The 72,089-nt window shown below is 35.3% G+C and overlaps 1 protein-coding gene and 1 pseudogene across 1 annotated transcript; both read right to left on the reverse strand.

Moving 5' to 3' along the window:
- Nucleotides 1–39,558: 39,558 nt before the first annotated feature.
- Nucleotides 39,559–40,255, reverse strand: LOC149532738 (secreted RxLR effector protein 161 pseudogene; annotated as a pseudogene).
- Nucleotides 40,256–47,271: 7,016 nt separating this feature from the next.
- On the reverse strand, nucleotides 47,272–48,470 carry LOC149532739 (F-box/kelch-repeat protein SKIP30-like). The gene has a single exon (XM_089804369.1). The coding sequence runs from the start codon at nucleotides 48,444–48,446 to the stop codon at nucleotides 47,403–47,405; it is 1,044 nt and encodes a 347-aa protein (XP_089660495.1). The 5' UTR covers nucleotides 48,447–48,470; the 3' UTR covers nucleotides 47,272–47,402.
- Between the last annotated feature and the right edge of the window lie 23,619 nt (nucleotides 48,471–72,089).

Below are 72,089 nucleotides of genomic sequence, written 5' to 3' on the forward strand. Positions count from 1 at the left end.
CAAAGATCTTTGCAAACTAGTTCCAAAACTTCTTCATAATTGTAGGACTTACATTTGAAACTTATTTTACTCATTTTACCAATTTGATATTGTTTGCACATGCCCATCTCAAGTTTCTTTAGGTAAGGTATGCCTATTGCTCTTTTGTTCTTGCTTATGGTGATCAAGTTATCAAAGTTAACATGATAGAATCTTTTATGCCATAGCCAACTTTCCTTTAACTAAGCTAACAAACAAGAACTTTTAGTGAGAACTAGGTAAAAAAAAATTCCTTTTTTCTTTTTTCTTTTCTGATTGCTAGCTCCAACTAGTTTTCCTTTTCCATCCAATAGTTTAGCTTTTCCATTCATGAATTGAACTTTGTATCCTATATTTTTAAATTGTGCTAAATTGAGTAGATTATGTATTAATCCTTCAACCCAATATGCATTCTCACATTTGATTTCATTAGTTAATGCTATGATTTATTTTCCCTTTAAATAACATGGTTCATTTTTCCCAAATATAACACTTTCACCATCATAATGTTCCAAGTGTTCAAATTTTATTTTATCACGAATCATGTGATGAGAACAACCACTATCTATGATTCATGTACCATTTTTTCTAACATGAGAGATACGTGCCATCTTTTCATTTTCCTCATCATCAGATTCATCTTTAACAACAATATAAACTACTTCATCTTCGTCATTATCACTATCAAAATCTTTTACAATGTAACATGATTGCATACCTTTTCCTTTGTAGTCCTTGTAGCTTTTGAAGTCTTTCTTACCTTTGAACTTGTTGAAAATTTTCTCATCTTTGTCTTCCTTGTTTGGACACCTTGCACCAATGTGACCAATGTCTTCACATGAGAAACAAATCAATGAAATTTGACATTTGAGCTTTCCTTTTCCTTTTGTTTCTCTTTTTGCTAGAAGAGCTTTAATGACTTCAAGATCTTCATCTAATTGATCTTCTTCTTCACTGTCAACTTGTTTTCCTTCTGAGTTCCCTCCTTTTCTACCAAGGGTTAGTTTTTCTTTGAATGCAGATTCAAGATTATTTGAAGAAGGAGCATAATTATCAAAGTTATCCAACTTGGTGTTTTTTTTGGACTACTATGTTTCTCCAAACCCAATATTAGTATACAAAAGATGAAAACAAGCCTAAGGAATAGCTAGGTCCCATACTCAACAAGATTGATCTCAGATCTTAACCAACATCAACAGAGTACACTAGACTCTCTACAATTTAGGCTCTGGAGGGCCAAGGAGGGTGCACCTCAGGGATACAAATGTGATTGGTTACTTGGATTTTCTCTTCAAACACTTGCTCACTAATACTTCTTCTTTCAAAGCTATCCCCTATAGTAGATATTGATCATAATTTCTTTTAGATTGGCAACAAACTCTTTGATTACAATAGCAAGTTATAACCAGAAGGAAAGCTATCACAAATATTTGTTGACCAACAACTTTAGTTCTGTATTACATAAATGGAAAATTGATTTTGATTGATATATGTATTCTGCAACCATATCAACCATCAACTTGCAACTAAAATTAATTTATCGGTGTCTTATCCATTGTTATATAGAGTCAAAACTAGCAACTTTAGACCTATTTAATTGAGTTGCAATTAAATTTGTCAATAGTTAAATTTGAATTTCACTCTTATCATATCCCTCTCATATACCCTAAACCTTATCACTTACTAAAAGTGTTAACTTCTTTGAGTTAAAATCAATCAATAAGAGACATACAATTCATCCAAATTGCATTAAACTAAAAGAACTTTTCTCACTTCAATCCCAAGATCATAGATATATAAGAATGGAGACAAAACTCAGAGACACTGATATGCAAAATTTCCTTTGAAAATGAATACAATACTAATAGAGACTCAAAATATAACTTAGAACTCGACAACTTGATCATTCATATTCATTGTATCTTCAAGTTTACAAAACTAAATGCATTTATAAAATTAAATAAACTAGACGAACTATAAATGACATAAAAATTGAAATTTCTACAGACTTCTGACCTCTACTCCACATCTTGAAAATCCTTATAAAGGATTGCAACAAGCCTCATATGGGAGGAGGACACATGTCAAAAATCTAATGGAAGAAAATGTGGCAAGACATGTACAAAAAGTTACAATTAAGACATTCCTCTGCGCTTGAACCAAAAATAGGAAGTAGTTGTAAAGTCAACAGGTGACTATTTATTGCTAGAACTTTAACTTTAATCCCTTTGTCTTCTAATGTCTTTAACAAGTAAATCTTCAACTACCTCTCACTGGTAGAGCTTTAATCTCTCCCACCACTTCCCAAACACAGATCTCTCTTTTGGTGGACCACTCAGTTGATTTAACTTCTTCCAAGTCCTTTGTGGCTTTAATCCACCTAACATTTGTTACAGCTTTTGACTCCACTGAAAACTTATTTAAATTTATTTCAATTTTGAACAAGGAGTCAATCAAATTGTTGAATGGGACATCACTATTATCTTAAAAAATTGTTGTTGTGGTTTCCTGAGTTAATACTACATTGAAGGAATCAAACCACTTCTACCAATCTCTCAATTTGTTGTTTGCATCTAAAATGGATGGAATGTAGGGCTCAAATCCATGAGATAAAACTTTCATTTTTCGTTGTATTATTTGCATTTTTTCAATAAAGAACCTAGTTAATTCCTTTACCATCTCTAGGCCCTCCTTTACTGTAATATTCTTATCAAGCAAATCTGGCTTTTTAGCCATCAACATAATAAGCCTCTCTAAGAATTGAATGTATGGCCTCCAAAGATTGAATGTGGGTCACAGCCATGCAAGTGCTTCATTAAAAACCTTCTTAGCATCTTGTAAAGAAACATATAATTTATGGGTCTATTGAGATATATTCTTTAGATTTTCAACTCTGTGGCCTATCATACACCTACATAAAGTTGTCCTAACCTCATCGCCTTGTTGTGTTGGTGGAGCATCAATGCTCATTCTTCTAGGTTGTGTATCCTTTGCCTCTAATTCATCATCTTCTATGAATTTTTTGGCTTGGATGATCCAGTCATTCAACCTTGCTACTACTAGTTCCAAGTCAGTCAATGTGTTTTCTACTGCAGTGACTCCGTCTTGTATATAACTTTCTCTTAAGTCAAAAAAGTATTGACTCTTACTAGGCAAGATTTGCAGTCTCCTCTGCTTTAATTTCTTTGGAATGTACACTACCTTCTACTTTTTATTAACCTTGGTGACCTATGATGCCTCAACAGGCTCATTTGCTTCTATTTCTAAAGTCACGTCAGGCTAAGGGCTATCAGGGTTCACCCTCTCTTCCTCTCCAAGTGGTTGTGATGGCATCCATACCATAATTTCAGCATGGTTGACCACCATCTTCCTTATCCTCTATGGGTAAGGGAAATCCATGTAAAAAACTTGGAAGTTTGGATCTATTCTATTCAATTCCTTTCTACCCTCAACACATCATCAAATTTGAACAACTCATCAGCTACCTCCCCTCAACAATAGTGTTTGGAATGAGGTCTTCATGGGGCAATTATTTGGTACTTGGTAGTACATAGTTTCTTATTTCCTTGAGGGTGTTCCTCATCCAGTTATCAGGGTCATACATCCTATATGGGCTAGTTGATAGATTATAATGATGGAGGAAAGAATGAATTTGATCTAGGGATTCTTTTCCAATTGAAAAGTCCCCTACCCTAAAACACCTACACAAGAATGTTCCTCTATGCACCTTAGGTCCTAAGTACTCTTTGTTTACCATGAATAATTGCCACATGAATTCAATAATGGCCAGTCTAGGGGGAATGAATTTGGACAATATATGGGGTGGTTGTGGACAACCATAAACTCTCATAAGGGAAAAGGTAGGAAATAATAAAATGTCTCCCCAATTGTGATCTAACCTTTTATTCTTAGGGAATAGGGCTGGTCTCAAAAGACTCTTCAAAATCTCAAGTGCCCTGAAATAGCCTGGGTCTAACATTTTCATTATAACTATACTAAAATTATTGAAAAATGAAACAGAATCAGAGTAATGATAGGAACTATCCCATACCCATGTCCACAGTTGAACTGGCAGCTCTCCATTGGCATCAGATGTGTGATCAATGAAATCTGGGCTTCTATACCCCACATTCTTATGCAGGATTAGGTGCATCAACAATGACCAATGATGGAATTTGAAGTTTCCAATTTCTCCACTCTATGCTAGTCCAATATTCTCCTTCATCTTCTCTAGAATATACTCAACATAGTCATATTCTCCACCATGGTAGGAGTCTTGCACATTTGTGTCAATGATAAATTGGGCTCCATACACCGTGTTAGTTCCATCTATGCCAACTACCTTATGGACGCCATATACTTTTTTCACGAAATAATTCTTGAACTTGTCCAAAGGTATCTTATTGTCCACCTTTTTAGGGTAATCACCCACTTGTTTGAGGTCTATGGGGATATGTTGTAGCATAGACTTCCTTGTGTAGGATTTGGTGTTTGTTTCAAATTTCTCTTGCAGGTCAACTAGGTCTACTAGTTTTCTCATAGCACCATCCAATCCAAATGCTTCAATAAAAGAGGCACAATCTAGTGTGCATAGAATGATTCCATCCCTACTATGGAATGATTTAGTGGCCAGGTTGTATGATTTGATTAGGGTATTTACCAAAATCAACATCTACAAATACTTCTGGAAAGATAAGTTTCACCAAATTCTTCTTCCAAAGATTGCAAACAGGGATCTTGTCTGCTCGATTGCAATAGAAATACCTAAATAGTTCATAACTAGTTACTCCAAGGCATGTAGCATCTCTAAAAAATGTATAAGGGTCTCTTAAATCATGGTCATTTGCACCGATGACATTAGAGGATTCTGAGAACAACTTGATCCATTCTTCAACAAACCTATTAGGTTTCCTCTTTATGGTTTTCCCTCCCTTGGAAGTTTAAGTTACTAAAAATTCCATGTATGAAGCTTGTTTCTCTTCTACTTTATTGTCAGACATCTTGAGAGTAAACTAAAAAAATGAAAAACTTCTGCAACTAGCTCTAAAAACACTAATCTTCTCACATTGAAAATTGTGCAACTGCTCTGAAATCTCTTCTCTTTGCCAATGGTAATAGATTACTGGATTATGGAATGTTTTATGTTGTGCATACTTTCATCAACCTTCTCTATGCATTGATATTATGCATGCTCGAGCTTTAAATTTAGTGTTGTCTATCATCTCAGATGGAGTGTCCACATAATTATCCAGCTTAGAAACTTTTGTACTTTACTCAAATTTCATTGGTCATGGATGTTCTATGAAATTCCAACTCAAAAAAGTAAAGTTCACTTTTTCATGTCAAACTAGGGTTTAGGATCTTATAATACACTTTGTAAAAGAGGCTATTCATATCATCTTAAGTGGGAAACTTTGGCTTTACAATCTTACGATCCTTTAAAATCAAACCCTTTATCACATTATCGTAAGCCTTAAAAATGGCTTTCATGATCCTATGATATACCATTTATTGTGTCTTCATAACTTACCCTTAAATCTCTTACGATCTCATGAGAAACAGTGTATCTTAAGATCAGAACACCAAAAATAGTGAAAACCTTCAAGAGCCGCCAAGTTATGATGAGTAGTTAATAAATTCCTTTGTAGCATCTTATCTTTTTTTCCTTTTCTTCAAAATCTTACAACCACGGTCTACCAAACCAATTCGTAACTTTAGTAGTTACCTTTCAAACACTTACGATGTTACGAGCACAACTTTGGCATAACATTGTGTCTGCACTTTTAGTTCCTTACGACCTCAAGATCACAGTCACTAAACTGACTTTGTATTATTAGAGATTACCTTTAGCTGCTATCATTGACCTAAGACCACATGAAAATGGTTATCCTTTCTTTATCCTAGCCTTGGAAGCATCAATTTTCATCTTCACGATCTCATGACCTAACACTACTCCATAGCTTTGTAATGCTATTGAATTGCCCTTGAGATCTTACGATTGACTACCTCGCATAGCATGAGAAGCTATGAATTTCCACATCTCTCAAAACTTTATGTAAATGTGCCTATCCCCACCTTGCTTTATCTTTTTTATCTTACGATCTTACAATTGCTTCTCTATCATGCCATTAACCACCTCAATTTGCTTGCATGATCCTACGATCATGACCTTTTTGTATCTTTGGAGGTCATCTTGAAAACCTTTACGATGTCTCGATCTCCCCTTTATCGTAAGACTAAGACTCTCCATAGCCCTTTGCACTTTTATATCCTTGCAATCTTACGATCACCACCTTATCGCATGGTTGAGAGCCTCCATTTCTGCCTTTACAATCCTACGATCACCTATTTTTTGTAACATCATACACCATGATTTTAAAACCTTCCATCAAACACTTAAGATGACATGATACAAGGGGATTCGTAAGATTAGAGACTTCATTTTGAACACTTGTGATGCTACGACCATATAACACATCTTAAGATCAGGAGACTCAACACATTACCCCTACGGTCCTCTGCTAACCCTTAAATCATAACATCGAGAGAGGGAAATTTTAAGCTTATGACTAGATGACTAACCCTTGATTTTAAGACTATCATATGATTTAAATGACATAAAATCTCCTACTTGAAAGAAAACCTAGGGTAAGGATAAAAATGATTGTGGATTTTGATGAATTTTTTCATTACAAGGGTGAAGACACAACCTTAGGATATTGCATTTTCCCACAAGGGCAAGATTTTCACCATTGGGCTAGGGAAAAAATAACCAAGTTAGGGTTGTTTCTAGAAAATGATAACAAATAAAGCATAACCCTAACAATATAACACAGTTTAAAATATTTTTACAATGAAATTTCAAAATTTATCACAGTGAAAATAAGGGATATCACAACTCAAAAGTAGTCAATCTTCCCACAAGAGTATCTAGGGTTAAATCATGTGCTAGATTGTATCTCATCTCTTGAATAGTTGAAACTCTAATTGCATAAACAAGAAGAAGAGTTCTTAGTACCTTGTTGATTATTGTCTCATCATCAATTTTACCTCTTGTAGCTTTGATTGCACTTACACAATCTTTGACCCTTTCACTATATTGAGCGATGTTCTCACCTTCTTTCATTTTCAATCAATCAAACTTACCTCTTAAACTCTTTGCCTTGGCTCTCTCTACGTTTTTGTCACCTCTAAAGACTTTCTTTAGCTTTTCCCACATGCCAAATGCACTAGGACAATTATTGACTAAATCAAATTCAGAATAGTTCAAAGACGATACAATATCAATCATCATAGTATTATGATCCTTTACTTCTTTTATTTGCTCCATACTCATAGGCTTGGGTGGTGGCACATATTTGTTCTCCAGGTAGAACATACCAACATCACTAATTCTTGATATGTGTAGCTTCATCAACTTCTGTCATGCTGAATTTTTTTTTCTATTTAGCTTAAGGATTCCCCTTCTGTAAGACATCCTAAGCTTTAGCTTCCTACAAGCACCAACTACTTTGATAAAAATTGTTGGAAACATAAGAAAGTGACTGAGAGGGGAGGTGTGAATTAGTTACCAACAAAAAAAATCCATGTCCCTTAGATGTCAAAATAAACTTTCACTGTTCATGTAATACTGGATGGGTTGGTTAAAACTAAAATATTACTAATGCTCAGTTAATAAAGAAATCTTAAGATTATTAATCCAATTTAGTCTTTAGTAACTTAATTTTAGAAACATAAAGCATAAGCAAGTAATCATGAACACAAATGGCACCAGGATTCAACGTGGAAACCTAATTTGGGGAAAACCACCTTGCAAACTCTAGAATTCTAAAGTAACCCTTGTTAAGAGCCAACCCTGTTAAAGGTTACAAAACATATTGTTAAGTATGACCTTATTAGATGAGATAAGATAAGATAAGATAATTATATTAATGTCCAAAAAAAGACCACAATGTGGGTCTATGGGACTGGAAGCTTACACCAAGAAGAAAGTAAAGAAATGGAGCACCAAATAGTGTCCCAAAAAAAAAAAGAACAAGTATAACTAATGAAGAAGAATGCAAAAGACATCATGGAAAAGACTAAGTATCCTTCCTCATAGGGAAAAGTCCAACAAAGATAGATCAATATGGCTACCAGAGATCCTGTGATGAAGCTGAGTGCTATGAGAGGAGTGTCACTAGTGAAGAGATCCCCTGCGGGGTCTCATAGATCTAGAATGGCCCGTTTTAGGGAAACTATACAATCGCTTCACACCCTGAGCTGAAGATAAGGGTGAGAAGAAGGTTGTAATAAATTGTGCTTGGGTCTGACTCCTAGGAAATGATAGTTGTAAAGTATGGTCACGAAGCTATAAGGACTCACGAAGATAAAGCATGATGCAACATTGATCTAGGTACCTAAAAAAATCCGAGAAGAATCTACAATCTCTAAACAAATATTAAAATCTTGCTCTAATATTGTAGTATATGGGGTATTTAAAAAGGAAATGGATCTATAATTCTAACTTTGGTAAGGTGCAAAGTCTACACACCCAACTCTCTTTGGCAATATGGTGATGGACCTGGATCTGGAACCTGTGCAAGCCCACCCTGAAGGAGCCAATGGAGATACATAGGGCATGTGTCCAGTATCTATGTAAGTACTTAGGGCATACAATAAGCCCATCCTGAATATCTATAAAGTGCTCAGTGTAGAAAGCCATCCTTGGACATAGTCCCCCTAGAGGATCCACCCAGGTCCATATGATATACTGCCTATAAATGTCAAGTTTGACATGATCCTTCAACTCCTACCAAGAGGGGAGTAGATGAGAAGTAGCGTCCAATGAGAACTAGTAAGGAGTGAGGTGGTCAATGTTAATTCCAACTGAACTTAGTAGGATAGTAGCCTAAGCATACCAATAATGGGCTCTAGTGGCTAGATTACAGTTTGCAATAGAAACTAAGGAGTAGTAGACTAAGGGTATTTGTGTTGGCCTTTAGCCAAGTCTAGAAAGCCATGAAGGCGATGGAGAAACTAGATCATGTCAAAAATGGCTGCAAGCCCAAATGGATGAGCTCCAAACTCAGCCAAAATAATATTGTGGGGGTAGATCTATGACATTTGATAATCCAAGAGAGGATTAGAGTCTGGGTATGCTCGATCATGGCCCAATATGAGTCTAAAAGGGAAGGACCCCAAATCACCAAACCATAGAGCACTGTGGGTATTACTAAGGAATCCAAGAGGGATAGCTTAGATGATGTGTCCTGAAAGTGGTGTCTGAAGCACTATCTCTTGAGCATGGCTAGGGAACCCAACCCTTTAGTGATCTAAGGCTGAATAGTCAATCTCAAGTTGAAACAAGATCTAGAATACTTAACCCCAATGTATGTGTAAGATGATGTAATCTCAACTTCCTAACCTTGGAAGTGAAAATGAAGATGTGAGGTCTTCAAATGATTGAAGACCATAACACGAGTCTTCTCAGGGTTTACAACCAGTTGTCTCATGTCACAAAAAGATGCAAGTCTATCCAAAAGATTCTAAATATCCTTAGGAGAAGAGGCAAGAAGAACCACATCATTAGCAAAGAGAAGGATGGAGATCAATATCTGGTGTAGATGACAACCATCACCCAGAAGTGAGGAGTCACTAAGAAAAGCCACGAGCTCATCAATGTAGATCCCGAACAAGGTGGGTGAGAGGGCAACCTTGCTTCACCCAAATGGTGCTTTGGATAGGGTCAGAGAGGCCCACTATGGTCTTGAGACTACCAATCACTATCTCATATAACCTCATGATAGGCATTAGTAAGATCTCAAAAATATCAATATCTCTCAGTTTCTAAAAAAGGGCTTCTTTAGGGATGGAATCAAAAGCCTTACAAAAATCCACAAAATAGTAGTAGACTTTCTTCGAGTGTTGCCAAGCCTCCTCGATAATAGCTCATAGTGTAAAGATATGATCCACAGTCTGGTAATTAGCCCTAAATCCTACTCTACCCTTAACCTTTCAATTCCTTCTGTCAAGCTTACTAGATAAAATAGTATTCAATGTTGTAGGATAAAGTTTGGAAAATGTACGCTCAATCATGATGGTCTGATAGTTTTTGGGATCAGAGTCTAGCCTAGACTTATGGATCGGGTGAATGACATGTCTCGACCACGAGTCTGGAAAACAAAAGCAAACCACTCTATTAAAAAGTGTAGAGAGATAAGGGCCAAGATCATGGTACTGAGCTTGAAGAGCTTAGCTCGAAAACCCTCCTCATCAGCTGCCCTACTGCATCTCATAAGTATGATGGCCTCGTAAATGTTGGAGGTGGAGAATAAGTGACAATGGGGGAGTGGGCTGGGAAGTGGAGTGAGCTGACTTGGGATGTCATACAAAGTGGAGACATGGGAGGCAAGGAGGCAAAGGTTGGGTGGCAGGGGACTAAGGTTTGCTACACTGGGGGAACATGATGCACCAAAACAACTTGGGATAATTAATAAGCATGTCGCAGAGGGATCTACCCTATGAAACAATAATTAATCATTTCTTATGGCAAAGAAAACATTTGTAAGAGTCTCATAACTTGGTGAAAGTTGGGGAATGAGTATCAAAATCCAAGTGCAAAGAGCAGTGGAAAGTTTTATAAGAATCATCAAACCACTAGTTCATGGGACAAGTATTTCGTCGAATAGATCTAAGAGTGTTGGGAATGGAGTGGTGGGGGATAAAAAGGAGAGTCGACTCCCAAATCATGGTAGCTAGTGAGTGAAACATGGTGGACACCTGACTATGATATGTGAAGCTAGTGGGGCAGAGGAATCTTCTCAAATGAAAAATGAAGAGGTCTTGATCACTATCCTCAAAACATAAATAGGTATGGGGTAGATCTGGGCAGGGTGACTAGAAATGGGTGATAGAGGGTGGGAAGAAACATGAACTAAAAGGCTAAGGAGGGCATGATCAACCAAGGTAAGACAAGAGATAGTAAAGTTTTGGCTGGAGGGGAGGAAAGAATCAATAATGAGGATATAATCAACCATGCTTGCACCCCCACTCAGAACCCAAAAAGGAAGAGAGGCCATTCAGAATCATAAAGTTAGAGGACTCACAAAGATGGAGAAGGTGGTGACCATAGAAAGTTAGAGGTCCACTGTGATCCTCAAACAAACACTAAAGCCCCATACTAGTAGGATCCCTCTCAATAGTAAAAATCAAGTTGAACCCATGGTCATATTGGGAGGTCTGAAGATCTTTAGTCCATGCATTAAAATCTCCTAGGATAATAATGTCACCCATAGCCCCAAACTTGGAGATGCTCTCGAATAGGTCTATTTAAGGGTTCTCGTCCTCAATACTATGAATGGTGTAAGGTGAGGAAGTTGGCAAAAAGTAACATATGACAATGAAGATATCTCCTAACAGTGACTAGTGCCTCCAACCTAGATCCACATAAATTTGGCATGAGTGTCAGAAAGAACCAATGTGGTAGTACATAATAGATCATCTCTAATCAAACAAGAAACCCCACCAGAATCACACACACCACTTGAAGCACATACCTCCTCTCTACAAACTGAAAGCCACTGATACCCTATTAACCCAAAATGAGCCAAGAAAGACTCTCACAAGTCTCAATAACAACCAAAAAATCAACATAACCAACTACATCATAAAGTAAGCATGTTAGAGGATTTAGATCACTCTGTTAGGAGGATTTAGATCACTCTGTTAGGAGGATTTAGACCAACACTTCAATCATAAAATGTCAACTTGTTAGAGGATTTACAAATGACTGTTAAGTCAACTCTGTTAAAGATTTCTTTACTGTTACAATGATTGGAAAGCAACAATAGTTTGACCTGATCTATGAAGCAACTTCCTTTGCTGATTCAAATATCTTTTTTGGCTTGACCTATGGATCCTTGTTGATCAGATGTTTCTTTGTAGTTTATCTTCCACACTTTCCTTCTCTACCATTTTTGCCTTTGCTCACATATCCATTTTTAAAATATTCTTCTTGTTACACTTTATCCTTGCTTGGCCAAAGAAAATGATCAAAATACTACAACAATGGACTGCTTAATCTAGGATTGGACATCCCGAATGTTTCTAATCCAAAACATTTGGACTCATTTAATTTATCAACCAAGGATGTAAACTTGAAATGGTGTCTGCAAAGTATATGCTTCAAACTTCTCTCAACTTAAGAATTCTTCTATGAAAATTCAAATGATTATGCTACAGGAAATCTATGCTAAAGTTGAGAATAAAATATATTTTAACAACACATGACAATATAGCTGAGAATTACTTTAATTCCCTATGCTACAGGAATAGTCCACTAATTCTGCTATCAATGGTTGTAGGAACAATAGAGTCTATGCTAGTTCTATGAACTAAAGGTAATTCCTATGCTAATAAATTAGTTCACTTCCTGTGTGGGCCCCCATAGAGAAGTGAAGTAGAACTACTCAAAGATGGAACTCTGAAATGATCTTTTTATTCACAAAAATAGTAAACATACATACTAATAAACAACAAGATTACATTCAGTACTCAAAACTTAGAAAAATTATTCCTTCTACTAAAAACTACTAACTAAAATCCTACTTCTAGAGCATAGACTTCCAGTTATTTAAATACAAACTAGGAACATAATTCCTAGATTTTAGACTTCATCAACTACTGAAATAATGGATGACATTGAATATTACAAGAGATGTATTAACTTTGGTGCCAAATGAAACATGAATTTGGGAGCTCGTGACCCCTGGATTTCCCAATTTGACTCTCACTTTCCTAAAAATGGGCACTAGCTATTATGGATCAAACGATTGGTGATGTGGATGGTCATTAATGAAGTTCTGAAGATGTTTCCTGTGCATTCCCTTTCTTCTTCTTATAAACCCTAGGAACTGCAGGAGAGCTAGTATTTGGGGAAATTTTAACTTTCCTTTTACCCTTATCAGATTTTGGACCTGACCTGGAGGTAGAAGCTATGGGAGTGGAAATTGGGGTTCTCTATGACCTCCTGGGTCTAGACGAGGAAGAGCCTAGTACTGGGTTTACATGATTTTCCTAAGGTTCTCTTTCCTCTTCAACTTTCTCTACAGGTTTCCTAACATGATTTTGCACTTTGTTTTCAACAAAATCATCCCAAAATATTTGAAGTTGTTCCCTAAGGGCTTTTTCTATAATGAGCTTAATAAAATAGTGGTGTGAAACATCTTTTGGGGTTCCTTTTTGTACTGCTCTTTTTAACAAAATGTGATACATGAAATGAGGAACATTCAAAGGGTAGTCATCATGTCTTAGGCAGCTCACAAATTTGAAATGTGTGGCATGCAAATATGAATGTCTCCTCTCACAAGTAAAATATCTCACAATATAGAAAACACATTCGTTAAATGGTTCTGGTAAAGATGTGCAAATTGTACCTTGTTTCTGGTCTATCTAAAGTCATGGGTCTGTGTGCACTATAAATTGGGCACTGGCCAACACTGCATCCAATGCATTTGAAAACTCATCCCCTACTAAAGGAAATTCCATTATCTTAGCTACAATATCAGGTGAAAATGGAACCCTTATTCCTCTGATTGTGGCAAAACCATCCTTCAGCGTCTGCAAAAATTATAAGGTAAGCTCCTCATCCCATGCAAAAAGTTTGAACATGTAATTCATCCACCCCCTAGCTTGAAATATAGTTAGGAAAACTAGGTCTCCCAATAATGTTGTATGATCAGTAGGTTCTCTTCTTTTCAAACCACCCCCCATTGTTTCTCTAGAGTGATTACAAGAGTAATTTCAAAAATGGAAAAACTTGTAACAAGACGAGAAGACAAGTGATAGTACTTGTTTTGAGCAACTAACATTTTTATCATTTAAGATCACTTAAGTCTACATTAAGTACCTCAGCTAGAATTCGTATTTACCAATTTGCCAAAAATGTGTCACATAAAGGTAACAGTCACATCCCATCATTATTTTTATCGTGTGGTGGCATATAATGAATAACATGAACATTTAATGATCACAAAAAAAATGAATGAGATATAATACCTCTCCCCCTAACTAAATTAGGCAATAGTTCCTGCAATTGCTAGTGACAAAGGTAATTAAAAATAGAACGACACATTAAGAAAAAGTTTGAACTTGAGTATGTGTATGAGCCTTATAATTTGTGTTGTCAGACGATACCGTCATGCAAGTTGATGAAGGGTGAGGTGAGGTGGAAGATGAAAAAAAGTGGAGTGAGGTGGAATTATTATGGAAAAAATACTTTCACAAAGAAAGTAATTTATTATGATGAGGGAAATGCTTTTAGAGAAAGGACAAAAAATGAGCGGGAAACTCATTTGCACTTGCTGTAGGAATTGTAGGATCAATAGATGACTGGAATTGCTGCAGGAACTCTTCATGACTAAATGGCTTATGTTAGAGTTTCAAGAGGTGCCCATTAAATAGAAGTTTGAAACAAACAGGATCAATGGTAGAGAGCTGCACTGCACCATTCTCAAACATAGAAATGATTTCATATCGTCTAAGCCAACAGGTTTGGAATTTTCTTGGAGTTTGTTGATAATGGGAATCATATAGCAAGGCCTAGTCTCCAATATAAAACTTCTTGTCACTGATGAACTTATCATGCCATTTTTTTCGCTGCTGTTGAATTATCTCAGTATTATGTAGGGTAGATTTGCAGTATTCATCAAGGGCATTCAACTACAGTAACCTATCTTCTTGAGCCTTTGAAAGATCAACATCCAATTCCAAAGCAGTTTTAAAGTCTTGTGCTCAAATTCTATAGGCATGGAAGTAGATTTACCATAAAGTAATTCAAATAGGGTAAATCTAGTGGTGCTCTTCCATGTAGTCCTATAAGCCCAAAATACTTCAAGAAGCTAGGTAACCCAATCTTGTTTGTGAATAGCAACTGTCTTGGTGAGGATTGCTTCTATCTCTCTGTTTATGATTTCTGCCTAACCATTAGATTCAGAATGGTATGGGGAAGATGTACCATGATGGATCATGTACTTCTTCATGAGTTCCAAAATTTGGTCAGATGTGAATTGAGCTCCTTGATCTGTGACAATGCCTCTAGGTACTCCAAATTTGGTGAATATGCATTCATATAGAAAATTTGCTACTTTGTGATCTTTGGAATGTGTCATAACTTGTGCTTCAACCCATTTAGTTGCATAATCAGTACATATTAAGATGTATGATTTTCCATGAGAAGAGGGTTCTATTGGACCGAGAAATTCAATACTCCACTTGTCAAAAGATATGACCACCACCTGTGGCTGTAGAGGCATTTCATCAGATTTAGTGGGCCTTCCCATGTTTTGGCATCGATCACATCACCTTGTATACTTTGTTGAATCTTTGTGGAGAGTAGGCTAGTAGTATCCAATTGTTAAAATCTTGTAGGTTGTTCTCTTTACTACAAAATGACCCCCACATGGTTCATCATGACATGCTTGTAGGTTTTCATAGGTTTCATCTTCCCTCACACACCAATGAGTTACTTGATCTGGTCCAGAGTAGAACATCAACCCAACTATCCACGAGAAATTGAAACTCTTTTCCACCAAGAGATAGCGTTGTTTGGGTGAAAAGTGTGGTGGTGTTCTTCCTATAGCAAGGTAATTTTCTATATCTATGAACCATGAGTAATAACTTTTTATTGAAAATAGATGCTCATCAGGGAAGCTATCATCTATGGCTATAGGATCATCAAGTACTTGAAGTCGTGATAGAAAATCTGCTACTACATTGGCTCGGCCTGGTTTATCTATTATCTTCATATTAAACTCCTGCATGAGGAGTAGCCAATGTGCTAATCTACTAAAAATAGTAGGTTTGTTCATTAAATATTTGATAGCAGAATGATCAGTGTAGACAAAAACCTCATAACTTGTGATATAATGCTGAAATTTATTAAGTGCATACACAACAACAAGCAATTCTTTTTCAGTGACAGTACAATTCAATTTTCCTGCTTGACATGCAATGCACACATTTGTATTAGCCAACCAAGGTTTTCCTAAGATTAATGGGTATCCTCCAAGGGTGTTTCTAGGTGATAGCACAACAAAGTCTGAAGGAATATCTAGGGAATCCAAGGTTAGAATGATATCTTCTATCATACTATCAGGCTTGACAGTTGAGTTGTCTGCTAATTGAAGTATTGTAGGAATGTCCCTTAATCCAATAATGCTAAGTCTTAACAAGACTTCTCTAGTCATGACATTAATTGACGCTCCTAGATCAATCAAAACATTCTGAATTTGGATGCCATTTATGTGTATGGTAACCACAGGACTTCCTGGGTCAGAATACTTAGGCGTCAGGGCTTTGCTCAACATTAAATTAGAAATTTGTCCCAACACATGAATAGTAGGAGGATCCTTTTTCTTTCTACCAGACTACTTGACACATACTTCTGTTAAAGCCTTATTGTAAAGGGGATTCTCCTTAAGTGCATCTAATGAGGGAATTTGGATAGTAATTTGTTTAAGCTGGTCTAGGAGATCAGTTGCTACAAGATTTGGTTTTGATGGAGCTGTAGGAACTAACCTTTGTAGATATGGGGGAGTAGATGCTTGTGGGGGAATTGAGGCATTAGCTGGTTGATTTGTTGAAACATTTTCAATATTAGCAACCTCAGTTATTATAGGTCCCTTAGGTGGAGGCAACTTGGTTTCAGACCTTAAATGAATATCATTTATCTTCAAAGAGTAATCCTATTACTTATTATTGGGATTTGGTGTTGGCTGAGCAGGAAGTTGTGGTTGCTTATGTGAGCTAACATTGGCTACAAGAGGTAGAGGCATTAGGGCTTGCTACTGAGGCAGTTGGTTAGGTCAACACTGAGGTGGTTGCTGCCAATTCCCTTGGTAGACAGGTTGTTGGTTAGGGCCCCACTAAGGATACTAGTTATTTTGTTGAGGCCATTGATTATTTTGTTGTGGATATTGAGGTGGTTGTTGGTAAGCGTGGTTATATTGTGGTTGTTCCAATTCTATCCTTGAGGGGCATAATTTGGAGGAATAGTGCCTTGCCACTGATTATTACTATTACCAAAATTATTTAGAGGGTCTTGAGGCATACCTTGTCTCTGAGCCCATGGTCATCTTTTAGCAACATAGATCACTTCTCATGTATCCTCATCAATTGCTTTGAACTCAGTGGGCATTGGTTGTGCATTCACGACTGCAATGGTCTTGCATGTGCAATTTTTCTTCCTTTCTTTGCAACGAGGGTAGAATTTAGCTAGCATAGCATCAACTTCATCCTTTTTCCTTTGGGCTTGCATGGTATCCAACTAAGTGGGGACATCATTAATGATACCTTGCTTGAAGTCAGACAACAGGTTAGATAACTCCATCTTAGATACTCATGACCCACTATTGGTCTTATGTGGTAGGCTCCTCAATCCTCTACCTTCGTTCATAGTAGCTCTTGAATAATTTTGACATATCTCCTTAATTTCATTCCAAGTCCTTTGTGTAACATCTCCTCCAACCATTAGGTCCAAGGCTTCCATGCTTTCTTCTTGCACACCTCTCAGAAAAAGATGCTTCTTAGATTCTTCATTTAAGTTATGTTGTGTGTTCCACTGCACATTGAACAAGAATCTGGAAACATAGTCTTGTTAGATTGTGGTGATTGATGAGGAAAGTATTATACGTAGTTCATAAATTCTTTGGGGTTCAGGAAAAAAAAATTGGGCCCTAAATTTTAGACCAACATATAATTATTAATTATAACCCTAAAGTGGTTAAAATACTTGTATAAAAGGACTTAGGGTTAGGGATTGTTTCATAAGGTGTGATGCAAAATTAGTTCTCGTAGCAGTATTGAGCTGTAAGGGATTACAGATTGTAATCAGATTGTAATCATTGGATCATAAAAATATTGGACTTGTTGTTTGGTGGATGTAGCCTAGGGATTGGGTGAACCACGTTAAATCTTGGTGCCTTGTGTTCTTTTCTGTATGATCTATTATTTTTTTGTTATTGGTTATATTTTCTTGTAATTGTTATTTCTGTCTGTGGTTTAATCCTAACAAGTCTTCCAAGGTTTCACCATCCTTCTGTGACATTTCAAAAATGTCATCCCCCTTCATATCTTGACCTCTGCAATACTCTTTATATTTTTCAAGAAAAAAATTACTCATTTCAGTCTAGTTTGCTATAGCATTTGCACCCAACCCCATATGCCATCTTAGAGCAGCCTTCTTTAGAGTAGAGGGAAACAATTTCAACTTATGGCCATCAGTTGTGTAGTCATAACTCTTACAGAGAATGTCAAACTCAAAGAGAAATGTTTTAGGGTCTTTTGTAATAAGGCCATAGAATTTTGGAAGAGCAACAACATGTATGTTCTTCAAATTTTTATTCCCCTGCTGAGGTGGAATAGGAAAAGGAAAGGTAGGCATAGCCATTCTTGGAGGAAGAGGTAGTGCTTGATATATAACAATGTCTAGTGGATTATCTTGATATGCAGGCTTAGCAAAAAGTTCATTCAAGTGGAATGATTCTTCTGAAGATGAAGAAGGTATTTCAGCTTGAATATCAGCAAATAAATTTTCAAAGGGCTCGTCTTCGTCATTCTCTCTTTGGGGTTCATTTAGTTCAAGATGAACATCATTGTATGGCTCTTCCTAATTATCACGAGGAAGGAATCTCCCAAGGTGGTCTCTTCTTCTATGCATAACATGCTTCTTTAATACTAAATTCTATTCTTCAAGGAATAAAAGTGCAATTACAAAGATTGGTTTGAATTAACACCATCCCTAGCAACGACACCAAAAATGCTTGGCCAAAGAAAGTGATCAAATTACTACAACAATGGACTGCTTAATCACGGATTGGACATCTCGAATGTTTCTAACCCAACTCATTTGGACTCATTTAATTTATCAACCAGGGACGTAAATTTGAAATGGTGTCTGCAAAGTATATGCTTCAAACTTCTCTCAAGTTAAGAATTATTCTACGAAAATTCAAATGATTATGCTATAGGAAATCTATGCCAAAGCTAAGAATCAAATTTATTTTAACAAAGCATGACAATACAGTTGAGAACTACTTCAACTGGCTATGATGCAGGAAAAATCCACTAATTCTGCTATCAAATGACATATCATTTCATAGCATATTCTAGTCCTAGAAAGTAATTATGCACATATTTATCTAAAATTATCATAAATATCAAAGTTTTTAGAAAGTTTGCAAACTCAACAGAAAATGAAATAATAAAATAGACCATATTCTAGTCTCATCAATCCTCACATCTTGACCTTTCTTATATATCATAAGCTAGGAAAAGTGGGCTTGAATACTCTTTCAAAACATCAACAAATATCCAAATAGTTGGCCTCAATTAATAAAATATTTGACAATTTTGTTATGTTGTCACTCGATCAACACTAGGACTGAACACTCGCTTGACACTATGACTTTTGATTGCCCGACCACTTGGTCAACATTGATCTCTTTTGATGCAAACATGAATCCTTTCATTAACCAACTGCTCAGTTAAAATTGGAAAGTCACCATTATTCGACTGCTCAGTTAATACTTTCATGCCACATTTCTACGAGACAAAACACAACATGTCATGTCACGTTTCTACGAGACAAACACAACTAATTTTTTTTGAAGATGTTATATCGTTAAAACATTGCTTCCATAAATGTTAGGTAGATCCTTAGATTGATATTATTATTATTCTAATGTAATTATTTCAATTATTATCATTATTATTATTTTTTATTATAATTATTATTATATTTAAAACATTTGTATTGAATACACATAGTTTAATTCATTTGCTAACGAATTCATTCTTAATTCTTAGGCTAAATTTTCTATCTTAAGATTTTTGAGCAAGTCATAATAATTCAAATTATTATTATTAATAATATTTTCCACCATATTCTAAAAGTGAATATTCATTTAAATCTATATGCTTCCTCCATCTCTACAACCTACAAGTGACTAAATCAAATGGTCCAAGCTAAAGTAGAATATTCATTTAAATCTATATCCTATTTCCATATAACAATTAAATCAATCTTAATCTAAGCCTTCTATCCCACAAATCATAGGAAATTATCTTATGCATTTGTCTATCTATAACAAAGATACCTTTAATTCTTACCCTCTACACATGTCAACAGCCAAATTTGCTTTTACTTTTTGGAAAAAAAGGAATTCTAATAGTCAAATTTCCTAGACCCAAGTGCTCAACAATGAAGTATATTTTCTTCTCCATCAAATATCTACATGCATCAAAAAACACAAAAAGGTCTCATCAGTACTTGAGCTGACTTGCTCTGACAAGTCATACCTTGCACTTAATGTTTTCGCCCTCCTTTTCTAGCGCCAACTTCTCCCTCTTTTCTAGGCGTGGAATGTGGGGAGTTGGATTTGGATGAGTCTGCAGTAATTTGACTAGAGTTGGCGCCTAGGAGATAATGCAAGTTTTGTTTTTTATTTGTTAAAACATGCAAATTGCTTCCCCTTCTTCAACATGGTCGCCTTGTGGGGTCCTCCATCCACTTTTTCTTCCTCTTTGCATGATAAACTTTAATGTGCTGAGTCATATTGGGTGGTCGCCTAGTGGGATTAGGTAATAAATAGTTTTATCATGCTAACTCTTTATTTATTACTTGATGCTAGTTGTAGGATTATATAGCTTGGACATTGTGTATATATATATATATATATATTTTTAAGTTTCTTTGATTCGATGGGAGATTGACTTGGGTTATGTGTTCCATATGAGGCCCCCTCTAATGCTTTAAATATGATAATGAATTTATTATGTTAAAAATAAGTCTCATAGGTTATAGGGTTCTAGGATCCTAAGGAATACTTTTGATTATTTTAACGTCTGTATCGAGGAAAGAGAATTATTTTACCCTTTCATACATTTTCCAACAATAAAATGTGCACCTATAGCAAGCTTATTCTTATGCTCATATTCATTCTATATTATTCTCTTGATTTTCTTCTTTTGCAATCTAGGATACTTAGGATAAGTAGTTGCAAGGATGATTTGGAGTTATTTATCAACTAAGGATAATTTTAAAATTGTGATTCATGTAACATTCAAACATTAAACTTAATACAATAAATATACATCTCGTGACAAGGTTTTATATGGTACTATCAGAATTGTTCCGATCTATGCATTATGAAGTGTAGAAACCATTCTCACAGGGATTAACATTATAATCTCATGCAGGTTTAAATTTGAATGTGCGTTCACAATTAGTATATAATGGGACTAAATGATAATATTAATCAACAAGGATGATCCTTTATATGCATGTTATCTCTTCTATGATATCAAATTTAGTTTAAAAAAATCCTTCTGTATATCACTCCAAACATCAAGTATTTTGAATTTTTGAGAATGTTTCTATTCAAGACAATAAGATAACCAAATTATTACAATAGATCTCTCTTCCATGATGTTCTTATGAAACACAAAGGTGATGAACTCAATGTATCAAATATACACAATAGAAATGCTTTTTGCTACACATGAACACACACAACCTTTCCATTGGACAACTAAATTAAATCCATAACATCTTCTTACAATACATTTAGACTCACATAACAGAATGGAGTTTCCTCATAACCTCAACTTGGATACCACAAAGAATGTCTTAATCTCCTATGCACATGGAGGAACAATAAGAGCTCCACATTCTCAAGATCATCCAATAGGGTCCTACAAATCAAAGGTAAAAATAATGAACCATGGAGGCTCAGCTCCCAACCTAGGCCTCAAAGAGACCACCCCTGCGCTAGGGGAAACAAGGCTCAACCGGGATACATCCAAACATCATCATAGCAACATAAACTAACACAATCACACATTTTGCAACACATTACAACCCCAACCAAGGTTCACACAATGATCCATAAATGGAATCATAACATTGGGTGAAGGTGGGCTTTCAATTAGGAGACTTGCCATAACATACCAAAGCTATAATAACAATTTTCATGCCCTTTTAGGGCTTTCACAAAATAACAAGTTTTTCACAAAATAACAAGTTTTCATGCCCTTTCGGGGCTTTCAAAAATATTCTCCAATCATACTACCATCAACCAAAGCACCCATGGATTTCCATACTCCATCAACCTTCTTACCACACCATCATTCTCCTTATTGTCCATAACAAATTATGAAATAATATGGCATACAATGGAGGTCATACTCTAAGGTTCTCAACTATATCTCAAGCCCAACTAACCCCTTCACCCAAGGCTTGCTCTTCCCTCCCAAGGGTGAGTGAAGCCTTCACACCCATGAACAAATTTCAACATCCAAACAACACAAGAAAATTTAAAAGAACCCCAAGAAATTTCATGAACAATACACCCCCTTACAATAAAACACAACACAAGAATCCCAAGAACAATCCTAAAAAAAGGCACTTTTACAGTTTCCAATTTCAGCTATATGATATAAAGAAAGCATGGCATGAAACACTAACCTGCTTACAAGCTATGACAATGGAATAAGGACCTCTTCCTGCTTGGTTTCCAAACTTTCCCTTTCCAATCCCTGTCTGTCTCTAAAATTAGAGAGTGGGTGAATAATTGCCAAGGTTGGCACAAGCTCCCTATAAAGACCTTCACTGTCATCCTTGCCTACCCCTCTTACTTTTTGTATCTTTCCACCAATGAGAACTTAACCAAGTGGTGTAATGAGGGAAGAAGTCATGTGACAATATGATTTCCGAATTGGCTTGGAAATGACTATTTTTGAGAGTCCCCTAGGTCCTCTAGACCCACTTATGATTATATTTAAACCCCTAACCCATACTATTACCATGTGGGTAACTTATTTTCACAAAATTAACACTTGGGAATCACTTTAGGCTCTCTAAACTTCCTATCACTTATAACTTGAATGCCGTCAAGAAGGTGACTCTTCCTAACACTCTCCAAGGTGGGTTAATTGATTTTGTAATGAGGATTAGGCTTAGGTTAAATGACTTCATGCCAAAGAATCCTATTTGACATGTCATTTACACATAGACAATACAAGTGTCAAATGACACACTCACACATAAAAACACTTTATACATTACAATGACATGTCCCTAATTAATCATGCTCTCTATCTATAACACTCATGCACAATCACATTACGAAATAAAAACAATACAACGAGGTTTTGAATCTTCCAGAGATTCACCTTGATTTTACTCTGTTCACATAATATTGAACCTTGTTTCCCCCAATAATCTCTATGGTTCAACTATCCTGCACACTCAACTTAAACATTAGTAGCTTAGTGAAATAATATAAAAATATGTACAGATAACTGCAAAATGATCCTCTATCACATAATTTGCATTAACATAGACAATTAGCTTTCATCTATTTATTTCCTTGAAATATTCAAAACATTGAAACATCAAAGTATGCATAACATTAATCTTTCTAATCATAACAAATTACCATCCTAAATTTCATTACAATCCTTGTCCATCTTAACAATGAAACATCAAGTCATATCCATTAAATCAATATAACATGTAAAATGAATTCTTACTATATATGCCTTAAGTGAACATTGTTATTTGCAAATTGTTTACTAGCATCCTTACAAATCAACCGACTAAAGTAGTAATTCTATCAAGGTTCTTTTATCCCATTATGACTTGTGTGCCCATAGGGTCAATTTCTTAGACTGTTAGAATGTTTCAATAATTATGTTGTAATAGTTTAAAACTAATTTTCCAAACATATCCATATGTCTTAATGTCATCTTAATCTATGCTCATAGATGTTATTAGTAGAATGAATGCTATTTATCTTTCCTATTCACTTGGTGGGTCACACCTTGTATCTTGTGACCAGGTTCTTAGCTTGAACATTTTGAGTCTCATTTTCATGTGGTATTATCTTATTGTCCTAATGTTATTGGATAGGGTATCAATCTTATATTAATCAAAATCTACATTAGCCTCTAATAGGGTCCCATACATCATTATCAGTAATAAAAATTTCCATCATGACCCAATTAACTCCTAATCATATTTATTTCATTAGGATATAGAATAGGATGCTAGTGTGGGCCTTACAAATACTAAGATATACAAGGTTAATATTGCAAATTTTAAATTTTTTGGTTAATACTAACATTTTTCTAAACATCAATGGCAATATACAATTGAAGAATTGTTTTCAACAGTTACCATACAATATACATATAAAGAGAGATGTGTAGTTACCATACCTATTAGTAAAAGGGAGAGAAGTTATGCAAATTGAGGGAGACATATGTTTCTAAAGGTGTTGTCATCTAGGGATCAGAAAAATAAGTTATTAGCAAAGAGGGAGTAGTATATCATTGAGAGGTTTGATAATACCACAATTGATGTCAAATGGAGCATCCAGAGATTGTATGGATGAGAATTAGAATGAAACTAAGAAAGAGAGAAAATAGACACAAAGGAATCAGACAATACAAGTTTGAAGATTTTTGGATTGCATGATAACTAAAGGTGTTTGCATCAATGCCAAAGAAGGATATTGTTGGAAACTACAATCGGAACAATTGTTATATTTTCATTGATGTCAAACCTACTGGAGAGACATTTACTAACAGTGTAGAGTATCATATCATTTGATTGATAAAGATGATTTGAAATGAAGAGATAGCAAGGTGAGCTAGTGATGTTGATGAGTGATGAGAAGTTAAGTATCATGGAAATACAATGGGCACTTGATAAGTTAGTCCTTGACGAGATAATGTGATGTTTAATTAATACATGAAGTGAAGAAGACAAGTAAATTGATGTATGAGAGAAATGACAAGAGTTAAGTTAAACTCTAAGATTAACCGAGCATAGTAGTAGTCAAGTGAGTTAGTTGACGCCTACTGAAACAAAATAGTGTATGCCAAGCTACACAATGGTGATCGAACATAAGAACATAGTGATTGTTGGGTGGCAACAAAAGTTACAATTTGTGAAAGAATCGAGTTTGAGGCCAATAAAATTGAAAATTTGAATTAGTCAAAGCACATGGATAATAAGGATTGATGAGCCAGTGTAATTAATGCATGAAGAGAGTTTTTTATGCTAAAAAAGCCATCGATTTGATCAAAAGTTTCTAAAAGGAGAAGAACAAAATGATGGAATGATTTAACGAATCTGACCAAAACCTAAGATTAACAATGATGTTTAAGCAAAAAAATATTGAAATAACCTATTTAAGGAGGCATACAAGATGTTTTCTAAGGTTGCTTTGTTGTTGATTGGTGATCATATGTAAGGAGAAGCTGCAAAGAGCATAGCAACATAGGAGAAGTGTGAAGAGATTAGTGAAGTGTGATTGCTTGAAGGGATGCCAAGTAGATCAGTGATGGAGATGTGAATGGAGGCCAATCAAAGAACCAACATATTAGCGAATGGAGATCTAAATTTGCAAAGTGAGTTATATTCTACAGATCAAACCTATTGTTACATTCTAACCATTGTGGCAATCAAAATATTTTACTCAAGGTTGACCTAACAGCCATTTTGTAAATCCTTTAATCAGAGTGACATTCTAATAGAATGATCTAAAGTCCTCTAACATGGCCACTCCTAATAGGGTGATTGAATTATTTAACAAGGTCACATTTAACAATGTGTTGTATAACCTTTAACATGGTTGGCTCTTAACCGAGCTCACTTCAGAAGAGCGAAAAATTGGTAGCATGTTACTTGGTGGTTTTTTCCAAATTAGGTTTCCACATTAAATCTTGATGTTAAAGTGTTATTTACATGTATGGATGTTACTTTATGCATGCTATTTTTATAGTTGTTTATTTTTCTATTAGTCAACACACATAGACATAATAAAGAGTTAAAAAATGTTAAATTGTTGATGAATTGTTATTTTTCTGGGACTGTTTGGGCCATTCCCCTTCTAAGACTTCTTTTCTTCAAGTTGCCTGGACTATCAGCCCTTCCCTTATTTTATGGCATGTTTGGCTTGAGAGGAATAGGAGGATCTTTCATGATTTGCAATTTGAGATCAGGCACTTGTAGGGGAAAATTGTTAATTCTTTTCAAGACACATTCCTAGCTAAATGTGACATTGGTGGGGGTTTGGATCCTAGAGATGCTAGTATTTACTCTCACCTCTCCTTTCCACTTCAGGGCTGCTCTCCCTCAGTCCCCCACACCAGCTTTGGGAATAGAGCTAAGCAACACTCTTAGCGTGTTAATTGTGAGGGACATTGGTCTCCTCCTGAGCCAAACATTCTTAAAATCAACACTGATGGTTCTTCTCAAAGAAATCCTAGTCCGGCTAGTATTGGGTGGGTTGGGCATGATAGTTCTGGTGATATTCAATTTCTGTTTTCTATATACAAGGGTTACCATACTAATAACCTCATGGAAGCCCTAGCTATCTTGGTTGCAGTGGAATAGTGTTGTCAACGTGGCTAGAAAAGAATCATCTGTGAGACTGACTTGCAGGTGGTTGTGAATTTATTGAATAGAAGGAACCTTGTGCATGTGGATTGGCATTTGGCTCTGGTTATTTAGCAGATCATTCAATTATGCAATTCTTTCGATTTTGCGTCTTTTATTCATATCCCTCATGAGTGGAATGGTGTGGGTTATTGTTTGGCTAAATGGGCCTCTGAGTAAGGGCTGGCTTGGAATAGTATTGATCATAGGATGCTTCCCCTTGATTTATCTCAGATGCTGGTTCAACTTGTGGACCAGGATAAAGCTCTGTAGTTTCCTTTGTTTCTTCTGTTGTTTGCTTTCTTTGATATTCAATAAATATTTTACCCCTCTTTTAGTTGCTATCTAGACTGAGTTGTTTTACGAGATTGATTAAGTTGTTTGAAACTGTTGAAAAGTTGAATTACTACATCTTGACCCGAGGATAACTTATTTATCCCCCATCCCCACCCCCTTTCAACCACCCCCTCCCACTCCTCTCAGTTATGCTAAATCATTCTAATTTTAGCAAAAGCAATCCCAACATACTTATAGCAGAAAAGCTTTGTGTAGCAGTTAAACAAAATCGCATTAACAAATTCAACCAAAAGCATATTGGAGTGTGGGTTTTTTATAGAAAAGCTTGCTTGTATGCATTTATATTTCATCTCTTGCTTTGTATTGCATCCTCTATTTAAAATTGGCAGCAAAATTCAGGTCTATGATTTTCTATTGTTCTTTTACTATTGTGGTGGCATTATAAAATTTAGGGAGGTTCGTCCCATCATGAAATCTCATATGGTAGCAAAGTATTGTGTATCAGTTGTTACATGTGCATCACTTATCATCTGAATATTTAAGTGGGAAACCCGAAAAAAGAAATAATTTGTCTAGCACATGCCTTCACAGCAATGCATTTCTTTGCTCATTTAAGAGAAATTCATTTTTTATTTGATTTAGTCTTCAGTATTCATATTGCTCTATCAAGTAAAATTCTATTAATGGCGTCCTTAAAATAAGTATTAGTACTGAGAACGTATTATAGAGAATTATGTGTTCTATTCTGAACAGATAGATGATGATGAAAGATACAATTGAAAGCCTCGAGTCTGGACTCTATATTCTTCAATTGAGCTCTATCCGATTTGAACAATGAATCTTTTTGTTTGAAACTCGTTGAAATTGTTTGATTTGAATAGACATGCCAATATTTTTGCACTTCTTACTCTTAAGAATACGTAGTGCATATCAATAAATAAACATTTTCATTTGTATTTTCTCCACTGCAGTTAATTGCTGTTATATTTGGTCATCTATGGTACTCTGAGTGAGTGCACTCAAATACTTTCCTCAAATTATAATGTTTGACACCCAATTTGTTTTTGGCACAATGTATATTAATAGTTTTGATGGTCTTTTACTAGAAACTAAATATAATTAATGGCAATAACAGTCATCCAAAGATCAGAACCCATGTAAAGCTCCTTCTCAGACAACATTCTCTCTCAATAAATAATGTTAAAGGAATTCTTAGTTAATAATATTTTAAAGGAGTAAGTGTTTTCACTATGCATATTCTGTAGGATTTTCCTTAAGAACCTCAAGGTTTTGTTTCTCATGTTTGATTTCACATTATTTTTAGCAAACGATTTAATATACTCATTTCTTTTAGTTCATGCTTTATTGGAGACATTTTTGCCTATTGCGTTTATGTAAGCACAAAAATGTAATGATTATTTATTTTGATTGGAATGCAAGATGGTAGAGTGAAATGCATATTTTATGGCTTAAAGATGTTGGCAAGAATAGGGGCCAAATGAATGATAGCTTGTCCTTGCATCCATGCCCTAGTTTCTCTCAGTAGACCCAAATCAACAATGAATTTAGAGAATAAATTCAGACTTCTTTATTAACTATGGAAAAGCTAAACATGTTGGAGTCAAATATGTTTTGTTGCAGAAGAAACACTATAGTTTGATGATCTATTGGTGCAAACAATATTACTACAGGCAGCTGCAGAATGTGTTACAACAACTATTGAGTTTTTTACCGCTAGTTATGGGAACTTGCTACAAGCTGCAAAAATCTGTCTTAGATGGCCACAAACAGATCTTATTATAGCTACTCTTGTCCCAAAAGAGTCCTCCCTCCATAAGAGCCTCCAATCTCTCCAGTAGTTCCTTTTTCTCTCATTATTCAAAAAAGAATTCACAAATTGGTTTTTGAAATTTAGCGTCTTGACTTTCAGCATTTGGTTGATTCTTTCAACTCTACCATTTGTTGTGTTGAAATTGTTGTGCAACTTATAATTCATTATGGATGATATCATAGTTGTCTTTATTGTTAGACTGGTACATGAACAACCCTTGAGTTCTAATCCAAAGTTTTCATTATTGTTGTCCTTTTTAATTGGGACAGGGTAATCTCCAGAAAAAATGTACTAAAGACAAAACAAAGTCAAACTTCTTTTTCCCAGATTCACGAAAACGTAGTGATTTTTTTAAAAAAAATTGTTGTTTTCAACTAAAAACTATGCAGATCATGAAGATCAAATGCTAAAAATTTCAAAAAAATTCATGATGTTTTTGATTTTTGAAAATTGATCGACTGTACAGTTTAGGTGTTCAAAAGCACACGGAAGCATGCAAACATTTTTTATATAAAGACTATTCACTTTCGGCAGTACTAAGTTCAGTAAAAAAATGTAATCTAAACAAGATGAAATGAGTCAAAAGCAATTTCATTCTTAAGAATATAATTTTGCTCAGTGATGCAATGAAATAATAATATGTTACCATTTTTGAGGAACCGAGCATTTAATAGTGGGCTCAGCAGGATTTGGATTAAGAACAGAGGAACATGTAGATGAAATGAATGAAGCAGAAAAACATAAACTCCTGCCAAAACTCTCGGCTGTGTACCTTAGGGAAATAGACTCATGGATTACAATGATTGCAGGGTATACAAAAGTATGGTCCCCAAACGAAAAAATAATTACACTATTGGACTACTCCCATGAATGTAGACTCATTTGTGCACAACAGGGTACAAATGTGTTTGGCAGATGTAAAGCCTGGTTCCACAACTCTCCCAGTCGCTTCAATACATAAAGAATGCGTGGCCAGAAGGGGGCGGCTATGTGGGAAATGGAATTACGATTTGTGGTAAGAGCCAATTTCCACAACTCAGTAGAAAATTAATAGGAAACCCTCTAAACGAGGACAACCATTATATCATTCAGAAAATAAAAACCCAACAACACGAGAACAAGAGATAATATGAGCTACGTGGTGGCAGGGTGTACTATTGCTACACAATGTACTACTTCCATTTTAATGGTCCATTTCCATCATATTGGAACAGGTTTTCCTAAGGGTTTATGTTAGCAGTTTTGGGATTGCTGTTCTTGAAGATGTGGATGTCTAACCCTTTAAGGTGTCTTTGTGCATGGTTTCTCGCATGTTGTTTTCCCTAGGTGATATGGCTCAGAGACAAGTGGAATCAGGGAAACCCTGATGGCCAGGAGTCTAAAAGTAGACTTAGAAGAATCTACTGAAGGTGATAGGTAAAGAGGAATTAGCAGGCAATCGAGCTCTTCTTTTACACATGACGATAGTAACATGTTGCTCCAAGAAACTAGTTATGGTAGTGTTGTATGAGGAATATGAGACTAGCAGGAATTATTGCTCATACTTCTTGAACATTCCATGATGACGGAGGACAAAGCAGAAGAGGATGCCAAGGACTCAGATTAGAGGGATAGTTCAGATAATGTCAAGTGTTCTAGGGTGGATGGGGTTAAGTCATCTGTAGTGAAGGATACCCAGGAGAGATGAATATGTACATACACACTCACTAGTTTCTGTTAAGATCTGATTACTGCAGTCAAGCTTTATGCTTGTTTCTGACAATAAACATACTATGGAACTTTCTAGTGTGTCTGCAATCCTTCTCTATGGGTACGAAAGTTGAAATCCAAGGACAATAATAAAGCATTTTGCTTGTTTATCACAATAAACATACTTTGGAAGTTTCTAGTGAGTCAACCTTCCTTGACATTAATAAAGCATTTTGCTTGTTTATCCCAATAAACATACTTTGGACGTTTCTAGTGAGTCAACCTTCCTTGCCTGTTTGGTAGAAAGGGGTTGAGGTCAGAAAAGGAATGGTGATCACTCATGGTATCTAGTTTGAGGGGATTGGAAACTCTGCTGCTGATGGTCATGTCAAGCTGAAGACAGTAGTGGTAATCGCTGATGTGTAGAACATTCCAGTGTTTGATCGTGAGGCAGTTGAGGATAGAAGTGTTGATCATTGGGGGGTTTCAATTGTTCTGCAATTATTCTAGTGTATGGTGTTGTTTCAATTTTGATTGCTCTCTTGCTCGGGGTAATTCTCAAATATTGTATGTTGTATGTTGCTTTAAGAATCTGCTATACCTCTTCATGGGTTGTTCATGCAGTCTTTAATAGTATCTTCTCTAGTATTGTAATCTTTTGTTGATATTTCAGATTGGGGCCCCATAATAGTACCTTAACAATACAATCCTTCCAAATAGAGTAAAACTTCATTCTCTATAGAGAGGAAAGCCAACCCTTCATAAATTTAAATATCAACCCACTAATCATTTACTGGGAAAGGAAATGTATGAGCTAGCAAGAACATACTCTCAGTTCAATTGAATGCACAATTTTTTTGCCTTTTCTTTATCAGGCTCTAAATAAAAATACTAATTAAGAATGTCACAAAATTTCCCACAAAACCTACTTTTGATAGACTGCTTGTCTTCCAAATCCCTTGTAGGGGTATACAAACTAATTGTTACTGCCGGTAATACCTTTCTGTTCGCAACTAGGTTTTGTCATCAGACTTTTCAGTGTGAAAGCATACGTGCCATATATCTAATACTTAAGTATCCTTATTGATCTGCAATCAGAAGTATCCCCATGCCAGAGACAAAATGTATAAAGCATAGTAGCAATATATGTAAGGAAAAATAAATAAAAGGTTCAAATACATTATTATGTCCAACAGAAAAAAAGAAGGAAAAACTACATATACAGTTTTTTGCTTCTTTTGTTTGTTGTTCAAGTGAAAACCTAAAAGGGCTATGTGCTCTGTGAATACAGGTATTTATCAGGTGCTCGACACCAGGGAAGCCATTTAAATGGGGATGATGCTTATTGTAAATTAACTAAGAATGCGAAAGAAAACACAGAACAATAAAAACGCATAAACACAGAGTTTATCGTGGTTCACCACAAATCGTGGCTACGTCCACACTGAGAGCAGAGGAATTATATTAATGAGAAAACAAATTTTGTTTACAATACATGTCATCAACATATATAGATCACTAATGATCAGCTGAAGAGACAAAATAATATGCAGGGAAAAAACATGTGTCTGTTGGCCTTCACAATTCAACAATCTCCCACCTGAAGACAACAGATACACTAGCTGATCATCCATTCTTTTGCTCTACATGCTGACTTACTTGTTTTTAACAAGGCCAAGAGAAGTCTTGGCACATTCGAACTTCTCCTTGGCAACAACCTTCATCAACATGTCCACCAGATTGATCTTGATATCAATTTTGGCAACCTGTAGTTTTCCTTCTGCCACCACATAGCGAACATAGTGAGCATGCTTGTCAATATGTTTGGAGCGTCACTGAGAGGAATGATTGTGAACCATAAAAATTGCACTCTGACTATCTGAAAATAAGACATAATCATCTTGTTGCCAATGTAAATCACTGAATAAGCGTTGCAACCAAATCATCTCTCTAGCCCCTTCGGAAAGAGCCAAATATTCGGCTTCAGCAGAAGAAAGTGCAACACAATGTTGCAGTCTTGAGGCCCAACTAATGGGAGCCCCGAAAAATGTGAAACCATAACCAGTAGTAGACCTGCACTTTTCTCGATCTCCGGCAAGACCTGAGTCACTGAATCCTTGCAGCTGAGAATGATTTCTACCAAAACACAATGCATAATCAGAAGTACCCTTGAGATACCGCAATATCCATTTCATTGCTTCCCAATGAGGTTTCTCGGAATTGCTCATGTATCTACTAACTACTCCCACCGCATGAGCAATGTCGAGATGTGTAGAAACCATAGCATACATTAAGCTACCAACCGCTGATTTATAAGGAACATGATTCATAAAATCCTTCTCATCTTGTGTTTTGGGACACAATTCAAAACTTAGGCGGAAATGAGGAGCAAGAAGAATAGGAACGTGTTTAGCTTCAACCATGCCAAACTGCTCTACAACTTTGTCAATATATGATTGTTGCGACAAAGTCAATACCTTTTTCTGTCTATCTTTAGTGATAGACATCCCAAAAATCTTTTTGGCCACCTCTAAATCTTTCATGGCAAACCGAGAAGCTAACTCTTTCTTTAGCTTGCGAATTATTTGAGGAGAAGTACTAGCAACTAGCATGTCATCAACATAAAGTAACAGAATAACAAACTCACCAGTAGGAAGTCTTTTATAGTAGACGCAAGGATCTGATTCACATCGAGTGAAGTTATGTTTAGCCACGAACTGATCAAACTTAATGTACCATTGTCTTGGAGCTTGTTTGAGCCCATACAAACTTCGCTTCAACAGATGATAGAGATGTTCTTTCCACTTTTGAACAAAGCCTTCAGGCTGTTCCATGTACAATTCTTCATTGATGTCACCATGTAGAAAAGCCGTCTTGACATCAAGTTGTTCAAGCTCAAGATCCCAAATGGCTACCAACCCCAAAACTGCCCGGGTTGTAGTCATTCGTACAATAGGTGAGAAAATCTCTTCAAAATCTAAGCCCTTTTTCTGAGCATATCCTTTGACAATGAGTCGAGCACAGTACCTCTTTCTTTCGCCATCTTCCTCTTTTACCTTGTATACCCAACGGTTTTTCAAAGCTTTCCGGTTGGGTGGAAGCAGAACTAAGTCCCATGTTTTATTGGTTTTAAGAGAGTTCATCTCTTTTTCCATCGCAATCATCCACTGATTTTTATCAATACTTCTACAAGCATCTTGAAAATTAGCTGGCTCTACTTGAACATAGATTAATATCTCAAGGTCTACCTCCTTGAAATAAAGGAGTTCATAATCTGAATATTTTGCAGGCATCCTCCTCTGCCTTGTAGATCGCCTTAAGTCTAGATTTTCTTGGGCATTGTAAGAATTATTTCTTATTATTTCATATTCACTGCCCTGTGAAGATGTGCAAATGGGCTGAGGAACATCAAAGTCTCGTTCCCTATAACCATGATGCGTTTGATCATTCGACAAATTATGCATATAAATTCTTAAAGTTTTTGGTGACTGTTGTATAACAAGGTGGACTATTGTAGGAGTACCCAAATCTACGCAATTTGATGCAACTTTTGGCATTCTTTCAATACAAGACCAAGGCATGGAAGGAGTGGAATTACTTTGAGCAGTGAGATCGCCAAAGTGACTAGAGTGAAGTGTCTCCTGTCTACCGCTTGGGTCAAAGTACCAGCTATGTTCCTCTCACAAGACATGTTCTGTCTTTTTGTGGTAGCCAAATCTAATCCAAGCTGCCGTAATTGGCCACCATGAGAAGAGATTCCCCTTCCCTCATGCTCTGGGGTTGTTTGGTGCCATGTCACAGATTGGTGAAGAGTATTATATGAACCAGAACCTGAAATATATGGAGGAGCCCGTGTGTTATGTTGACCATTGAAGCCCCCGAACCCGCAGACAGTCTACTCAAAGCCGTGAGACTCATCAATTCTGTGAGACTCAATGATGCCTCTTTCATCATTGACAGGAGTGTTGTTAAGACTATTCTCCAACAACTTGTGTGAATTATTAACATAAATCTGCATCCCGTGTCCCTCGACCTCTTCTAGTCTAATGTGAGAGTTAGAATTTCCAATATGGTGGGATTCATCGGGCTTGTATGAAGGGGACCAGCTAGAAGAAACCAGACGTTGATGGCCTCCATATTCAAAAGGCTCTACTGCCCGAGTGGAGACACCAGGTGTAAAAATGGCTCCATGTATGTGATAAAACGACTCTGTATCACCGTGAGCAGAAGCATCATCCCTGTGAGCATGATTTGCCCTGTATATGCCATCACCGATCTCTTCTTGTCTTCTTACAGTAGCAACTTCACTAGAAAACTGTCCCAACTGCCCAACATGGTCAGAGGTTCCCCTTCTTTCATGCTTTGTCTGTTGTGATGATGGCAGAGTATGAGAAGAAGATTGTGAATCACTGCTAACACCAGGAAATGGAGCCAAAACAAAGGTAGGAGTGGAAGTTATAGGCTGAGACTGAGATTGAGAGTTTAATGAAGAATTATTCACATTAAATAAAGGCATAGAAATAAAATCTTCAACTACTCTTTCTTGTGGTGCTGATTGAAGAGCCAAAAACTTTGTCTCATTAAATACCACATCTGACTCTGTACAATCTTCTTTGCAACAAGATCCCATAATCGAAAACCATACCGATCTTCACCATAGCCCAAGAAGATACATTCCTATGATTTAAATCCAGCTTGCTCCTTTTTTCTTTAGGAACATGAACAAATACTTGACACCCATACACTCGAAGATGTGAGTAGGAAATCCTTCTACCCAGCCATTCCTCCTCCGGAATTCCAAAGTCCAAACGAGATGAAGGAATTTGATTAATCAAGTATACTGCTGTATTGCAAGCCTCCGCCCAAAATTCTTTGCCTAAACCGACATTAGATTGCATACATCGAACTTTCTCAAGTATAGTTCGATTTAGTCTTTCCACTGCCATGTTTTCTTGAGGGGTGAATGGCACAACTTTCACCCCTCGAATACCATAATCTGCACAATAGTTTTGATGGTCTTTTACTGGAAACTAAATATAATTTATGGCAATAACAGTCATCCAAAGATCAGAGCCCGTGTAAAGCTCCTTCTCAAACAGCATTCTCTCTCAATTAATAATGTTAAAGGAATTCTTAGTTAATAATATTTTAAAGGAATAAGTGTTTTCAGTGTGCATGTTCTGTAGGAGTTGCCTCAAGAACCTCTAGGTTTTATTTCTAATGTTTGATTTCACATTATTTTTAGCAAACGATTTAATATGCTCATTTCTTTTAGTTCATGCTTTATTCAAAACATTTTTTCCTATTGCGTTTATGTAAGCACATAAATGTAATGATTATTTATTTTGATTGGAATGCAAGGTGCCAGAGTGAAATGCATATTTTATAGCTTAAAGATGTTGGCAAGAATAGGGGCCAAATAAATGATAGCTTGTCCTTACATCCATGCCCTGGTTTCTCTCAGAAGACCCAAATCAACAATGAATTTATAGAATAAATTCAGCCTTCTTTATTAACTATGGCAAAGCTAAACGTGTTGGAGTCAAATATGTTTTGTTGCAGAAGAAACACTATAGTTTAATGTTCTATTGGTGCAAACAAAATTATTACAGGCAGCTGCAGAACGTGTTACAACAACTATTGAGTTTTTAACCGCCAGCTATGGGAACTTGCTACAAGCTGCAAAAATCTGCCTTAGATAGCTACAAACAGATCTTATTACAGCTACTCTTTTCCCAAAAGAGTCCTCCCTCCATAAGAGCCTCCAATCTCTCCAGTAGTTCCCTTTTCCCTCATTATTCAAAAAAGAATTCAGAGATTGGTTTTTGAAATTTAGCATCTTGACTTTCAGCATTTGGTTGATTCTTTCAACTCTACCATTTGTTGTGTTGAAATTGTTGTGCAACTTATAATTCATTATGGATGATATCACAGTTGTCTTTGTTGTTAGACTGGTTCATGAACAACCCTTGATTTCTAATCCAAAGTTTTCATTATTCTTGTCCTTTTTAATTGGGACAGGGTAATCTCCAGAAAAAATGTACTAAAGACAAAACAAAGTCAAACTTCTTTTTCCCAGATTCACGAAAATGTAGTGATTTTTTTCTAAATTTTTTGTTGTTTTCAACTAAAAACTGTGCAGATCATTAAGATCAAATGCTAAAAATTTCAGAAAAATTCATGATGTTTTCGATTTTTGAAAATTGATCGACTGTACAGTTTAGGTGTTCAAAAGCACATGGAAGCATGCAAACATTTTTTATATAAAGACTATTCACTTTCGGCAGTACTAAAGTTCAGTAAAAAAATGTAATCTAAACAAAATGAAATGATTCAAAAGAAATTTCATTCTTAAAAAGATAATTTTGCTCAGTGATGCAATTAAATAATAATATGTTACCATTTTTGAGGAACCGAGCATTTAATAGTGGGCTCAGCAGGATTTGGATTAAGAACAGAGGAACATGTAGATGAAATGAATGAAGCAGAAAAACATAAACTCTCGCCAAAACTCTCGGCTGTGTACCTTAGGGAAATAGATTCATGGATTGCAATGATTGCAGGGTATACAAAAGTATGGTCCCCAAACGAAAAAATAATTACACTATTGGACTACTCCCATGAATGTAGACTCATGTGCACAACAGGGTACAATTTTGTTTGGCAGATGTAAAGCCTGGTTCCACAACTCTACCAGTCACTTCAATACATAAAGAATGCATGGCCAGAAGGGGGCGGCTATGTGGGAAATGGAATTACGATTTGTGGTAAGAGCCAATTTCCACAACTCAGAAGAAAATTAATGGGAAACCCACTAAACGAGGAGAGCCGTTATATCATTCAGAAAATAAAAACCCAACAACACGAGAACAAGAGATAATATGAGCTACCTGGTGGCAGGGTGTACTATTGCTACACAATGTACTACTGCCATTTTAATGGTCCATTGCCATCATATTGGAACAGGTTTTCCTAAGGGTTTACGTTAGTAGTTTTGGGATTGTTGTTCTTGAAGATGTGGATGTCTAACCCTTTAAGGTGTCTATGTGCATGGTTTCTTGCATGTTGTTTGCCTTGGGTGATATGGCTTAGAGACAAGTGGAATCAGGGAAACCCTGATGGCCAGGAGTCTAAAAGTAGACTTAGAAGAATCTACTGAAGGTGATAGGTAAAGAGGAATTAGCAAGCAATCAAGCTCTTCTTTTACACATGACGATAGTAACATGTTGCTCCAAGAAACTAGTTATGGTAGTGCTGTATGAGGAATATGAGACTAGCAACAATTGTTGCTCATACTTCTTGAACATTCCATGATGACAGAGGACAAAGCAGAAGAGGATGCCAAGGACTCAGATAAGAGGGATAGTTCAGATAATGTCAGGTGTTCTAGGGTGGATGGGGTTAAGTCATCTGTAGTGAAGGCTACCTGGGAGAGATGAATATGTACATACACACTCACTAGTTTTTGTTAAGATCTGATTACTGCAGTCAAGCTTTATGCTTGTTTCTGACAATAAACATACTATGGAAGTTTCTAGTGTGTCCACAATCCTTTTCTATGGGGACGAAAGTTGAAATCCAAGGACAGTAATAAAGCATTTTGCTTGTTTATCACAATAAACGTACTTTGGAAGTTTCTAGTGAGTCAACCTTCCTTGCCTGTTTGGTAGAAAGGGGTTGAGATCAGAAAAGGAATGGTGCTCATTCATGGTATCTAGTTTGAGGGGATTGGAAACTCTGTTGCTGATGTTCATGTCAAGCTGAAGACAGTAGTGGTAATCGCTGATGTGTAGAACATTCCAGTGTTTGATCGTGAGGTAGTTGAAGATAGAAGTGTTGATAACTGGGGGGTTTCAATTCTTCTGCAATTATTCTAGTGTATGGTGTTGTTTCAATTTTGATTGGTCTCTTGCTCGGGGTAATTCTCAAATATTGTATGTTGTATGTTGCTTTAAGAATCTGCTATACCTCTTCATAGGTTGTTCATGCAGTCTTTAATAGTATCTTCTCTAGTATTGTAATCTTTTGTTGATATTTCAAATTAGGACCCCATAATAGTACCTTAACAATACAATACTTCCAAACAGAGTAACACTTCATTCTCTATAGAGAGCAAAGCCACCCCTTCATAAATTTAAATATCAACCCACTAACCATTTACTGGGAAAGGAAATGTATGAGCTAGCAAGAACATACTCTCAGTTCAATTGAATGCACAATTTTTTTGCCTTTTCTTTATCAGGCTCTAAATAAAAATACTAATTAAGAATGTCACAAAATTTCCCACAAAACCGACTTTTGATAGACTGCTTGTCTTCCAAATCCCTTGTAGGGGTATACAAACTAATTGTTACTGCCGGTAATACCTTTCTGTTCGCAACTAGTTTTTGTCATCAGACTTTTCAGTGTGAAAGCATACGTACCATATATCCAATACTTAATTATCCTTATTGATCTGCAATTAGAAGTATCCCCATGCCAGAGACAAAATGTATAAAGCATAGTAGCAATATATGTAAGGAAAAATAAATAAAAGGTTCAAATACATTATTATGTCCAACAGAAAACAAGAAGGAAAAACTACATATACAATTTTTTGCTTCTTTTGTTTGTTGTTCAAGTGAAAACCTAAAAGGGCTATGTGCTCTGTGAATACAGGTATTTATCAGGTGCTGCACACCAGGGAAGCCATTTAAATGGGGATGATGCTTACTGTAAATTAACTAAGAATGCGAAAGAAAATACAGAACAACAAAAATGCATCAACACAGAGTTTATCGTGGTTCACCACAAATCGTGGCTACGTCCACACTGAGAGCAGAGGAATTATATTAATGAGAAAACAAATTTTGTTTACAATACATGTCATCAACATATATAGATCACTAATGATCAGCTGAAGAGACAAAATAATATGGAGGGAAAAAACATGTGTCTGTTGGCCTTCACAATTCAACAATCTCCCACCTGAAGACAACAGATACACTAGCTGATCATCCATTCCCTTGCTCTACATGCGGACTTACTTCTTTTTAACAAGGCCAAGAGAAGTCCTGGCACATTCGAACTTCTCCTTGGCAACAACCTTCGTCAACATGTCCGCCGGATTGATCTTGGTATCAATTTTGGCAACCTTTAGTTTTCCTTCTGCCACCACATAGCGAACATAGTGAGCATGCTTGTCAATATGTTTGAAGCGTCGCTGAGAGGAATGATTGTGAACCATAAAAATTGCACTCTAACTATCTGAAAATAAGACATAATCATCTTGTTGCCAATGTAAATCACTGAATAAGCGTTGCAACCAAATCATCTCTCTAGCCCCTTTGGAAAGAGCCAAGTATTCGGCTTCAGCAGAAGAAAGTGCAACACAATGTTGCAGTCTTGAGACCCAACTAATGGCAGCCCCAACAAATGTGAAAGCATAACCAGTAGTAGACCTACACTTTTCTTGATCTCCGGCAAGATCTGAGTCACTGAATCCTTGCAGCTGAGAATGATTTCTACCAAAACACAATGCATAATTAGAAGTACCCTTGAGATACCGCAATATCCATTTCACTGCTTCCCAATGAGGTTTCTCGGGATTGCTCATGTATCTACTAACTACTCCCACCACATGAGCAATGTCGGGACATGTAGAAACCATAGCATACATTAAGCTACCAACCGCTGATTTATAAGGAACATTATTCATAAAATCCTTCTCATCTTGTGTTTTGGGACAAAATTCAGAACTTAGGCGAAAATCCATACAAACTCTGCTTTAGCCGACAATAGAGATGTTCTTTCCCCTTTTGAACAAAGCCTTCAGGCTGTTCCATGAACAATTCTTCATTGATGTCAGCATGTAGAAAAGTCGTCTTGACATCAAGCTGTTCGAGCTCAAGATCCCAAATGGCTACCAATCCAAAAACTGCCCGGATTGTAGTCATTCGTACAACAAGTGAGAAAATCTCTTCAAAATCTAAGCCCTTTTTTTGAGCATATCCTTTGATGAGTTGAGCACGGTACCTCTTTCTTCCGCCATCTTCCTCTTTCACTTTGTATACCCAACGGTTTTTCAAAGCTTTCCGATTGGGTGGAAGCGGAACTAAGTCCCATGTTTTATTGGTTTTAAGGGAATTCATCTCTTCTTCCATCGCAATCATCCACTGATTTTTATCAGTACTTCTACAAGCATCTTGAAAATTAGCCGGCTCTACTTGATCAGAGATTAATATCTCAAGGTCTGCCTCCTCGGAATAAAGGAGCTCATAATCTGATTATTTTGTAGGCATCCTCCTCTGCCTTGTAGATCACCTTAAGTCTAGATTTTGTTGGGCATTCTGAGAATTATTTCTTATTAATTCATATTCACTGCCCTGTGAAGATGTGCGAATGGGCTGAGGAACATCAAAGTCTCGTTCCCTATAACCATGATGTGTTTGATCATTCGACAAATTATGCATATAAATTCTTAAAGTTTCTGGTGACTGCTGTATAACAAGGTGGACTATTGTAGGAGTACCCAAATCTACGCAATCTGATGCAACTTTTGGCATTCTTTCAATAGAAGACCAAGGCAAGGAAGGAGTGGAATTACTTTGAGCAGTGAGATCGCCAAAGTGACTAGAGTGAAGTGTCTCCTGTCTACCACTTGGGCCAAAGGAAGTACCAGCTGTGTTATGCTCACAAGACGTGTTCTGTCTTTTCGTGGTAGCCAAATCTAATCCAAGTTGCCGTAATTGGCCACCATGAGAAGAGATTCCCCTTCCCTCATGCTCTGTGGTTGTTTGGTGCCCTGTCACAAATTGGTGAAGAGTATTATATGAACCGGAACCTGAAATATATGGAGGAGCCCGTGTGTTATGTTGACCATTGAAGCCCCCAAACCCGCAGACAATCTGCTCAAAGCCACGAGACTCATCAATTCCGTGAGACTCAGTGATGCCCCTTTCATCGTTGATAGGAGTGTTGTTAAGACTGTTCTCCAACAACTTGTGTGAATTATTAATAGAATTCTGCATCCCGTGTCCCTCGACCTCTTCTAGTCTAACGTGAGAGTTAGAATTCCCAATATGGTGGGATTCATTGAGCTTGTATGAGGGGGGCCGGCTAGAAGAAACCAGACGTTGATGGCCTCCATATTCAAAAGGCTCTACTGCCCGAGTGGAGGCACTAGGGGTAAAAATGGCTCCATGTATGTGATAAAACGACTCTGTATCACCGTGAGCAAAAGCATCATCCCTGTGAGCGTGATTTTCCCTGTATATGCCATCACTGATCTCTTCCTGTCTTCTTACAGAAGCAACTTCACTAGAAAACCGTCCCAACTGCCCAACATGGTCAGAGGTTCCCCTTCTTTCATGCTCTGTCTATTGTGATGATGGAAAAGTATGAGAAGAAGATTGTGAATCACTGCTAACACCAGGAAATGGAGCCAAAACAAAGGTAGGAGTGGAAGTTATAGGCTGAGACTAAGATTGAGAGTTTAATGAAGAATTATTCACATTAAATAAAGGCATAGAAATAAAATCTTCAACTACTCTTTCTTGTGGTGCTGATTGAAGAGCCAGAAACTTTGTCTCATTAAATACCACATCTCGACTCCGTACAATCTTCTTTGCAACAAGATCCCATAATCAAAAACCATACTGATCTTCACCATAGCCCAAGATGATACATTCCTGTGATTTTGAATCCAGCTTGCTCCTTTTTTCTTTAGGAACATGAACAAATGCTTGACACCCATACACTCGAAGATGTGAGTAGGAAATCCTTCTACCCAGGCATTCCTCCTCCGGAATTCCAAAGTCCAAACGAGATGAAGGACTCCAATTAATCAAGTATATTGCTGTATTGCAGGCCTCTGCCCAAAATTCTTTGCCTAAACCGGCATTAGATTGCATACATCGAACTTTCTCAAGTATAGTTCGATTTAGTCTTTCCACTACCCCGTTTTCTTGAGGGGTGAATGGCACAACTTTCACCCATCGAATACCATGATCTGCACAAAAGTTATCAAATTCCAAGGAACAGAATTCACCTCCATTATCTGATTTTAAACATTTAATTTTGTGTCCACTCTGATTTTCAACAAGAGCTTTAAAAATTTTTAATTTGGAGAAAACTTTAGACTTTCTAGACATCATATAAACCCAAACCTTTCTAGTACAATCATCAAGAAAGGAAACAAAGAAATTTACGCCTCCATGAGAGGTTACCTCTGTTGGACCGAAGACATCCAAGTGCACCAACTCCAATGGTGTTGTCTTCTTGTCATGACCATGCTTCAAAAAATTGACACGTTTTTTTTTCCCATGAAGACAATGTTCACAGAATTCTAAATCTGCTGATTGAAGACCCAGAAGTTGCTCTCTATTAAGCATAACCTCTAACCCCTTCTTGCTCATGTGGCCTAATCTTTGATGCCAAAGTGCAGCATCGCTGTCCACAACAGTCATCGCAGATCCCACCTCATCATTAGTTTCTACAACATATAGATTGCCAACTTTATCCCCTTTGGCAATAACCATGGAACCCTTGGTAATTTTCCATGTGTCCGTGAGGAGTGTAAGAAAACCTTAAGCATATAACTGACTGACGGAAATCAATTTTTTTAAAAATTTGGGAACATACATAACATCTTGAAGCAATAATTGAGCACCTCCTTTAATTGATAACAAAATATCCCCCTTTCCTACAATTTCACAGGCCTTGTTATCACCCAAATAAACATTCCCAAATTTACCTTCCTTGTAGTTTGTGAAGGCTTCGCTGCAAGAAGATGCATGAAATGAAGCCTCAGAGTCAATTACCCATGAATTCGAAGTTGTGTCACTTGTTGTAAGAACCAAAACACCATCACCGGGATCATTACTGATGTTTGCTCCGCTGTCCAAAACTTTTTCTTGAGTTCTTTTATATTTTCTGCAGTCCTTTTTAACATGACCAACCTTTCCACAAAATCAACAACCGTTTTGTCTACCTCGGGACTGCGATCTTCTAGCTGATTGTGACCTTTGGTTGTTGTTATTATTTCTGCCTCTATGTTGAGTTCTTCCTCTATTTTCTGTACTAACCATCGTTAGCGCATCGCCGGATGAAGACTCTTTATTAGTTCTCCTCATGTCTTCACTAAGCAATGTAGAGGCTACCTCATCGTAAACCAGCTTGTTTTTGCCGGTTACGGAAGTGCTAATTGCTGTGACCACACCATCCTAGCTATCCGGTAAAGAACATAATAAGATGACCGCCTTATTTTCGTCATCTTGAGGCATACCAATGGATCGTGCTTGACATAAAAGAGTATTCAACTCATTTATGTGATTTGACATCGCTGTACCGTCCTTCATCTTTAACTTGTAAAGCTTCTTCATGATAAAAAATTTATTTGCAGCAGATGCCATCTGATACATACTATGAAGTTTGTCCCATATGTCTTTTGTTGACATTTCATTGTTCACATTGAACAACAGATTCACAGATAGCAAAAGAAAAATCTCTGCCATTGCCTTCTCATCAGTTTTAGTCCAGTCTTTATCTAACATAGTGGTAGGATTCTTTGCTTTGCCTTCAATTGCTATTGCAAGATCATGCTTGATCAAAAGTGATTGCATCTGTACCTTCCACAAACTGAAATTCTTCCCCAAGAATTTCTGCACTCTTGTTTCCTCCATGGCTTTGGAATTTGGTCACCAAAATTGATTACGGCTCTGATACCAATTGTAAATTAACTAAGAATGCAAAAGAAAATACAGAACAGCAAAAACACATAAACACAGAGTTTATCGTGGTTCACCACAAATCATGGCTACGTCCAGACTGAGAGCAGAGGAATTATATTAATGAGAAAACAAATTTCGTTTACAATACATGCCATCAGCATATATAGATCACTAATGATCAGCTGAAGAGAAAAAATAATATGGAGGGAAAAAACATGTGTCTATTGGCCTTCACAATTCAACACTTACTTCGGGTACTGGTTTTGAAGGCAATGTGCTTAATATAACACTAAGTTCTAATTAAAATCAGACGAGACAAAATAATATGGAGGGAAAAAACATGTCTATTGGCCTTCACAATTCAACACTTACTTCGGGTACTGGTTTTGAAGGCAATGTGCTTAATATAACACTAAGTTCTAATTAAAATCAGAATACCGCTAAGATGCTTTTTGTTGTATGAATTTGAACTTTCTTTAGGGTACCGTAGATAAATTGGTTCACTCAATAAAATTGTGGGTTGTCTCTGAAAATACATAACTTCTCTTCAGCTTTGCTCTAGCACAGATGATAATCTTGCAATCGTTTTTGGTTGTTTGTATTGCATGACTGCAGTATGAGAATTTTCTCATGCTTGTGTTTTGGGCATTTGCTTCATTTTCTAAGCATTCATTAGGTGGATACAGCCCTTCAAAGGCACTCAATGGAAAAATGGTGGATCCCATTGGAATGGTGAGCCACGTCAATCAGTCCACCTGCATGTCAAATTACCGTTACAGTTTGCTCACGGAAACTCCAGTTTTGTTGTAATAGGTTCCTCCAGCATGGGGTTGCTGGTGTTGGCTCTATCTTGTCACCCTCTAAGCATGTTATGGTGTCTCTAGATATAATGGTCATAGATCAATATTGTGCAACCAGTTGCATAGAAAAGGTTTATTTTAGTACCAAAGGGTGTGTGACTACTCCAACAAACTTCCAAGCTTCTGCTGAGACCTCAGAAACTAAATTGGATGATGAGGTGGTTCATCATGAAGTACACCTGATGCATTACACAGAACGTCTATCAAGAACAATGTGATTTTCAAAGTTTCAAAATTATGGCAAAACATTGTGCAACTCACATACATGGACCTTTCAGTTTTGAAAAAGGAACATGTAAGATGAAATGGCAAGAAATTCTCCAACTTAATGTATGCGCCTTTCAGTTTTGCAAAAGAACATGTAAGATGAAATTTGCATTTATCCATGTGCCTGGTGTTTATTTATGCTTGAGTTTGCCTAACCAATGAAGAGTTTTTTCCATAAGCTGGTCTATTATATTTCAAGGATAATATTCTCCGTATTAGGCCCTGATTCTAAGTTTACAAGCTGGTCTTTGGTACGGTCAGGGGATTTTCTTGCATTGAGCATTGTTTTCATACTTTTCATCTCTCATAGTATTTCTTGACCTTTTTGTAGATAAATTGTTTTTCCTGCCATTAGAATTCATGGAAACTAAGAGCCTTAATGCTATTATTAGCAAGGGTTTGCTTGTAAAATATTATTTGCTGGTCAGTGAACTAAGATAGGGCAATCTGTAGACTGAGAAAATGGTGCCATTTTCTTCGCCTTTGAGAACGCAGCCTTTCGATGCTCCAAAGGTAGCCAAGTTTTAGCTTATGTTGTGAAAAACACTCAGTGAGTGCTAAATACTCAGTGTGTGCTAAATATCATCACAATTGATTGTTCTAGATGTTTCACTTAAGGTTATTGTCCAAACTATACGGTCTACCATTGAGGCAAAGATTATTAAAGCCTCTGGCTTGTAATTAGTGCTCTTGGCTTCTGTATTTTAAGGGAAATAATTGAAACATTTCAGGGTTTAGATACTTAAAGAAAAAATTATCTAAAAGATTATACACTCAAGTTTTCTGCCTTTTTAAACTGTTGGAAACAAAAAAATTACAATTTCTACAAACATTAACTACTGAAAGGGAAAGTGAAAATAATAGCTATAATAGTACTTAAAAGTAAATACGAAAGACAACAGGACATAGTATTGATAGGAATGCGTAGTAGAGCAAGAAAACTTTCTTAGATAGTACAAGTCACAATTTAGGGTAATGAATTTTAAAGTGCATTTTGGGCATTGCTCTGCACTTAAAGATTCCCCTCTTGAAACTGCAAAATTAAAAAGACTTGCATTGCTTTGCACTTAAAGATTCCCCTCTTGAAACTGCAAAATTAAAAAGACTTACTCATTCAGTTTCAAGTGATCTCAATAGTACAGTGTTATTTGTGCATCCACACCGTTCATAATGACATAATTCAACACCAAAAACTTTACCTCAAATGTTATATTTTGATAGCTAAAAATAAAGATTGGTTCAAAGGATTAATTGTTAAACCTTCATTTACCACTCAAAAACATTGTTAAACCCTCATTTTGAATTGCAGATCATCCAACATCTCCTAAATAAATCATGAGAAACCACCTAGAATTATAATCCTTTGTTTTGCAATTGTTTAAGAATAATTTCATCTGTTTTTGCCATATGAATTATACACAAGTTCTGTTGGGATTTATTCAACCATTCTTTTTTCTTCAGTCATTCCTCGAATTCTAAGGCAAAGAGCAAAGAGTGTGGCAGAACTGAAATCCATAGAAATTCCAAAATTTATTAGGGAACGCGGTCTAGCACTTCCACAATCAATGACAAATAATTAGGAAAAGCTACCTAACATTTCCAAGACAAATGACGAGAACATTATGTATTCAGACTTATTTTAATACTAATTAGACAGACTCATTTTTAAACTAATTAAGCACAGGTTAAAATTAAGCAAGCCTCTCTCAATTTTGCAATTACAGTTTCAACTTCACTCTTCATTCTTAGAGATGCAGTTTAAAAAAAAATAACAATACTTCTAACAGTCTTGGTACAGAATCTAAGACTTCACCAATGCTAATACTATAATATTATGAGAAATGACAGGACTCCTAATGCATAATTTCCATTCTGGCATTCTCTCATCTTGATGATGGATCATGGAGTATGATCCGCAACGTTGATGCTCAAAAAAAAAAACACACAATCTAATCCAGAAACATTACTCTCGTACTAAATAGATTGTGGAAATCTGATTATGTTAAGCTCTTGTTTTGTTAACTGTAAACAGCATCTAATATAAAAATCAATTATGAAAGTCTCAACTTCAAACGTAAAAAAAAAGTTCTACTGGCGTCAAAAATATGCAACCCATACACCAATAAATTCGCAGCATACATTATTTTTCGAATACTTGACAGTTTCTGTAGCTTATAATTGTCTAGGAGGCATCTAGGAATGATTGGTCATATATTTCCCCGCCTCAGCATTTGGCTCAAAAAGAGTCAAAGATCCAGAGTAGCAGCACCATGTGTACTTAAACGCTCGGAGGCCGGCGGATTCTGAATGTCTATCCACTTGAATGCCCTTCCTGTCTCACTTGGAAGTGTGAGCATACAATAACCTAATGTATTGCCAGATTTCCTCACAAAGATTTTATTGCCAGCCGTTATAGCAAACACAACAAATCGGTCAGAATCCATTCCTGGAAGAGACCCTAAAACCTGCACCTTATTTTGGCAACAGTCATATTCAGTCAATCTCCCATCAGCTGAAAAATAATAAATGTTTCCAAATGCACTTACATAACGCCCTACGATGGATGTTTTTTCCATGTTGAAATTATTCTCCATGCTCTTCCAGCTTCTCGTGTAGGAATCAAAAACCTCAAAGCATTCAAAAGATTGAATTACATAAAACTTGCCGTCACTAAAAACACCTGTAGGGAAGAACCCCATATAGGAGTTCATGTCGGGGAGATCTTCCCACTTGTCCTCCTCCACATTGTAAACTGAAGCACTAGATATCGGATCACCAACCATGCCAGACCCTCTATCATAATAATACCTGCCAAACCCTCCAGCAACATAAATCAGTCCCCCATGCTCATCCGTTGCAGAGGCAAATCTATTCATCCATCTCGTCATTTTGGCACCCTGTTTCCATTTCAAACCAACAAAATCGTACGACCACATATGATTTCCAGTAGGGTCGAGAAGATGATCTGGGATCAAAACTAGCTTTTGTTTCACGAAATGGCAGCGAAAATCACCGTGGAATTCTATAGGAAGGGGCGGTAGGCTTTTGCATGAGTTCATCTCTGGGTCATATACAGCTACTCCTTTGAATTCGTCAAATAATTCCTTGATGAAACAAATCCGTTGCTCGGATATTTTCAATACTTTTCTTCTTTCATAGAAACTGGGGCTTTTCAAAGCCGCATTCCAGCTTTTGCAGACAGACCTGAGGTTGTGATGAGAATTCAACTCCACCCTCACCAAGCATTCGCGCCCAATTTCATCTGGAAGACGAGGAAACAAAAGCCCCATTGCAGAGAATGGTTTGAACCTGACACGGGATCTTTTCTATTTATAAGCATGGAGTTCAAATTATTATATTTTTTTCTGTCTACACAGTTTTTTCTTACATTATTAATAATTCATTAAAATCGGAAAGAAGGAAGAGGTTCTTTTTTCATTAGTTAGAGAGTTTTAAATTTAATATTGAAGCTATTGTAAAACCATTTTTAAATCAGCATTCTAAAAAAAATTGATACAGATTTTTTTCCATTTATTCAGACAGTTTTTTATTAATTTAATATTGTAAGTATTGTTATACCGTTTTTAAATCAGCCTTGATTTTTTTAATATAGATTGTATAAAAAATGTAAATAAGTTTTAATGATTTCAAATAGTATTTAAACTAGTACTTGCATCTTTCGAAGGATGTAGGAGTTCCTTCGATAGTTTTATACATGTTCACTTGGAAAGTTTTCTCATTCCTTGGTACCCATGGAATACGCCTTTTTAGACTTTTCCTTCATTGAGGTCACCTTGTCTTTTTAATAATTTATCTTCTTCACACATTTTGTCAATATCTTTGCATCATTTTTCATTTGTAATGAACTCTATAGGTTCTTGGTCAAAATGGCGCGTGCTTTGATTATCCTCCTCTAAAAGCATTGGTGCTACAAGAACATTCACATTGTTATTAATGATGTACAGAAGTCCTATTGTAGTGGTTTACGTCATGATATGAGACATGGAGTGTGGGAGTATTTGAGCTATCAAAATTGTAGATTTGGGATACTTGGCCCTTCAAATGTTGCACATGATTGTTAGTTTGAGTCACCATGGAGGTTGTGTACATCTCACAATGGCTTGCTAGAGTTCCAACTTCTTCTTTTTTTTCATAGCATTCTTCAAAATTCTTGTCATCTTTCTATGTAAAGATAGGTTCAAAGTCTAAACGATGTTCCATAATTTATTCCACTACCATACCATGATACTTCAAGTATTGGTCTCAGTCACCTTCAAGTTAATCTACTCGAGCTATGGAAACATAATTTTTATCTAGTAGCATTTGCACCATTCTCATTTACAATCCATTCTATTGAGCCTTAATTTCTTCTTAGCTCTCCTCTCATTTTCTGCTTTAGCCAACAAGACACTTAATTGAAATTGTTTTTCTTCTTCTTTGATTAACATTTCTAACTGAGGAAGAGATGGTTTTGGTAAAAGAGTTCTTTAACATATAATTTAGATAGATAATGATTCAAACTCAAACAAAAATCATAAGCATTTTATTTCAAAAGAGCATAATTTTATGTTCAACTATTATGTAATGGTCTTAGCCTTTGCATAAATTACTAATTTCATTCATGTGTATTCCTAGAAAACATGAAGACGGTCAATTGATAAATTACCTCTTAAGGAGAGGTGGGGGGGGGGAGAGAGAGAGATCAAAATAAAATATCAAATTTCATCTGGAAGATGAGGAAACAAAAGTCCCATTGCAGAGAATGGCTTGAACTTGACACGGGATCTTTTTTATTTATAAGCATGGAGTTCAAATTATTATATTTTTTTCTGTCTACACAGTTTTTTCTTACATTATTAATAATTTAAAATCGGAAAGAAGGAAGAGTTTTTTTTTCATTAGTAAGAGAGTTTTAAATTTAATATTGAAGCTATTGTAAAACCATTTTTAAATCAGCATTCTTAAAAAAATTGATACAGATTTTTTTTCCATTTATTCAGACAGTTTTTTATTAATTTAATATTGAAAATATTGTTATACCGTTTTTAAATCAGCCTTGATTTTTTTAATATAGATTGTATAAAAAATGTAAATAAGTTTTAATGATTTCAAATAGTATTTAAACTAGTACTTGCATCTTTCGAAGGGTGTAGGAGTTCCTTCGATAGTTTTATACATGTTCACTTGGAAAGTTTTCTCATTCCTTGGTACCCATGGAATACGCCTTTTTAGACTTTTCCTTCATTGAGGTCACCTTGTCTTTTTAATAATTTATCTTCTTCACACATTTTGTCAATATCTTTGCATCATTTTTCATTTGTAATGAACTCTATAGGTTCTTGGTCAAAATGGCGCGTGCTTTGATTATCCTCCTCTAAAAGCATTGGTGCTACAAGAACATTCACATTGTTATTAATGATGTACAGAAGTCCTATTGTAGTGGTTTACGTCATGATATGAGACATGGAGTGTGGGAGTATTTGAGCTATCAAAATTGTAGATTTGGGATACTTGGCCCTTCAAATGTTGCACATGAATGTTAGTTTGAGTCACCATGGAGGTTGTGTACATCTCACAATGGCTTGCTAGAGTTCCAACTTTTTTTTTTTCATAGCATTCTTCAAAATTCTTGTCATCTTTCTATGTAAAGATAGGCTCAAAGTCTAAACGATGTTCCATAATTTATTCCACTACCATACCATGATACTTCAAGTATTGGTCTCAGTCACCTTCAAGTTAATCTACTCGAGCTATGGAAACATAATTTTCATCTAGTAGCATTTGCACCATTTTCATTTACAATCCATTCTATTGAGCCTTAATTTCTTCTTAGCTCTCCTCTCATTTTCTGGTTCATCCAACAAGACACTTAATTGAAATTGTTTTTCTTCTTCTTTGATTAACATTTCTAACTGAGGAAGAGATGGTTTTGGTAAAAGAGTTCTTTAACATATAATTTAGATAGATAATGATTCAAACTCAAACAAAAATCATAAGCATTTTATTTCAAAAGAGCATACTTTTATGTTCAACTATTATGTAATGGTCTTAGCCTTTGCATAAATTACTAATTTCATTCATGTGTATTACTAGAAAACATGAAGACGATTAATGGATAAATTACCTCTTAAGGAGAGCGGGGGGGGGGGGGGGGGGGGAGAGAGAGAGAGAGATCAAAATCAAATATCAAAATGGGGGATAGTTGAGAAGGAATAGCTTGAAAGAGGAAGAAGTAGGAGGGAAAGAAATAAGAAGAGAAGAGAGGAGATGGGGAAGATGAAGAGATAGAGTGATAAAGATATATGTGGGGATACATAGAGAGAGGTGAAAGGTAAAGAGAGGGACAAGATAAGAGAGAGATAGGGAGAGAAAAGAAGAAGTGTCTATATATGTGAGTATGAAATATATAATAGTACAAATAGGGAGGTAGATAAGGGAAGAAACAATTGACATAGGTAAAATAAAGAGCTTAGGAATGACATTTATAGATGCATCTAGAGTAAAATCTCTAGATGGTCTTTGCATTAAGCCCACTTTTACTTTTGACAAGTAATCCAAACCACAAAATAATCCAATACAATGATACATAAAACAAAAGAATCTTCTTGCCTAAATCAAACGGAACTCCAAACAAAATGTAATCATGTTTCCATGGGAGTTGTCTTGAGGGTGATGGTATGTGAGTCTTTTCACTAATAACATAACAATGGATGTTTATTAAAAAGAAATATATAATAATAATTATATGGAAGGTGGCTAAAACATAAGAATATATTTTTTTTTTCAGTTGGAGCCTACTAAATTTATATAAATCTTTTGGTTATTTAAACTTCTTATGTTAAAATTCTAATTCTAGTATAATTTAAAGCCTTCTAAAAAAATTGATATACATTTATTACAGTTTTTATTAATTTAATATTGAAGATATTGTTAAACCATTTTAAAATCACGCTTGAATTTTTTTATACAGATTGTATAAAAAATTAAATAAGATTTAATGATTTAAATAGTATTTAAACTAGTACTTTCATCTTTCCAAGGGTGCAAGAGTTACATCGATGGTTGCATACATATTAAATTATGTCATTCTAGTGCCCATGTGGAAATTTTTCTCCTTCCTTGGTACCCATGGAGTACGTCCTTTTAGACTTTTCCTTCATTGAGGTCATTTTGTCTTTTTAATAATTTATCTTCTTCACACATTTTGTCAGTATCTTTGCACCCTTTTCATTTGTAATGAACTCTATAGGTTCTTGGTCAAAATGGTGTGTGCTTTGATTATTCTCCTCTAAAAGCATTGGTGCTACAAGAACATTCACATTGTTACTAATGATGTATAGACTATTGTAGTGGTTTATGGCATGATATGAGACATGGAGTGTGGGAGTATTTGAGCTATCAAAATTGTATATTTGGGATACTTGGCCCTTCAAATGGTGCACATGAATGTTAGTTCGAGTCACCATGGAGGTTGTGTACATCTCACAATGGTTTCCCAAGTTCCAACTTTGTTTATTTTTTCATTGCATTCTTCAAAATTCTTGTCATCTTTCTACATAAAGCTAGGCTCAAAGTCTAAATGACATTCCATAATTTACTCCACTACCATACCACGATACTTCAAGTATTAGTCTTAGTCACCTTCAAGTTAATTTGCTAGAGCTATGGAAAAATAATTTTTATTTAGTAGCATTTGCACCATTCTCATCTACAATCCATTCTATTGAGCCTTGATTTCTTCTTAGCTCTCCTCCCATTTTCTGCTTCATTCAAAAAGACACTTAATTGAAATTGCTTTTCTTCTTCTTTGATGAGCATTTCTGACTGAGGAAGAGATGGTTTTGGTGAAAGAGTTCTTTAACATATAATTTAGATACATAATGATTCAAACTCAAACAGAAATCATAAACATTTTATTTCAAAAGAGCATAATTTTATGTTCAACTATTATGTAATGGTCTTAGCCTTTGCATAAATTACTAAATTCATTCATGTGTATTCCTAGAAAATATGAAGACGGTTAAAGGATAAATTACCTCTTAGGGTGTGTGTGTGTGTGTGTGTGTGTGTGAGAGAGAGAGAGAGAGAGAGAGAGAGAGAGAGAGAGATCAAAATCAAATATCAAAATGGGGGATAGTTGAGAAGGAAGAGCTTGAAAGGGGAAGAAGTAGGAGGGAAAGAAATAAGAAGAGAAGAGAGGAGATGGGGGAGATGAAGAGATAGAACAATAAAGATATATGAGGGGATACATAGAGAGAGGTGAAAGGTAAAGAGTGGGAAGATAAGAGATAGATAGGGTGAGAAAAATATATAATAGTACAAATAGGGAGGTAGATAAGGGAAGAAAAAATTGACATAGGTAAAATAAAGAGCTTAGGATTGACATTTATAGACAAGTCTAGAGTAAAATCTCTAGATGGTCTTTGCATTAAGCCCACTTTTACTTTTGACAAATAATCCAAATACAATGATACATAAAACAAAGGAATCTTCTCACCTAAATCAAATGGAACTCCAAGAAAAATGTAATCATGTTTTCATGTGAGATGTCTTGAGGGTGATGGTATGTGAGTCTTTTCACTAATAACATAACAATGGATGTTTGTTTAAAAGAAACATATAATAATAATTATATGGAAGGTGACTAAAACATAAAAATGTTTTTATGTTTGTTGCTTTGAGTGGAGCCTAATAAATTTATATAAAGCTTTTGATTATTTAAACTTCTTAATTTTTTAGTTTAATTATAATGTTTTAGATTAAGGTAAAAATAGGTTTTGAAGGGACCCAAAACCCTTAACAAAAAAATAAAAGATATTCAAATAAGAAAAACTAGGTTTTACAAGGACTTGAAACCTGCAATATGAAAGTTACAAAACCAGGTTTTACAGGGACCTAAAACCACAAAAAAGGACTAGTAAACAAAACCAAGTTTTACAAGGACCTAGAACCTGGAGTTGAAACAAAAGGAACAAAACCAGATAAGAAACTGAAACTAGAGACCAATTACCAAAACCACCACCAGCCAGCCATTACAACTCCTTGATCATTTTCACCACCTCCTTACCCACCTTTGCAATATTTTGTATAGTGTCAGCAGTAGATCCCCCAGTTGCCTTAGCCTCTTTCTTCCTTGAACTCTGTCTTGTTCTTTTGCTTGGCCTACCACGAGACATGATTTCCTCATTAGTTCTCTTACCTAAGCTAGCAGCAACCACACAGATGCTTAAAGTGACATGTTCCATCTTGCTACCACTCTCTCTGATCAAAAGACAAAGCTCATGTTCATATTCTTTTAACTTTTTTGGGATATTGCCAACCTGAGCTTCCAGCTTAATGATCTTAGCCCGGTCATTTTCCTGGTCCTGTTGCATTTTTCCCATTCTTTTTTTTAGATTCATTAACTCATTGTACATCCAGGAATCACCTTGGAGAGAGGAGTCAGTGTTGAGCTTAGCAGTGTGAAGCAAAGAAAGCGTTGCACCCTTACCAATTGAGTTATTCTTCTCCTTCCCTGTATCTTCCTCCACACTTTTAGCACCCTTACTAGTGAGGTCATCCTTCTCCTTCCTTGTGTCTTCCTCCAAATTTTCCTCTCTAGCTTTCTAGGGTTGCTCACTCTAGTTTTTATCCTCTTCTCCAACATTTTCTGACCCTATATTTTTGTCATAACTTTCCTCAACCTCCTCCTTTCCAATCTCACCTTTACTGCCAGGGTGAGCCTCCTGGTTTGAATTGAAGTCCCCCATATTCATATTCTCCTCATTCTCCACATTCATTTCATCATTTTTTTTTGAATTATTAGACTCCATAATTTCCTCAACATTTTTCTGAGGTGTGTCTTGCTTCAGACTCTTCTTTCTCACCTTCATCTGCCTTACTCTTTCTTGAGTATGTTTCACTAACAAAACCTCTCTTTTTATTAGATGTAGGGAAGATATAATGGCCTTGGTCTTATAGTAATTCTCAATTAAAAGGATTAGCCCTTCATGTAAAATCAGACAAAAATCTTTTTTCCTATGGGTTTGAAGGCTTTGAAACAAGGAGAACCTCAGATAAAATGCAAAAGAGATCCTATCCTTATATCGAAAATGATTCAAAAACCCAAAATAAAATTTATGAACTCTTTTTTCCCTACCATCTAAAATGGAGTACTCACGGATGCAAGAGAGGACATCCCACCAAATAACATTATTTGACTCAGCTCATAAAAGTAACCATTTTTCTCCAAGTTATTTTCCTCCTCTTCTATCTTTAGAAATTTCTTGAATGCAACATTAGAGATACTTCTTTCCTTGTTGAACTTTATGCCCTCCTTAGGAAGCCCCATGACTTTGGCAATGAAATCTTCAGTCAATTGAACCATAACACCATGCATAGTAACCTTGTCTTCAAACCATTTTTTAAAGAAAGCCTTTGTGATATGTGGTTTGTAGCCATGAAGGCATCTAGGTAACTAGTAACATTACCCTTCTCCAGAATCTGCCAGACAAAGGCTTTGGCCTTCCATTCTTTATAGTTCTTTGGTTCCTATTTTCTCAGTTCCCTGCCCATTTCCAAAAATATTGTTTCTCTATGAAAAACCAAAGTAGAGTAGACTAGAAGACATAAAGAATTGAGAAAAGTTGAGGTGCTCATAGGTAATAATCACTTTTAGGTACTTCCTAGGGAATATAACACTTTCCTATGTAACCCCACTTCCACTTATCATTGAATTGCCAATCTTAGAAAATCTTGCCTTTCGTCGCATGAGTTCTATCATAATTAAGTAGAGCTTTCAAATCCATGCTCCTGTTGAGGTCATCATGCCAACTCATCTTATGCTCCCGTTGAACAACCTAGTTAGCAATCCAGTCAGCCACAACATTTCCTTCATGATAGGAATGAGAGAAAATAACTTTATCGAATTTATCCATTAAGGTTTTAATTTCCATTACACTAGCATCAATAGACCATGTAATCAAACTTTTACCATTAAGCATATTTATGATATTCAAAGAATCCTCTTCCATCTAGAGGTACCGAAAACCAGTTTCCACTACCAACCTCATCGTATAAAGAGCTACAGTAGCCTGAACTTTATGATTAGTATAAGTACCAATAGGTATACAAATAGCATCTATAATATTACAAGTGTGATCCCTCAAGACCCCTTTGCATCCCTCTTTGCCTAGATTTCCTTTAGTAACACCATCAAAATTCCCTTTTATCCATCCCTTAGGAGGAGCCTTCCACTTAGTATTCAGTCTTTGATCTCCTTTCTTCATTTTAAAAGCTTTAGTTTGCATTGGATTATCAATTTGGAAGTCTTCATTACACTTTCTCTAGGAATTGAAGTTTTCCTTTATTGCTATGACAATGTTTTGGCCAAGCAACCACTCAGGCATTTCTTTATTTCCAATTTTTTTGTTATTTCTTTCTTTTCGGATTCTCCACCAGAGATGGGGAAGAGTAATTTTCCACAGGAAACCAACATCATTATCCTTAGACAGGCGAATCTAGCTTTGAAAATAGTGTTCAATGTTATTTTGGTGGACCCAAATAATATTCCAAAAGTCGAGAATATAACTCCACACTTTTTGACTATATGTACAATTTAAGAACAAGTGATCTCTATCTTCATAACCTTCTTTACATAGATTGCACCGATTAACTGCATTAATGCCTCTCTTTTGCAAGTTGTCCTAAGTAAGAATTTTATTCTGAAGAAAAGTCTAGTAAAAGATATTTATTTTTAGAGTTAGACCTTTTATCCAAGCTCTAGTCCACAAAGGGCGATCACCTTTCTCCTCAGATTTAAACACAAATGAGACTTTGAAAAAGCCACTTCCATCAACACTCCAAATAATTTTATCTTCCTTATGGGGATACAAACTGAAGGCATTCAACATAATCTAGATATTATGAAAATCCTGGTTAATATCAACAAGGCTAACCCACTTATTATTAACCCAATAATGACCCACAAAAACTCCATACAATTGCTTACATATATCAATCTGGGTCTTATCATCAAAATCCTCAATTAGAGAGTGATCTAGGATCCAAACATCCTCCCAAAATCTAACCTTTTTCCCATTTCCAAATTTCTAGGAGCATCCTTTACTTAAGATGTTCTTAGCTCCCTACACAACCCCACAAATAGCAGAAGGGGAGAGAACAATAGGAGATGTTAGAAAATCAGATAGAGAAGGAGAATTAAAAAGGTATTTATGTTTCCATATAGTACTCCATTCCTTATCATCATGGTACACTCTCCATCCTTACTTGGAAAGAAGAGCTTTATTCATACTTTTCACTAACCTGATTCCCAAACCACCTTCCCTAATAGGCATAGAAATTTGATCCCAAGCTATCAAAGCCATTCTCTTCCTTTCCTCAGTGCCAAACCAGAGAAAATTCCTTTGGATTTTGTCAATAGTATCTACAAATTTAGCTAGAATTCTAAAGAGACTCAAAGCACAAGTAGGAATACTTTGGAGACAAGCTTTAAGGAGAGTGATTTTTCCAGCTTGGCTCAAAAGGTTACCCTTCTAGCCAAAATGTTTCTTATTAAACTTCTTAATGAGATCATCCCAAAAGGAATCAAGAACTTTAGCTTCCAAAGGGAAACCCAAGTAAATACAAGGAAAATAACCTATTGAGCACCCCAAAATTTTAGCAATTTTATTTTGTCTTAATAGTGGGTGGGGTGTTAGCAAAAAACAAAGAACTCTTATTCCAGTTAATCAAGTGACCTGAAGCAGAAGAGTAGAAGCTGAGAGCTTTTTAAAGATTTCTAGCTTCCCTGACTTCAACTTTCCCCATGAAAATAGTGTCATCAAAAAATTGTCCATGAGAGCAAGAAAGAGGCTGAGAAGAAGGCTGTAAACCTTTACTATCCCCTTTCAAAACCAAATCCCCAATATACCTCCCCAAAAACCCAGCCATAATAGTGAAGAGGATAGGGGATAAAGGGTCTCCCTGTCTCAATCCCCTAGAAGGGCTAAAGAATTTAGAGGAATATCCATTCACTAGAACAACAATCGAGGTTGTAGAAATTGATTAAAGAATTACCCTCACTATCCTATTACTAAAGCCAAAGGCTATTAAAATCTTTTCACGAAAAGCCCATTCTACTTTGTCATAAGCTTTCACAATATCAATTTTCATAATAAAACCCTCATTATTGGAACAAGATAAAAAGTGAATATTCTCATGTACAACAATAACAGAGTTAAGAATTTGTCTACCTGGGACAAAACCATTTTGTTGATTAGCAATAAGAGACGGTAGCACCAGAGGCAGCCTAGAAGTGAGGACTTTTGAGATAATCTTATAGAAGGAGTTACACAAACTAATAGGCCTGAATTGGTCCAGAGAAACAACCCCCACCTTTTTAGGAATAAGGCAGAGGAAGGTGGAATTGATCTCCTTCAGCATATGTTTTGCCCCAAAAAATTCTTTAACAACATCACACACATCTTTTCCAGCCAATTTCCATTCTTTTGGAAGAACATAAGAAAATCATCCAATCCTGGAGACTTATCCCCTCCTAAGGAACAGACAACCTTAACGATTTCCTCTTCCTTAGTAATAGCTCCTAACATTTTATTCTACTCTTCAGTAACAGAGATGGAATAACCTTTAAAAGTTCTACTTGTTGAATATAATCAATATTAGAGTCAGAAGTCATCAATGTGGAAAAAAAGGAGACCATCTCTTCTGATATTTTATTTTCCTCTATAATCTTCATATTTTCTTTCTTAAGATTAGAGATACAAGTTTTAGCTCTATGCTTCAAAGTGGAAAGGTGAAAAAACCTAGTGTTTTTATCTCCTTCTTTGAGCTAGACCAATCTAGATCTTTGCCTCCAATAATTTTCCTCTATAGTAACAATTTCATGATACTCCACCAACTTTTCATTTTCTTCTTTAACAAGATCAAGAGAATATCCTTCCTTCTAAATCCTATCTTGGATATTTTGCAGTTCTTCCTTAATATTTGATTTACTCTCAAAAATATTACCAAAACATCTTTTATTCCAAATGTTAACCTCATTTTTGACATTTCTAAGTTTAGAAGCCACTCTAAAAAGAGCAGTACCATCAATATCTATGTTCCACCATTTGGCCAATTTACTCTCAAACTATGGATGCTACATCCACATTTTTTCAAACCTAAAAGGATGTTTTTTTTGATATTAACCTTATTAGCAACAAAGATTAGAGGAAAATGATCTGACCTGATTTTATGTAATGCCTCTAACTTGCAAACAAAATCTTTTGTCCAGTCAGGGGAAATAAGAGCTCTATCTAGCTGAGCCTGGATACAATCATCACTAGCTCTCTTATTACTCTGGGTAAATTCAATACCATGAAGATTGAAATCCATTAAACCCTCTTTATTAATGAAATCCATTAAATTCAATCTCCCATCTAGCTCACTCACATTATCCACCTTTTTTTCATGGTCATAAAGAGGTACATTAAAATCCCCCATGAGGATCCATCTACCATAGTAATCTTTACTCTTTATATTAGACAAAGTTTCCCATACCTTTTTCCTAGAATTCTTAACATTAGGTGCATACACATTGACAATAGACCATTCATTATTCTAATCAATGCTAGAGATTTTGACCACCATGAAATTTTTACTAGCATTCAAATTAGTTCCTAATGTAGAACCAGAATCAGTATGCAAAGAACATTAACAAATAAAGTAAACATTCACAAACCAAAAACTAAATTCACATATATGCTTAGACTAAGAAAGAAAATAAGAAGTGCAAACCTCACAAGAGAAAACACTCCATGCTTTCTTGATTCTGTAGATGTGTCCTTTTGCTGTGGATGTATGCTCAAGATGCTCAAAAGCTGCTTCAATGGAGATGGGTAATGGCAAATTGGTAGCTTTGTGAGCTCTCAATTTGGCATTATAAGGGTATGGTTGATGGCTTTGGTTCTCAAAATAGCATGGTAAATTTAGCTCAAAGATTGTTGATTGAATTTCTTGAGATGGGATTCAATTTATAGGCTAAGGGCTTGAGGGATGGAGGGCTAAGATGCAAGGAGAGATGAAGGCTTAAGGAGGGCTAGGATGCACTCAAAGGAGAGCACATGGATTGTGCTTGTTTAGCACCAATGAGAAGGTGACACTTGTGACAAGGAGGATGAGTGTGAGAGGGTAGGGTTAAGGGTTGGTTAAGGGCATGATGAGTGGGGTTGAGTATGTAAGAGGGATGTAAGAGGAATGAGTGTGGAAGAGGGAAGAGTGTGGAAGATGGGTGTAAGAGTCATGAGTGGGCTTGTAAGAGTCTTTATGTTTTGTAAGAGCACTCATGACTTAGTGGTTGGGTTTTTTTGAGGGGAGACTTTGGTTTGGATTAGGAAAGTCTTAAACTTGTTTAAGGAATGTGACAACATTAGGGGGTGGATTAGGCTTGGGTTTAGGATTAGATTAGGGATGTTAGAGATGTGCAAGTGGATGGCATTAATGAGGGTGGGTGAGTTAGTGGCTAAGCTTGGTTAGTATGGGTGGATGGGGTGGATTAGGCTAAATGGAGGATTAGAGATAGGTTAGGGGTTTTTGAATTTGAGGATTTCATTTATCAAATAGATTTATTTAATAAATGGGGATTTTTGGAATTAGATAGGAGAAAAGGATTTAATTGATAAATAATAGATTATTTGATTTATCAATTAGGACTATAGATGATTAATTAAATTAATCAACTAGGGGATGACAAAGGATTAATTAAATAAGAATTTAATTAATGATGCCTTTAGAGATGGCTAAATTAGATTACCAAAGTAGTGTAATCAAATTTAGGTGTCTACACCTAAGAAGTAGGATATTTTCCATAGCATCTTCGTACCTCCTAAAACACCTTTTGAACTGCTTTCCTTCAAACAGTAATCATTAAAAAACTTAATCTTTTCAGCTCTCTCCTTTTCCATTTTCATTTCTTGAAGCAATAACATATCCGGCTTATGCTTCCTTACAAAATTTTGAACAACATCTAATTTATGACTTTTGTTCAATCCCCTAATATTCCAAGTGATACTTTTCGTATTTATTTTTTAGGGGTAAAATCCAGAATAGTTGCCTGTCTTCCATTAGCAATATTCTTTAAACTTTCTATTTCTTTGGTTTTCCTAGAAGATCTCCTTCCAAGTTTCTCCGGAGTTCTTACATTCAGTTTCACCTTAGATTGTTGTTCCACTTTACTACTTCGAGTCTCTACTCTTTTAGGAGTTGTATTATTTTTCTTTTCAATCTTTTTCCTTTGATTCTATTTCTGTTTCAAATCCTTACTTTCCCAGTTGCTCTCCTCAACTTGAGAATCATTCTGAAAGGGGATAATCTCTTTGCACAAAGGTGTCTCAAGAGTTTGAGAAACAACATTCTGGATTTCCATAGACTGGAAATCAACATTTTTGGTTTCCTCCAAAACCAGAGATCTACCCCTATCCACCAGAATTTCTCCCTCCTCTATTTCCTCCACTTCTACAAGATCTTCCCATATAGTATTATTCTTTTGGTAAATGATTAATTGTTTCATAATTTCATCCATATTCTCTTTATTTGGCTTAGGTAAAGTAGAATCTAACAACACTCCATTCTCCTGATTTTCAAGATTTAGTTTGTCCTTCAAACCCTTTTCAAGAGTAGCTTTAGGTTTCCAAACTTTCTTCTAGGTTTTTTGTACTTTATTTTTATCCTCCTTATTTGTCTTAGGATAGTTCTTGCTTTTGTTAGGGCAAATTTTCACCCGATGGCCATATTTTTTGCAAGCAAAAAAAGTATTTGGAAGATCCTCATATATAATTTCTTGTGTTCTTTTTCCAAGTTTTGAAATTAGATCCACCTTTTCAGGAAAGTGATTCAAGTTTGCCACTTTCACATATAATCTTGCACTCTGAAGTTTAGACTTCGAAGCCATAGCATTATCCACTGCTACTAGCTCCCCAAAGGAACCAGCTATTCCCTTAAAAATATCCTCATGCCAGAATTCCAAAGGAAGGCCAGGGAGTCTAACCCAGATTGGGGTGATTAAGAAGAAGGCATCGGATAAGTCCATATTTGGCTCCCATTTTTTTTTAGTGAGGGTTTTTTTGCAAAATGACCATGGGCCTCCACAAAGGACCATGTTCATATCTTCCTTATAGTTAAAAAAGAATGAAAGGAAACTATTCATAATAGGAGCTATATCAACTTGACCATGGATAACCCATTTCCATTTAATCATATTTTTCAAAGTATCTATATCTGGTCTAGCCCCCATAAACTTACCAACAAGAGTAAATTCCATAGAAGAAACATAGAAATCAACAATCGGGTCCAAAATAAACACTTGGAACTTACCTTTCTCCCAACAAGATTTCGAAGTGATTAGAGGGAAAGATAATTTTCCTCTAGGTTTCCTACCAAACAGGGAAGACCATGTCCTTTGATCTCCTAACCCTTTCAGCGGGTTCTCTACTTTCCTTTCTGTGGTCTCCTCCACATTCTCCAAAGGAATCTCTTCAATCTCAAATTCTTATCTAGGCACGTGACTTGTAGGAAAAGGATCCAAAGGGGTTTTTTAGACCCCATATCTAGAACTAGAACTCGTAAACCCTGCAGAGTTTTCCAGAATATCCACATTTCGATCTCTTGTCCCACTAGGATCTGTACCTCTCATAAGATTTTCCCCTTCCAAATTCCCCTAACAGAGCACCAACCAATTCAAAAATGCTTGGAGCACCAACCATAGTGAACCCCTAGTTTAATTGTAATGTTTATAAGTAATAAATATTAAATAGTATTAATATAAGTAAATAGACTTATTAATAACTTTTTATACTATAAATTGAAATATGTTAAAATTCCAATTCTAGTATAATTTATCCCTAAAAGTAAACCAAATACTTTTCTTATAATCTAATTTAATCAACAAAAGTATCACTAATTAGACTATGTGATATTCATCATAAGCCTATAATCTTAAAATTTATCAATTAACTTTTACACTCATACTAAAACATTACTCAAATTGAAAGTACCCTTAAACTTAACATGTATTGAACATAACTTTTAAAACTAAATGATAACCTTACTTGAACTATAAAATTATTTATAGCTTTTTAAATTTTTTTAAAAAGGTTTTATTAATTTAGATTGAAGCTTAATTTATTTATAATTTATTTACTTATTTTAATGTGTATTTAAATTCTAGTAAAAATATATATGAACACTAGTTCTTTGTTTAGACAGTTGTTCTAAATATTAGTTTTGATTCTTAAATATTAATTTTTTATTATTTAGAAAAATATTTGTTTCAGTTTTATTTACCTAATAATTATATTTATTTATTTTTCTTAATTTATATTTTATTTTATAACTTACTAATTTTGTTTCTTAGTGGACAAATGTAAAGACAAAACTCCAACTTGTTCAATGTAGGCCTACCTCAAATTTGATTTTTTTGAACATTTTCAATTAACTTTCTCACTTAAAAAGAGTGTGTGATGTTCCAGTATACATTTATCTAAAGATGTGGAAGAAAGATAACAATTTGAAGCATGGCCTACTAGAATGCTAGAATTGAAAGTTAAGCACATAATTTGTTTGTTGAAAACGATTTTAGAAACCTTCAAACTAATCTAATAGTTGGCATAAAGTCAAATTATGGGCTATGGACATCCCTGCCTAAGTTAAATTGGGTTATTTTGAATGGTAAATAATTTTGTCAAATATCGTAGGTGTAGCCTAAAACTCCCCTCATAGACGGGTAGGAAAAATGTGGAAGAATGAGCACCTTGGCTAAAAGAAATGTGGTCTCATCATTGAAGAATATATGCCATCATGATTTGTTGAGATGATTTAAAATATTGCAAGGAAATGCAATTGGTAGGTTGGAAGACAGATTCCACACTCTTCTCTTTCTCCATGTCTATCACAAAATGGGTGCTTTGGATGAAGCCAATAAATCAATTAAAATAATAATAGACAAAAAATAAGGAGATGTTAGTCTAGAACTTAGATTGATTTGGCGGCGAGGGTGGTAATATCTAATTAGAGTACATGAATAACGAATGTTGGAAATGGAAGTGTGTGGAGATGTAAAGTATGTCATAATTCAAATCAATTTCCAATTACATAATATTATAGGCTTCTAAAGAATAATTCTTTATCCCAAAACCAGTATTATGAGATTGGCTCGATTAAAAATTTGGCCAAACATTAATAAACTTTTGGCTCGATGAATCATATTATTATTATGAAGATAAGAAATTAGCCGATCCTACTCTTTTTGTACTTGTGGTAGGCTAGTACTATTGTATTTAGTTTGCACTATTATTCAATTAGTTTTCTAAACATTAACCAATTACATTCAACTATTTTTTACCTCATTTCAATATTTCAAAAGTTTTCATATTTTTATTAATTAAATATATTATGACAAATGATTTATCTCACTTATAATTGGTTGAATTCATTTAGTGTTATAGGACCCCTTTTTCAGGGCTCCCTTCAAATTGCAATTTTAATGACAAAAATTTCAGACATATATACATATTGTAAATAATTTTTAATAATACATAGAATTCCTCATTATTAATAACTTCCTATACTTCAGATCATATAAAATAGATAGTTACACATACCTTAAATTAATATAGACTTATAATTCACTTATTTTACTCTTACTTTTTCAAAATATTATTTATTGTATAAATATTTATATAATTTTTATAGATGCATATCTTTGAAAATATTATTCAAACATGTCTACAAATATTATGAAATTCTACATTGAGTTATAACTAGAAAAATAATATAACTAAATAGATTTGGTTATCTAGCTGAAAATATGCATTTCAAATAAATTGACTACTTCACATAAGGTAAGTACTAGCAATTGCATGTTTTTGTACATGCAACAATAAGCCAATAGAAATGATATACATGTTGCACCCTTCAAATTGTTAAATAATAAATAGACTATTAATGACTTAGGTATTAAATTATATAATTCGTTATTAATAACTATTTTATTTATAAAGAATAATATTTTATTTTATTTTTTCACATAAATGTTTAACTAAAATAGTAAAAAAATTATTAACATTTTAAAAAATTAAGGTAGACTTCAATATAGCTTATATAAATATGTTGGTTGTAATTTAAGAGTTGATATTGGATCATCTAAGAAGAAAACATTCATTTGTTGTATATTACTTATTGTATATATTTTAAACTATACGTTTTTGTTAGAATTAGAGGTTTAGTAAATATATTAGAAACAAAAAAAGTGTTTTTTATTTATTTAAATATTTTGTTTATAATCAATGCTTTATCTAACATTATCTTCTATTAAAGTTCTACTAAAGTTTTGATAATAAATTCTATAAAAGAATTTAGAAATAAATATGTATAAAATCTGTTGTTAAAATTTTCTATAGTAGAAGAAAAAAAAAGAAAAAACAATATATGCATATCATGTATAATTTAATTTAGATAGAAATTTTAATTTATGAATATGTTAAAGAAACTTTCCTTACCTCCTTAATTAATTCATTTATATTATTTATTTTTGAAAATAATTAAAATAATAATGAGAACAACTATATATATTCCCTACCAAAATATTTCTTTCTATATTTTTGAACTATTCTTAAACGTGGATCTCAAATGATAAAGTTATTATAACATTGTGATACGTGTTCTCAAATAGAACACCCTTCAAATATAACTTATATAGATATGTTTGTTGTAATTTAAGAGTTGAATTTTCAATCATCTAAGAAGAAAACATTCAAACATTCAATTGCTTACTATTGTATTTATTTTTAAATTTTTTTTTTATTAGAAGTAGAGGTTTAGTAAATATATTAGAAATGAAAAATAAGATTAGAAAAAAAAGTATAATTAGTAAGTATTTTTTATTATATATTTAAATTTTGTTTTATTCTATGGAGAGTTGACTAAAGTTTTGGTAATAAATTCTATTATTTTTGGAGAAAAAAATGTGTATGTAATTTTTTGTTAAAATTTTGTATAATAGAAGAAAAATAAGCATGTCAAGTATAATTTAATTTAGATAGAAATTTTATTTATACTAAATTTTAGTTTATGAAAAGCAATATTTCTTATCTGCTCAATTAATTCATTTAGATTGTTCACTTTAGAAACTAATTAAAATAATAATGAGATTAAATATATAGGTTCCCTATCAAAATATTTTTATATTTTTCAATTATTGTAAAATAATTCCAATGAAAATGGTTTATGTGTTTACAATGTTTATTTGTTTCTTTAATTTCCATAGTTAAATTTAAATTGAGAAAAAAATGGAAAATACTTACAACAAATGTCGAACCTAACTCTTGGTGAAACCACAAATTTTTTAAGGAAATAATTTATTTTTTATAAATAAAAGCTAAATAAAATCCATGAAACTAGGAGAAAAAAAGAATTTGGAAACAAAATTAGAAATATAGAGGATATGTGACATTTGTGAACTGGAAAACAAAATAGTAAGTTTTATTATGACCAAATATATCAAAAAACTATAAAAAATGGAGAAGGGCTGAAAATTTTTCGGCAAAAAATTACAAAAATCGGGAGCAAAGTTCCCACATATAAGCCTATCGACTTTATTATAAATGGTCTGAATAAATTATTTATTTCTTTAATCTCCACGATGATTTTTTTAAATCTCATTTCATTGCTAATATTGAAATGTAAATATAAAAAGAAGTCTATTTTAATCTAATTTAAGGAAAAAACATTTTATGTTTATTTATATGTATATGATATTTTTTTTATAAATAAAATAATTAATACATATATTTTAAACCATTTTTGTTGTCAATTCTCTTTCTTTTACTAAATATATTATATAATATAGTTATATTCTAAATATTCTTATAAAATCTTAAAAATAGAAAAATGTTAACAAGACAAGAAAATCTATTATATTTGAATTTATTTTTACAATTACAATATTACAATAATTTAAGATATTATTATTGTTATTTTTTTATATTTCATAAATTCTATCATGTGCATTTGTGGCTAAGAAATTCTCTTACCTATATACCAGTAAATGAGGATAAGATATGGATCTACAATGTATAAGGATCATCAACTTGTGTACTTCATGTTATAGTTAATAGGCACGATTGTATTTGATTAATTGAATTAGTTTAAATTTTATAAATTTAATATATATTTATTCTATTAACTATAACTATAATGACAAGTATAACCACTACGTGGCACTTGTTTATATATTCAAACTCAAGTAAGATACATGGTAAACATTAGATGGAATTTAATCATTTTGGAGAGGACATTTTGTATATATTTTGTGGATTTTGTTAGAAAAAAAAGCAACAAGCCAAACACAGGACACTTTAATAGATGAGAACTTCAACAACCAATCAGATAATTTGATTGACAATGATGTTTAAATGCCAAACAAACATAAATTTTAATCAATAAAATATCACTATCAAATTTATTATTTCTAATACTAAAAAATCACGAAATTATGTAATGACCCTTGCCTATAGGCCACTAATAACCACTAATACTGAACTGTGAAATTTTGTCAAACTCTTGGCATGCAAACAAAATACATCGCTGAAAATAAAATGCTGAATAAAGGAAATTGTTGTGCAATAGATCTACTCAAATAATTAATGCAAAATAGTACCAATATATTCATTTAATGTTAACCAAATGCTTTTACATATGATATGCAATTTTCATCTCAAGGCATTACAACTTGGCACATTACAAATAAACCCTTACTAGCTGAATACAACTAAGAATTTCTTGCAATTACAAATTGAAATGAAAGAACCTGGATTGCACAAATGCTGAAGACTAAATGTTGAAGGCGAATGAGTGAAAATGCAACTCCAAACTACCCTCTGATTTACTAATCGTATGACTTGCAAGTACAATTGTACATGTACAAATTGGTACGAAAGCCAGCAAAAATAAATGTTGGGATGAAGGATGTCAAAATTGGTATTGAATTAATTGCTAAGCTCCAAGGAAAATTCTCCCAAAAAATAAAAATCAAACTCTCAGCAAACAGTGAGATATGAGCAAAAATGTATGTCCAGGTTGAAAATTGAACCCTGCTAGAAATGTCCAAATAAGCCCAACTTGAAGTAGTTGAATACTACTTTCAAAGTGCAACCCTTCAAAGGATATTTCACCTCCTCAGTTGTGCAAATCCTTAGGAGACTCCGTTCCCAAAGATCAAATGACAATTTGCAGACCAAGATGGCTCCACAAATGCTCAAAGAGAAAAGTAGTGTAACTCAAAACTTGGGATGTCCAAATGAGAGGCCAAGCACCCTATTTATTCACTTTTCTAAGAAGCCTCTAGGAACTTCTAGAAGTATCCATAAAATATTCTTATGAAATCCCTTTATAATGCGCTTTAATAAAAAGTAACTTTATAAAATTAAAAAAAGTGGAAATCAACTCAAAATTATAATATTTTGGACCTGCATAACACATAAAATAAAAATATAATAAACCCCATCTCTCCAAGAGAAAATAAGACCATCCAATCCCCAATAATCATTAGTATGACTCTCTCACCAAAACCATTTGCCTACGAGAGTCCATAATAGGCAAATTCACTAAAAAATAACATGTCATTGAAAACGGGACATGACAATCCACCCCTCTTGAAATTGCTTGCCCTTAAGCAATCTCAAAGCTGGATGTTTCAAAATATCTTCTCCCTCCCATGTGGTATCCTCCTTGGGTAAATCTCCCCATTTCACCAAGTACTCTCTGATAGTCCTCCTATGGAGCTGTCTCTCTCTATTGTCAATGATGTACTCAGGAACAAGAACCAATTTCCCTTCATCATCCAATGGAGGAAGAACTAATGAAGACACAACATGCTGACCTAACACCTTCTTGAGCCATGACACATGGAAAATATTGTCCACCCTGTTGTTTGTTGGAAGCTCAAGCTCATAAGCCATCTCACCTGTCCACCTGATAATCTTGAAAGGGCCATATTATCTAGGCTTAAGCTTCTTTGACCCCCTCTTCCTGAGAGTAGACTATCAGTAAGGCTGCAGCATGAGGTAAACCATGTCACCAACCTCAAAACTCCTCTCTATCCTCTTCTGATTTTCATATTGCTTATGCTGATTCTGTGCTCTGGCAATATTATCTCTGAGAGCATCAACAATGTCCTTGCTCTCCTAAAGCAAATCCCTAGCACGAGGAACTCTAACATCACTCAACAAAGCTTGGTGCATTATAGCCATATAGTGCTCTAAAAGGAGTCATTTGAATAGACATGTGATAGGTAGTATTATAGCAATACTCACATAAATAAATCCATCTAACCCATGCTTTCTGCTGACCAGCCATGTAGTTCCTCAAATATCCCTCCACCCACTTATTTACTGTCTATGTTTGTCCATCAGTCTGCGGGTGGTAATTGGTGCTAGGTGTGAGTTCAGTGCCACATAAACAGAACACCTCCTACCAAAAATGACTCAAGAACCTACTATCCCTGTTACCTACAATACACTTCACCTTCAATCCTGGGACTAAGAATATCTTGTTCTTATAAATAATCAAATCATCCACAAGTGTATACTTGGTATCAACAACTATCCCATCAACAATCCTGGATGCCCATGAATCTCTAGCATACTCAACAATGATCGAGTGCCTCTAATCCTTTGATATATGAATCATAGCACTGAGATGTGGTCTGCGTGACACTGCATCTGCTATCACATTCTAAGTCCCTTTCACATAGGAGATGTCAAAATCATAAGCCTATAGTTTACTAACTCAAATTTTCTGCCTGTCATTTAGATCTCCTTGTCCAAGAAAATGTCTCAAACTATTGTTGTCAGTTTTAATGCAAAACTTACCACCCACTAGATACTACCTGAATTTAGCCAATGCATGCATAATAGCCAACATCTCCTTGTTATATATACTAAATGATCTCTCTAGTCCACAGAGCTTCCTAATATCAAATGCAATGGGGTGCTTGTCTTGCATCAGAACATCACCAATACCCTCTCCAGATGCATCACACTAAAGCTCAAATGGCTTCGAGAAGTCAGGAAATGCTAACACAGGACATGTAGTCATGATCTCCTTGAATCTCTCAAAGCAAGCTTGTGCCTCATGTGTCCAAACAAAGGCTCCCTTCTTCAACAAATTTGTCATAGGAGCCGCATGACATGAATAACCACTCACAAATCTGTAGTGGAAACCACACAACCCAAGAAACCCTCTCAGCTATGTCAAGTTCTCTGGAGTAGGCCATTCCACAATGGCACAGATCTTATCAAGATCCACCCTTACTCCCTCTGCACTAATGATGTGACCCAAATATAATAGCTCTGTCATGCCCAAATCACATTTGGACTCCTTTGTACACAAGGACTCTAACTGTAGGATCCCCAAAACCATCTCCAAGTGCTCCATGTGCTCCTGCTAAGTCTGACTATATATCAGAATATCATCAAAGAAGACTAACACATACTTCCTCGACTGGTGATGGAAGACCCTGTTCATGGTGGACTAAAAAGTAGTCGGCACATTGGTCAGCCCAAATGGCATAACCACAAACTCAAAGTGCCTACAATGACATCTGAAAGCAATCTTCTCAATATCCTGCTCTCTAACTCTAATCTGATGGTAGCCAAATCTCAAATCAGTCTTTGTGAAGTAACATGCACTGTGAAGCTCATCAATCAACTCATCAATTCATGGAATGGGTTACCTATTATTGATGGTCCTTTTGTTTAGCACCCTGTAATCAATGTACATCCTCAATGTACCATCCTTTTTCTTCACCATCACAATTGAAGAAGCAAAAGGAGACTTGCTAGGCCTGATGTGACCCATTGCAAGAAACTCGTTGATGGTTTTCTTGATCTCATCCTTTAGTCTCTTAGGATGCCTGTACGATGTAATCATCATGATTTTAGTACCCTCTTCCAACTCAGTGATGTGCTCAATACCTCTGTTTGGTGGTCTGTCAAGTGGGATGTCACTGAAAACCCTATCATACTTCACTCTCAACCTCTATATGTCTGGATGATACTCTGTCTTGTGATGCTCCCCCTGTGTAGCCATGAGAGTACATATGGCTACCCACTCAATGTCATCATGTCTGGCTAGCCTCTCCAGTCGTCTAAGGGAAATGGTCCTGATGTCTCCATTCCTGATGGCTCTCAAAATGTGTTGCTTCCCATTCACTTCAAACTTAATCTCCATGTCCTTCAATCTGAAGGTGACCTCTTCCAATGAGCGCAACCACTCCATCCCAAGAATAATATCTAGATCACCCATGTTGACAACATGGTTGTCTGCCTTGAACTCATAGTTGTTCAGGTGCAAGGGAAAATTTCTAACCATCCTATTACACTTAAGAATGTACCAATCAACAACCTATACTCGTAGTCCCTCAAACTCCTCAATCATAATACCATGACATTGAACAAAACACGCATCAATGAAATTGTGCATAACACTAGTATCAACCAAAGCAATAACTCTCTGCCTTGCTAGAACAACACGCAGTCTAAAAGATCCTTCCTGCTGAATGCTAGACAAGCGTGCCTCTTAAAAGTGCAACTTGGGCTCCTCCTTAGTCTCTGAAGCTTCTACTTCTGACTTGAGCTATGCATCACTACGATCAACCTCATGTCTAGAATTATCAGAATCTGAACCCTCGTAGTAAGCCCACATAACGCTGTTGGCCTTCCCCTTAGGCCTCATAGGACAATCATGATCTCGGTAGTAGGGAACCTTGCAGTGAAAACGTAGCTTCTTCCTACGCAAGTCATTTAGTGTCTCCATATCCAAAGGTGCAATACACTTACCCTTTGTGTCGCCTTTTTTGTCATTGTTTTTATCAAACTTCTTATTGTCCTTGAATGAAGAAG

Source organism: Cupressus sempervirens, chromosome 10 (assembly GCF_028749045.1).
Source record: "Cupressus sempervirens isolate cs-2001-9-10 chromosome 10, ASM2874904v1, whole genome shotgun sequence".
NCBI lineage: Eukaryota > Viridiplantae > Streptophyta > Pinopsida > Cupressales > Cupressaceae > Cupressus > Cupressus sempervirens.

What these genes read in the sequence shown, in the direction of transcription:
- LOC149532739 (XM_089804369.1), bottom strand. Translation starts at nt 48,446, where the DNA reads ATGGGGCTTTTGTTTCCTCGTCTTCCAGATGAAATTGGGCGCGAATGC.